This window comes from Phaseolus vulgaris, chromosome 7 (assembly GCF_000499845.2).
Source record: "Phaseolus vulgaris cultivar G19833 chromosome 7, P. vulgaris v2.0, whole genome shotgun sequence".
Taxonomy (NCBI): domain Eukaryota; kingdom Viridiplantae; phylum Streptophyta; class Magnoliopsida; order Fabales; family Fabaceae; genus Phaseolus; species Phaseolus vulgaris.
The window spans coordinates 6312973-6373920 of record NC_023753.2 but is presented as its reverse complement, the minus strand read 5'-3'; the positions used below and the strand labels follow the sequence as shown (position 1 = coordinate 6373920).

Here is a 60948-nt window from a genome sequence, read left to right as displayed (position 1 = left end):
TCATATAGAAAGAATTTTTTTGATGAAATTGTTAGTGATAAGATAACTAATCTAGTTAAAGATTCTTTTTTGTATTGATTATTCTTTCGATATAGTAGATAAATTTATTTTTTTATGAGATTTCATTTGAATAAATTTTAGAATCTGAAATAAAATTTAAATTATTTTTAAGAAACCTATTCCTTTTAAAATATTTATGTATTAAGAGTGAGTTTTATATATATATATATATATATATATATATATATATATAATATACTGAGAAGGAGATGTCGAATTTTAGTGATTACAAAATTCTAATGAGTAACTTTGTGACTCGAAAGGTAAAAAATAAGATAAAATAAATTATTAATATATATTAACATTACTCATATTTTAATTTTCGTCCAAACTCCAAACTGCTGAATACAACTTTATTAAAATATATTTGCTGATAATAAATTATATATAAATTATAATATATAATTATTAATATATAATTACTCATATATAAATTATACTTGCTGATAATATATATATAGTTAAAATTACATAATATTTTAATAATAATATAATCAATTATTTGTCCTTTCTGTACAAATTTCTAATTACATACACATAAATACTCTTGTTTCTCTGTTTTATTCCTTATCTCTTATTTTCAGCTATTTACTCATTCAAACTAAGACTCCGCTATAACACAAAATGAGAATGTTTAAAAAATAAATAATGGGGAGGTGAAAAGGCAAGATATACTAATAAAAAATAGTTAAATTTTATCAAAATATTTTAAAAAATAATTAATAAAAATAAACTATCATTAAAAAAAATATTAAATAAAAATTAATTTTAGAAAATAAAATAATTACTTACTATTTAAAAAATTATTAGTAAAAAATTATAGAGTATTCTATAAATTAAAATATATATTAATATTTAAAGTAGTTTCTATTATTAATAAAAATTTATAAAATAATTTTTAAATTAATATTTAACTATTAATTATTAAGATTTTAACTATTTATTACTTTATATTTTAAATTAATCTTTATTAATCTTTTAGAAAGTAATTTAAAATTTAAAATATTAATTACTAAAACTTAAATAACTAATTTAGATACAAATTTATAAATTATTTTATAAATATTTATTAATAAATTTACATATAAATAAATTTTAATTTCTAAATTAATATTTAATTTAATTAATATAATTATTATTTATTTTTTCTCTATAAATTGTTACTATTTAATAATTTTTTTTAGTAGATAAATTGAATCAAAGCAAAATACATGTATTAGCATTAATTGATAATTAAAGTTATTTAATAATTATTTAACAGTTATGGAATTATTAATTATAATTATTACATTTGTCTATGATATTAATATTATAATTTATAGTTTTTTGTTGTTATGATGCACTGGGTGGTTGCTGTGTAACTTTTCTTCTTTCTTTTTCTTGGTTAGAATATAACTTATTCTTCTCATACCCTTAGCCTGTTTAGATACAGATTTTACATTTTCAACATATTTAAATACATTAAATTTAATTTTTTCTTATTTTTTTCAAATGAGGTAATTTAAATCTATTGAATTTTAATTTTCTGTTTAGATAAAATAATTTAATTACTAAAATAAATATTTAAATACTAAATGGTTATTAATGATTAAAATAATATTAATATTGATAAATTTTTTAATCTATCTAAATTGATGTCATTTTTTTTGGTCAAATTTTATAAAAAAATTTCAAAACTGATATTTGTAAAAAACAATTGAGATTGCGTTTCAGTTGATGTTAATCACAATCATTTAGTTTTACACTAAGGTTGTTTTTATAATGTAGGTTGGATTTTTATTTTTTTTTTATCAAGTTCACCCAATTTTTTCCCAATTGCCATTGATAAGTTAATGTTGGTTGAAAATTTATCTAGTTAACAATTGCAAACTATTTGATAACAAATGTGTTAATGGTAAAAAAAACATTACTAGAAAATCATGAAATAAAAACTAATTTTAAAAACAAAAATAATTAGTTGCTATAGTGACTAAATTATAGACATTTTAAAAATTAAAAAAACTTGTGATTTCTAAATTAGTTTCTATTATTATTAAATGGTTTCTAAATTAGATATCAATTTATAAACTATTTAATTATAATAAAAATTAATTTATAAACTAATTTTTTTTTAATATCTAAAATGATGTCTAATTTAGTCGCTATAACAACTAATTATTGGTCTGTAAAATTGGTTTTTATTTCATAATTTTCTTATAGTGAAATCATTGCTCAGATAAAAAAAATTATTGTTAAGATAAAAAAATAAATTAATCATGATAAATGTCAATTGATTTTTTTTATATCCGTACTAATGATAACAAAAATTCATTGCAACATAGATAAACAAAATTTAATTATGATAAATATTAATTGAAAAAAAAAATGTACATCTGTTAAAAAATAGTATCTCCAACATTAATTGAAAAAACTCTTAGTAAAATCGAATAAGAAATAACATAATAATAATAAATAATTATAACAATTTAAATAACACAATAATTCATATAACATCAATAAAAGACTTTAATTCACATAAATTGAAAAGTGATAATCTCAATAATATTTTATCTTATTCACCAAAATTGAGTGAAAGAGGAAATATAAATGTTATAAATAAGAATTTTATTAAATAAAAGATGTGAGGATGAAATAGGTTAGGTGAGGTAGATAGTAGACATAGGGAAACAAATCCAATAGATAACCTTCAAATTTTATATAAATACATATATATTTTACTCAGATTTTTTTGTATTTTTTTTTTCATGTCACACACTATGTATAGAAAGTGAATAATTTTAAATATTTATAAAATATATCTTTACCAAATATATTATTTTTCTTATATTGGAAGATTGAATATATTTATATTTCAAGACATTAAACGTGTATGAGAACTTAAAAGATATATTATTACTCATAACCAAAAATGAGATTCTAGTAAATTTTAAAAAATAGTATACATTACATAAATTTCTTATTTAAGAATCTCGAGGGCGATTATATTTCTCAACAAAATTTTAAATACAACTTTCCAAGTTATTTTTGAACTAAAATTAGAGGATTTTTTTTCTATATTTTATTTTATTTTAAAAAATTAATTAAAGTGCATTAATAACATAAAAAAAATATGCGTAGACATCAATTAAATGTTATTGTGTCTGAACATATTTATCAATGTGTATTGAATTGTTTCATCTTAACAAGTAATTTTATTTTTCAAATTCTAAAACCTTGAGTGAGCAATTTTATTAAATACTTCATCACTAAAAAAATCTTTGTTGTGATGGTAATGTATTAACTTTTAAGAAAATCATTTAAAAGTTATATTTGAAATGATTGATTATTAATGTAAAAATAGTTTTTTCATCAATGATATATACAGAATAAACTTATTTTCTATAGAAAGTGACAATTGTTTTTATTTATTAACTAAATAGTCCAAATATAAAATCTCGATACCACTTTCAATATAAAAACAAAGTATTTTGTATATGCTTAAAGTATGTGACAATACTTAAGTATTTTGTATATGCTTAAAGTATGTGACAATAGTAGTATTTTATATATGGTTATGTATCGTTTTTGTTAACATGTGAGTTTTGGTTTAGTCTTTCAATATTTTTATATATATATATATATATTTTTTTTTAATAATACATTTTTCATGTGATAACATATGATTGTTATTATTTGAGGTGTTAGTCTAGCTGAGATGTCAAGTTGTATAATAATGTCTAACATGAAAATTTTTATAAAAAATAATGTATATGAAAGTATTAGTAATTACTTGATGATATTAGTAATTAATTTCTTAATAAAAAAATATGTTACAATATCATGATTATCAAAATTAAATCTGTAACATATTTTATACAGTAAATTAAGAAGAAATTATTTTAATATAACTTTCAAGAAAAATATTATAGAAATCAATTAATGTGTCATTAGTTTATAGAAAATTAATTTCAATGTATTTTCATATGGTACATAATATGTTTTTAATCCAAAATTTATTATATTAATTGCGAATGTGAAACTCTGATTTTAATTACAGAACAGTGGTAGAAAAATCTTATTATCTGTATTTGACTTTGTTTTCCCAATAGAAAAGTTGTGTTTTGTTTTTTTGGAAAGCACATTTCATGACCTAAGGCAAGGTTTTTTCCGTAATTTAAAACCGTCCCTTGGAATCCCCATCTACATCCACCTTTCTGTTCACAATTTACATGTTTCATAACATTTTTTTTATATAAAAAAGGGAAAAGAAGCAGAGCAAGAACGAACACCTCAAAATCTCTGCACTTGTTCATCTTCGACTCAGCTACTCAACAACGACACCAACACCAACATCCTCATCCACTCCGCACAAAACTTCTGTTGTCTCAAGGTCTGTCTCCTCTCTCTGTCTTCTTCGTAGTCTACACACACACAAAAATCCCAAAGCACATACCCATGTTTCTGTCTGTAAACAAGTTTAAAAATTGGGGTAGCGGAGGATTAGATCTTTCCCTTAAACGATTGACCCATAATATTTTGAGTTTCCAAGAGTTTTTTTTCCGCGCCTTTTCTTTATGGGTTTCTTGAATTTGTTTGATCAAGAATTCATGATTGCGGTGGGTATTGGTCCTGCACTTGCTTCTGTTTCGGATTTGGTGCTTTCGAGATCTGGTCTGAGAGTGTTACGAATTAAATTTTTTTGGTTGATGCTTTGTGAAACATGAGTAATTGTTTTATCATGGAAATTTGTAAGTTGGCGTCAGTGGCCGAGTGAAACCCGAGTAATTGGACTGAAGAGTTTAATTGAACAAGTGTCAATTGTTTGGTCTGATTAATTGTTCATTTCCCCACTCATTTCACATCCAATTTTCATTTTTAATGATAAAGTTTTATTTTTCGAGTGAATGTGGTTTGGACGCCTAATCAACTCCACTTCTTGTTTCTTTGTTATCTTTGGTTTGTTCGTCTTTTCTGTTCTCACATCTCTAATTCTTTATTTTCTTTTTTTTTCTGCTTATGTTACCGACTGACCCATGTGATCCTGACATGTAGATGAATTCTAACAATGATTGCAATGATATTGTCTATTAAAAAGTCTGTTTAAATTAAAGGATTTGTATCGAATGTTTATGAGAATCCTAGACTGGAGTTAATGATGTTTTAGTGAAGAGGTCATGGGAATTGTGAATTGCTTTTTGCAGATGGTATGTTGGTGATTTAGTATTCCATCTATGCCTAATTTGTGAGTTCAGGCTGAAATGATTGAGTTCAATAACCGTTGGCCGGTGTTGTATCCATGGGGTTCCTGGTGATGAGTGTGAACTTCTTTCTCTGAAATATTTTGCATGCGATGGAAGATTATTAGCCCCTGCTCCTTAATCAAAACTTATGATGACAATTAGTGCTGCTAAGCTAATGACTAACACTGTATATTAGCACTGGAGTGTTTGCTAGGGGGATTCTTTTAGGTTTCATAGAAATCTTAAGTTGGGAATGTTAAATGTGCTTGCTTTGTATGATTTATTTTAAAATGTTTTCAGGAAACTAACATTCTGAGGAATTTTTTAACTGTTTCTCAATTTTCAATAAAATATTCCTATAGAAATAAAATTCTGCATACTAGATGCCGTATGAAGAAATGGTATCACTCATTAATTTGTTGAATAACAAAGAAAGTTGTCTTCCTCAATTTGTGATGTGTGATTAAGTTGTACTTGTATATTCCCAAAAAATGGCTCCTAAGAGTATATTAACTTCTAAGCTAAAATCTTCATTTTTTGTGAATGAAGAGCCCATTACCGCAGTCTGTTTTTAATTCTTGAAGATTGAAATTTTTACCTTTCTTAATTTTTCTGGCTTATAATATTGATAATCTTTGTTTAAAATAAATCTTTGTATGTTTCTGCATCCATCATCTTTCAATATCACAGTATGGTAGAAAGGAGACTTGAAATATTGACCAAAAGAGGAAGGTTGGGACATGAAAAGATGAAAACTCAAAAATATATCAGTGTGATGAACAAAAATAAAACACTAATGAGCAAAGACTGAAAACTTAAGACCAAAAGGCAAAGAATAAAAGTTGTTAATTTACAATCTAAATTGAGTTGTTTGTGAGTTTAAGTCGAGTTGAGTTTGAACTGAAAAAATGTTCACATCAAATTTGAGTTGAACTTTGATCCGAGTCTATGTTTTTATCAAATTAAGCTAGGTTTAGCTCTATCAGTTACTTCCAACTGCAATTGTGGCTTAGCAGGCCCAGTGGCCCAAAATTTAGTCGGGATAGTGCAACTATTCTGTTTGTCTGAAAATGCCCTATAAACATTGTTAATCTTTGTTTAAAATAAATCTTTGTATGTTTCTGCATCCATCATCTTTCAATATCACAGTATGGTAGAAAGGAGACTTGAAATATTGACCAAAAGAGGAAGGTTGGGACATGAAAAGATGAAAACTCAAAAATATATCAGTGTGATGAACAAAAATAAAACACTAATGAGCAAAGACTGAAAACTTAAGACCAAAAGGCAAAGAATAAAAGTTGTTAATTTACAATCTAAATTGAGTTGTTTGTGAGTTTAAGTCGAGTTGAGTTTGAACTGAAAAAATGTTCACATCAAATTTGAGTTGAACTTTGATCCGAGTCTATGTTTTTATCAAATTAAGCTAGGTTTAGCTCTATCAGTTACTTCCAACTGCAATTGTGGCTTAGCAGGCCCAGTGGCCCAAAATTTAGTCGGGATAGTGCAACTATTCTGTTTGTCTGAAAATGCCCTATAAACATTTTTCTTGCTACCCACTTCTCCTGCTGCGTTATCCTCTTCTCCTGCTGCGTTATCCTCTTCTCCTGCTGCATTATCCTCTTCTGCAATGCTATGATGAAGAGGAAGAAATTTAAGAAATTTAGAGCTGTCACAGTAGTGAAAATGATTAGAAAGAAGACTTGGATTCAGACGACGGTATTTATGTGCATATAGTTCGCACTATGTAAACTATATAGAAAATTTTAGAACTATCCTGCTATAATGATTTTGGTGTCGGTAGTTACTAGTTACCCTTTATCGGGGATTGTAAAGCTTGCTTGGATTTCCTGTTACCCTCTTTATTTTTGAGTTTTTATTCTTCTTTTCATATGCTGTTATTATTTTTTCACTCTAATGGTTTAATCTCATAACTGGTTTTGGGTTTGGTTTCTGTAGGTGTTTCTTTACTCTGAAATTCAGTGTGGATTTTGAAAAACTGGCTTAATGGACGACAACGACTCTAACATAAGGAGATGGGAGGATCTGGACATAGATATTTTGGTGAAGATTTTTCAGTTGCTTGACATTTTTCAGTTGACATCAGGCATCTCTCGTGTTTGTAGTGCATGGCGCATGGCATGCTGTGATCCACTTCTTTGGAAAACACTAGATTTGTCAATGCTAAGATCTAATTTCATCAAGATCCCATTAGAACCATATGTTTATGTTGATGAACGATCTGATAGGACATTAACGCGATTATTGAAGATCTCCCTGGGTCTCAGCCGACAGAGTATAACGACTTCGATCTTCCATTTCAACTTGTACGTAAGTGATGAACAGTTGACATACACTGCTGAAAGGTAACTTCAACTTTCAAAATCATTATATCTATTAAACGTGTAAAGTTAGCATAAACCATATGAAATGAATACACACAGGAGGTTAATCAGTGATGTTTATAACCTTGTGGAATATGATTTGTTGATTGATCAACTTTCCCTTGGTGCCTAAAACTTAAGGTTTCTTGATATTGGGGCAATAACTTTATCAGGAGTAGCTCTTGGGAGATATTTTACCCTGAATTTCTGGAAAACATTTGAAAAATTAACAGGATAGTGTAGTTGTATTTCAATTTTTAGAAGGGGACAACCATTGTTGGTAATTAACACACCTTAAAATTGAAGATTGCACATGTAGTTTGTCCAAAGAGCTAATAATGTCCCTTTGTCAGGTGCCCACGACTCAAGCGACTTGTTCTGCCAGCTTGGAACAGAATCAAGAAAACAGGAATGTGCAAGGCCATCCGCTGCTGGAAAGAGTTAGAGTCCCTGACAATGCCTAGTATAGCGAATCCACCATATATTTTGGAGGAAATTTCAACCCACTGCAAGAACTTTAGTGAACTCAAGATTATGGGGCCATGTGATGTTTTCTTTGCTTCATCTATGGCTGCTTTTCTTCCAAACTTGAGAGTCTTGAGCCTTCGATGCTCAATGCTTTTTACGGATGTTCTCATTCTCATCCTTGATAGCTTACAAAACTTAGAAGTGCTCAACATATCACATTGCATTCTGATGGAAGCCCTTCCAGCTCCTCAACATAAAAGAATTGTCAAGGAAATTGACGTGACTATTCGTCAGAAGGCTTCTCGGTTACGTGAATTTCTCACATGCATAGATGACAGTTGCGTCATGTGCCAACGAACAAGAACTGATGAGGGACTGGTTAGGTGGTACAAGTACGAGGAAGGGCTTTGGAAAACGGATGAGGTGAGGTCTCTGACACTTTGAGCAAAAGAGTGCAATCTGGTAGTGATCTAGTCTTTCACCGTTTGTTACATTTTCTGTTGTTTCATGCTGCTACCTTAAGTGTAGATCCAAATAAACAAAGTTCGATTCTTACAAATGAATGCTGTTGCACCATTTAGGAGTTAGCCAAATCTTGTAACTGTATATAGGAATAATAAGTTTTGTTTCTGTAGTTGGTTTCATTTCGAGAAGTGTTTTCCATCATGAAAAAATGATGAGACAGTAATTTTGGTTCTTTACAGAGTAGAGGAGATTAGTTTTGGGCTATTCTTCTTTAGTTTCAACATTTACAGGTAGTGATGAACTAGTCTTTACCCGTTCCAAATTAGAACATTTACATGTGCGGGTTGAATGCTGAACGTTTGCATTGTTTTTTGTAACCCAGAGGTATTGGGATTTCTCTTCTACTGGGTCTGTCAAAGTCTTCTCTGTCGGATGCTTTTATTTTTGAACTTTGGTCACTGGTTTTGGGATGTTTAGTGCAGAGTCAAATGCTATTGATTTTTTCTTTTTTTTAATTGTGGTATTGAAATTTTGGATTCCAATGACTAAATAATCCATATACTGGAAATAGTTTTATATTTTACACCATGTCTACTTTAAAGATCAAACATCTTTCATTAAAATGAAAATTTAAAAGTAATATTATTAAATTGTGTATATTTAATTCATTCAAATTGATTTTTTTTTAAAATTGTTAGTCAAAATAAGAAAAATTTGTAAACTTATTTTTTTATGAAATATCGAAAATAAATTATTAATCTAAGATCAAATCACTGCTAGGTAGGACAAGGAATTTTTTTTAATAAAACACTTTTTAATACCTTTATCAACCTAATATGGGTGGGTGAAATTTATGTAAACCCTTTTATTTGAAGTGCAACTCATTATTTATTTGCAAAGTTTCATTCTTGATTTAGAGAGATTCACATGGGTTTTATTAATCAAAGTTTTGCTACCTATTTCATAATGGGCAAGGATTAATATATAAAAGGAATTTTAATGACATGAATTTATAATTTTAAACGTTACCTTTTTTAAATGTTCTGATCATGTTAGAATTCAAAATAACTTAAAGGAATTCTAAATTTGTATGGAATATTTTGTGAATATGAATGTATGTTATTAATTAACTAATATTGGATAGAAATTAATGTCAAATGACAATAGTTGGAGGTAAGGAAATAACATAATAACTTAATCGGTAAAAAAAGTCATTAAAAAAAACTAATTTTCTTTTAGATACTAAAATAAAATTATTATATTAATTAAATTAGAGACTATTTTATAAATTAAAAAAAAATATTGGTATCTAAAGTAATTTCTATTATTAATTTCTAAATTAATATCTAACTATTAGTTACCAAGATAGAATCTTTTCGTATAATAGACTATCATTTAGTGTGTTCTTAAAATTCTTTATAAATAGATATAGTCTATTTGTGTGTCGTTTTTGTTAACATATGAGTTTTGGTTTAGTCCTTCCATATTTTTGTATTTTTTTTAATAACACTTTTTTTTATGGGATGACAAATGATTGTTGTTATTTGAAGTGTTAGTATAGTTGAGATGTCAAGTTGCATAGTGATGTCTAACATTAAAACTTTTATTTTAAAAAAATATTAATAGTTTAAACATTGCTAGCTAATTTAGATATCAATTTAAAAATTATTTTATAAATTTTTATTAGAAATAAAAACTATTATAGATATCAATCATCTTTAGTCTTTAAAATAATATATAATTTAATCAATATAGTGATTAATTATTTTTTATCTTTAAATTTATTACTATTTAATAATTTTTTAGTAAATTACATTGTATCATCTAATCATATTATGTGGTATTATATTTTTAAAATTATTTTATATTTAACTATGATAATATGAAATGAATTATGTGTGTTGTCCGTTAAGAAAAAGTGAACCAATTTAGATATTTAAGTGGATATTCTACCATTGGTGCAAACTAATCCGTTTTATCTATAATCCATATTATTTATTTTATTTTTTATTTTTGTATAATATTATTTGTGTACTAAATATGAATAAATATTTTTATTTATTAAATGCTAAATAATCAATCTTCAAGGTTTTTTTAGGTGTTGTATTTACATTAAAAAAAATTTAAGATATATATTTTTAATTTATGTGTCAGTTAACCCATAAGTCTTTCGTAAATCAGTCTCTCCTAACCCACGCTACCCCTCCCTACAATTTCATTATATGATCATAATTCTACCTACAAATAATATTTAGACTCTCTTTAAATATAATTTTTTTTTATGTTAAACTGAATATTAATATTAATGGAATCTAGTTAAACTGTGATGCAATAAGATATGTGAAGATAAATTAAAATTATTAGAACTTTAACTTTAATAATAATCCGATATGATAGCCTATAATTTGCATAAATGAAAACTATAAGAATGATTTTTTGTGATATTTAGTCTTTAAAATATGAAATAATTTGTGATTGATAATTCTTATAAAAAAATATGGTATCCATAATATATTAGTGCATAATTGGATATAATCAATTTTATAAAACATCAATTTCATATATTTATATCTACATTTAAAAATAGAACCATAATGCATACTGTCCATGTACCCCACCTGTAACAAAGAACAGAGAAAATACTATTTATTTTATAAATCTAAATTATTTTGAACTATATCAAAATAATGTTCATTATAATACTGAAGATGAATTAGTTCATCTATAAAATCATCTGAATGACGCTATTAGTAAAGAAAAATCTAAATTTTGCTTTGTCTTCAATAAAATCATAATAAGAGATACAAGGTGAAAAAAGTTTTTTTTTAAGTGTATAGTGTAATTTTGTACTAAATTTATAAGAATAGATATATTTTAAAAAATATTACAAAAATGAATAAATCATGTTTCTAACAACACGACTTTACTTTTTGAAATTGTTACCTTGAAAACAATTTTAATAACAACTAAAAATTAACAAAGAAGTTGCTAGATCATTGATGATTTTTATTGTGAGAAATTCATTAAAAATTCATGCTTACTAAAGATTACTTTAATTTAGCTTAACCAGTATAGTTAACTTTTTTTTTAGAAGTGAAATTATTATGAATCCTTATAAGTTGGATATTATGAAAGGACCATGAAAAAAATTGATGAGTTGATAAAGTCCAATAAAAGTCAACATGATAGTGGTTGAAATTAAAGATAATAAAATTATTAGTATTTATTTTATTAATAAAATAATTTTTCAATCTAGCTGTGTAAGAGGACCGAGAAAAATAGTCTTAGAGTATAAATGATACAATTAAAATGACACCTGAATATTTTATTATTAAAGTGAAAAGGCTATATAAATAAAAATTTAGTTATTCAGGTTTCATTTTAAAAGAACCATCGTCTCTCTAAAAACTCATTTTCTTTTTCTCTACCTTCTCTCTAAGATTCTCATCTCCTCGCTTATCAGTCTGGCGATCGGAGTCTGCCGTTGGACTCCTGGCAAGACTGCCCGATCAGAATCTCTTATAGAGTAAGTTCAGTTTTGTTCATTTTTTTCCTTTTCTCTCCCTTCTCTCTAAGATTCTGATCTCCTTGCTTATCAGTTTGGCGATCGGAGTATGCCATTGAACTCCTGACAGTGAATCCTATAAGATTGCCCGATCATAATCTCTAATAGAGTAAGTTCGATTTTTACCCTTCTCTGATTCAAATTTTGAACTTGTAGGTCTATCTCCATCTAAGTGTATGCATGTGCCTCTTTTAGTTTTAGGATTAGTCTTTAGTAGATCAGAGTCTTAGAAATATAGTTAGATTTTTTATCAGGACTCTGTGGTGCAAGTTAAGCTACTTTTGAAGATTTTAGTAGGTTTGGAGCTCTTCGTGAGCATATATGCTCAAGTAAAAGTAAGGGAAGCTAGTTTAAAATCTTCAATAGAACCCTAGGTTAGAAGATTTGAATGTGAGTGTGACGGGTCACCAATTCTAGATTTTGTTGCAAGATTTTTTGTTCTGGGTAGATGGTAGTTTGTTTGAAATTGAAAGTGTTGTGATTGAGAATTGGTTGTTTGATTTAAATGGTTTTGGAATTAGAAATCATATATGTATAAATGGACATAATAACTCAATGATTCAATGAGAGTGATTGTATCATGCTGAACAGGAACTGTCAATGTAATGTGTAGATTTATAATTTATGAATTGAATGAGATATTGATTTATAATCTAATAGGTATATTAAGTTATGCAGAATTTTTCTGCATATTTCGCTCAAGCTAGCAAGTGCTAGCTCAAGCTAAAAATTTTGGGGTGCTCTCTGGAGGATTTTAGCCCAAGCTAGTGAATTTTAGCTCAAGCTAAAATTTTTGGGGTGCTTTCTGGAGGATTTTAGCCCAAGCTAGCTAGTTTTAGCTCAAGCTAAAATTATGGGTGCTCTCTGGAGGATTTTAGCTCAAGCTAGCGAATTTTAGCTCAAGCTAAAATTCTGGGTGCTCTCTGGTGGATTTTAGCTCAAGCTAAAGTAAAATAAAAAAATAAAATAAAAATATTAAACAAATTTTTATTCGCTTTTAAAAGATTTATTTATTTATTTTTATATAGTTTTTCTTATAAAGTATGTAAACTTTTATTTCATGTATAGTTAATTGAAAATCTCTTTAATTAGACATTTATAAAATTAGTCAATGAATTGTTGTGTATTTTGGAAAATTTAAACATTGGTATGATTTGATTGTTTGATGTTGGATATTATGAGGTTCAAAATATGAATTCTAATCAAGACATAGTATTTTCAGGAAGAAAATACCGTGTTGAGATTATTATTAGGGTGTATTGATTTGTGAGTGTCCTGTGAATGAGACGATCCTGACTCTACTGATATAATGGAATCACATAGATGAAGTTATTCAGTTGGTGAGAGTTGAAGGAGGTCCATTTGGCTGAGTCTGAGGTTTGAAAGAACTTATCAGAGTAGATCAAATGGATTTACCCTGTCATATGAAGATGATGAGATATTGAGATAATTATGCGCATGGCTGTGTGGGTTTCACAGCAGTAGTATGACAGGTGCAAGTCTCTGGATGCTAATCTCAATACACGAGTCTTCCGGAAGTAGAGTTAAGTGTCTATGTGTTATGAGTCAGTAGAAGTCTAACATGAGAAAGATGAATATTGAAATTGTTGACAGACACTTGTGGAATGCATGAGAAATGATGGATTTATGTGAATGTTTAAAGCTATATTTGTGTTATAAGTTTTAAAAATACCTACCTTACCCTTTGTTTTGTTTTGTGGTTGTTTTTCTTTAATCTGTGATGATCGTGTATTTTACACGGGAGCAGATGATGTTACAGGTGATAAAGTTTCTCGGTGAGAAGATGAATGATGGAAAATGTTTTTTTTTCTTTTGAAATTTTGTTTTAAATTTTGTGTAAATGTTTCAAGTCTTATGAAGAGAAAGATAATTTGAAACATTAAAATAATGAAATTTTAGATATATTTGTATTATTTTTATATATTTATTTTAATATTTCATACAAATTATGATTATCAGATATGGGAAAATATAGGGATGTTACAAGCTGAAGTTATAGGTATAAATTCTTATATACAAATATTTAATGATAAAAATATGTCGAGTGCAAAAATAAAAAAATGAATATTTTAAATAAGTATTGTTAAAGAGATATGTTAATATAAAAAAAAAGATTAAAACAACAAATAAAAAGTGGTTGATTCCCCAAGTTCTTCCACCATTGAATTATTTACAGGTTCTTTGAAGATTAATCATTTCTCAATCCTCCAACAGACTTAAACCAGATTGAACATGCCATAATCTTATTCAACTGAAACTCACTAGTAAAACATGTGTCTACTGGTTTAATCAATATCCAAACTAACTAAGAAATCAAAGTTTAAGACAAAGAAGACTCTCAATCATGCATTAAGTACCTCTTACAAAAACCAATTTATTTTTCAGGAGATTAAAATAATAAAATAACTGCTATAGAGAAACAAAAAACCAAACTTCTATTGACCAAAACCTCAAAACTCAATGAGAAATTACAAAAGAATCAATAAAAAAGGTTTAGCCTTTCATGTAGAGGCAAAACAAAAGAATTACAAAGAAGAAAAGAACTAAGAAAATCCGATGAAGTTCCCCTCCTTTCTCCTTGAAGCTTGTGTCTTTTTATAGATTATTCTATTCCAAGGATTTTGGAAAAATATTTTGGTTTAGATTTTTTTAATAGTTTCCAACTTTCCATAATTATTGTAACTTTTTGAAGATCATCTTAATTTGCACTCAATCTAAATTGCTTCCATGGTGGTCAATTTGGTTAAGGAAAATTCTTCCATCCCAATAAAAGACTTATTTTCATAAACAAAAACCTCCATAGGTATATTATAACATATAAAAAAAGCATAGCTAGGAAAACAAAAAACTCTTACCATGACATTCGACGATTGAGAACAATCATACAATCCTCTTCCTAGTTGGTTGCAAGCACTACAAGAAAGTAATATGGGACAATTGTCTAGTACACTGCTTCTCATTATCTTGTCGATTGTGTTTAAGAAACATCTTATGAGATTTTGGATCATGTTCTTTCAAGCCTTGCATCAAAGGATTCATACAAGCCTATTGTAGAAGTTGATGGGACATTTTTTTTATGAAAAAATATCATGCAACATTGTTGACTGCGATCACTCAAGGAATCAAAATATGTTTCCCTTAGCATTTGCCATTGTTGAAGGCAAGAACCATGAGACTTTGATATGGTTCTTCCATTTATTGTGATAATACATCACACATCAACTAATTTGTGCATGATCACTAACATACATAATGTCAACCTAACAAGTCTTGAAGAATGGATGAAAAGCAAGTGGTTTGCATGCATCATATCGCATCCAACTGTTACGAAGTGGACTTTAAGCCTAACTCAACCCCATAAAACCGGCTCGATAAGGTGAGGTTTGCACCCACTTATATACAATGAAAGACTCTAATCTCTAGTCGATGTGGGATCTTCAACACACCCCCCTCACGCCGAGACTGCCAACTCGTGCGTGGGACTATATGGTCTGATAGCGGCCCGATAGCGGGTGGCACGATAGGCCCAACAAATACTCGCTAGGATAGGCTCGAAATGGCTCTGATACCATATTACGAAGTGGACTTTAAGCCTAACTCAACCCCATAAAACCGGCTCGATGGGGTGAGGTCTGCACCCACTTATATACAATGAAAGACTCTAATCTCTAGTCGATGTGGGATCTCCAACACCAACTTCAACAAAATGTTCAAAAATTTCAAGTTGAAACGTCAATTGATTTAACATGGGTAATAACATTGCTTACCTTTATTCATACAAAATTACACAATCAATAAGCGTTTAAGAAATTCAATTTTTTCATTGTCACGACTTATGAAATGAAACAACTCACTCTACAAGCAAAGTTATTAGTTATGTAATCAGAATTCCAGCAAGCAGTTTCCTAGATAGATAAAATATTGTTATAAAAGTGAGCTTTAAACGATGAAGCAAGAAGTACAACCATATGACCACAAATTTAGCCGAATGCATAAATTCTGTTTTGAAGGGAATTTGTCCCTTGCCCATTTAAGCTTTGATTAAGGTAACATTTGAAAGAGAAAAATTTGTGGGACAAGGCTAAAGACAGACACGGGTGTTACACGCAGATCATTATTATGCAGAAGATATCACAGTCTTACTAAGAAAAAATGAATAACATTCGGTTATGTGTCTTGCGCAAAGGTTACGTGTCTTGAGGTACTTGTTTGATTAAATGATTGACAGTGTGATTGAGGTACTTTCAAGCTCTTTGATTTCCTTGTCATTACGTTATAATCGCTTGTTCCTCTTGTCATTTACAACCAATGACATTTGTTGATCCATATATAGTCTCCATAACATTAAAAAAGCTTATGAAATCCAATTTTTCATACTTGATCCCTACATATATCATAAAGAGTCAAGAAAATCAAACATTATTCATTTCCATAATGAAATATATTAATCAATTCAAAACATAGAAAAAATATTCTAACTATCACAATAAATAAATAAATGTCACAATAGGAGAAATTATTCATTTAGATAGTAAAATATGATGGTTTGTAATATTTAATATTATTCATTTTTTTTTATTTCATCAATCTTTAAAACTATAAATATTATCAATCTAATCAAATATATAATATATTCCTCAATTTAAATGAGATACTTCAATAACAAAACTTCACACATAATAGTTACTATTTTATTATTATTTTTTAATCAAACACATTATCTATGATTTTTATAAAACAACCAAATTCATATTATTCAATTGACTACATAATTTTATTTCATATTTATAAACTATCCACCAAATTATATTATTACATCTACTTTTTAATTATTAGCTCATATTACTTACTATTCTCTTATAAACAAATCAATTATTTAAACATATTATTAAATTATTTGTTAAATAAATTAAACACCTTAATAGCAAATTTTACACATTTTTAAAAATAACTCACTCTATTTTTTAATTCTTTTCATCTGACTCACTTTAAATTAATCAAATAATTTATTTTACTAATGATCAGTTATTCAATAAATATTAGTAGTTTTTCATTATTTTTTATACAATTTGTTTTTCAAACTACAAATTTTCTTTTTTGTAAATTAAATCAATGTAAAAAAATCTAAATTTAAATCATCACAAATATGATGACTTTAATATATAAATAATACACTAATATACAATATCTATGTATTATTTTTACACTAAAATCATTATACCAGTTATTATTTTTGAAAAGAAAAATTAATAGCATTAATTAAATTAAATTAAATCAAAATCATGTTATTTTAATGAATTTTTCATAATAAAAACAGTCATTTATGATAACTTTTTTTATTAGTTTTTAATTGTCATTATAACCATATTTAAAGATGATCACTTTTGAACAGTAAAATGATGATACTCAAACAAGATATATCTATTTCTTTTTTTTTTCAAATATATCATTCTCATAGTGATAATGTAAAATTGCACAACTTTTGAATTTTTTTTAAACTCTTTCTGAAATTCGTCTAAATGTTTCTCAATATAACTATCAGAATTATATATATTTAAATATCAACAAATTTTTATAAGTTAAAAAAACTCTTATTTTTTTTATAAAATTTTTCTTGTAATTTGGTTATCACATAAAAAAAATATAAAATTATAAAAAACTATACTAAAACTTATATATTAACAAAAATAATCTATTAAAAAAAATCTTCATTACATATATTACTTTATTTCGTTATCTTAGAAATTATTGTAATCGCAATTAAGTATTAAAAGACTTCTTTGTATTATTAGAAAATTTTGATTAAATATAAAAAAAAACCTTTTGCATTTTTTTAATTCAATACTCTCTCTAAATTATTTAAAAGAATAAAAAAACTAAACACTATTTATATGTTATTTTCATCTTTGTATTTTTATTTATGAAACAAAATTTAAATAAATATATTTTAAAATTATTTAATTAATATATTTTGCAAGAGAAAATAGTTGTTAATACATGTAAACATTGAAAAACAAATATGCACATACTGTATAATAATATGATAGTAATGGGTTAGACCCCATTGAATGAGGTCATAATAATGTCACATGCAAAATTTAACATTTGCAAGTTGTCACTGTTCCACTTCGATCTCTCCTCGAAAACTTCGCCAGCCACCTGGGATCAACATTGTTATTATATTAAATTGTAAACTCACAATATTTTTTTAGAAAGTTATTAAAGTGGGATATTTTTTAAAATTTTTATTTTCATATTTTACTGTGAAGATTTTGTTGCCCGATTTATATTTTACTTTTTTTAATACTGAAGTTTTATTTTAAATAAAAAATTGTTAAAGAAAATAAAATTATTACTTAAATGATAGTTTTGATTAAAAAATTTATGATTTTATTATAAATAAATAAAGTTTTATATGCTAAATTTTTGTAATAAAGTCACCTGTACAAAAATTATTTATCTAAATTTATATATTTTTTAGATTTTATTCATTCTATAATTTGTTAGAAATATTGTCCTCCTTTTATGCAATATGAGGAGTCTAGTTTTAAAAACTGTTTTAAATTAAATTAAAAATAGAACCTACCTTGTCTAAAATTCTACCTAGAAGTTTACTTTAAATTAAATTTTTCTGTTTCACTGCCCAAGATATTGATTTGTTCAAGATGTTGGGAAGGAAAAGGACATCAGAATAAGCAATTTATTTTTAATTTTTATTTTAGTTAATTTTTTTATAGTGATGTTTTTTCTTTTATTTCTTTATTAAATTTAAAATTTATTTAAATATGTTTGACTCCATTTTTTTCTTTTGAGAAAAATAATAATCAGTGACTAATTTAGATAATATTATATTTAAAAATAAAATTAAGGGAGATAGTTTTTAAAAACTATTATAATTTTATTTAAAGTTGTCTTTTAATTTATAGATTACGAAGTTATATTATATTGTAAATGGTTAGAATAAATAATTAATCGTGATAAGCTAAACCTAAAAAGACCATGAAAAAATTTGGTGAGTTTAGAAAAAGTTAGTAAAAGTCAAACATGAAAGTGGTTGGCATTAGAGATAATAAAATAACTAATGTTTCTTTTATTAACAAACTAATATGATTTTTTTTTCCAATCTGGCTGAATTTATTGGTTAAATTCTTTATACAAATATTTAATGATTAAAATAATATTTTGAATGCAAAAATGAAAAAATAAATATTTCAAATAGGTATGGTTAAAGAGATACATTAATATAAAGATAATTTTCATATAGATGAATTCAAGTTTTGGTACAGAAATTAGTTTGGTGTAGGTGCACTTTGTAATTTTATATACATATATTGTATATTTTCAACTAAAAATCACTAAAAGTGGAACTTTATAAATTTTATAAATAAATGTTAACATATACTTTTTAATATCATTAATAATATTCACATAATTTGGAATCCCTTCAAAAACTATATAGTATTTGAAAATAAAATTTACAAAAATATTTATATAACAAATTCACTTTAAAAAATAATCTCCAACTACACTTTTTTGACATTAATCCTATTTGGATTTTTTTTTTAATATCTGATATTAAAACAAAAAAAATCGATATTTATGTGATAAACATTTTACTTTAACATTGTCCACTAATAGTAATTTTTCTCTCTACCATCTTTTATTCTAATTTTTGTATGAGATGTTCTATTTAACAACCATTTTGGTTTTATATAAACTGATATCATATGTTGGCAACTTAACGGTACAATAATATGATTTTTTATTGAATTATGTGAACATTTCCTATGTGTGAAATTGAATTTGATAAACATGTTATTGCAAGACATGTTCAAAAATCAATCTATAAATAATAATTTAGCCCTCCTATATATTTTTATGTCAAATTAAATAGTGGTAAAATGTGAATAAATGATGATACAGTAAGAGATGTGAAGTCATCTAAGTTAGAGAAGATAATTGGATATAAGAATTTTATAAATGAAATAACACTTTGCTTATAAAGCTAGAAACTATGGGAATGAGTGTTTATCATGTTTGTCTGTATGATATGCAATTTAAAACAATTAATTAAATGTTTAAAATAAACTTATTTTCTTTTACTTATTTACAAAAGTATTTGTAGGAATAAATATTTTGTTAACTTACATAGGAAGCTAAGAACATTATTATTCTTAACTTAATCTTACTTTTACTTTTTTACAAAAATATAATATAGTACAACATCTTCAAAATATTACAAATTTCCCATTTTCATACATATATATATATATATATTAATTAATTAGATAATAACAGTGATTCGAGTGATTTCATTACCATCCAAATTACACATTTATCCATGTCACAATGTGTAAAAAATTTCGATCATCTAATATTTTAATTTATATAATTTAAACTATCCGTGAAAAAAAAAATATTTATTATATAAGTTCATTTATTAAATAAACAAAATAATTGAGTATTTACATATCGTCCCATATTTCTAACACAAATTAAAACTATGAATATATAACAATAATATTTAACACAGTTTTCACATCACATATCATGCTCTCTCTCACTTTATTATTTTGCCTCATAGTTAAAAAATAAACAGTTTTCACATCACATATCATCATGCTCTCTCTCACTTTATTATTTTGCCTCATAGTTAAAAAATAATCAATAAAACATAAATCATTTCATAACAATGATTAATGATAATAAATCACACCGAGTTACAGTCAACTAATCAAAATCAATTATAACTAATAAGAAAGCTAAAAGAATAAGCTACAACTTATACGAAGATTTCCAGTTCTGAAAAACACATTTCCTTATTTTAAAAGTTCAAAAATTGCAACAACTCTAATTAAAACTAACAAATTTACATTTACTCACTAAAACAAAAATAATTAGACTTAAAAACCTCATTTTTAATTGATAACAAATCCATAAAAAAGCTAACATCCAATACTACAACTTTTAAAAAAAAACCATTAAATCAACTTCTAAAAATCCTTGATCCACTCAACACATAGAATTTTGATAAATGAAATTAAGAAAATATTCTCTCATATCTGAATTTGCTAAACGAATTTAATGTCAAGAGTAATCTCTAGACTAAATGCACTACTTTTATGAAGAGTAGTGTACATTTTTTAACATATCTACCTTGCTAATTAAATTTGATGAAAATAATAAAAAAATTGAAGAGAATAATTAAATAAGATGAGAAATTAATTTTTTTAAAGAAATTTTAATCGATAAAGAATATATTTATAAGAGTGTATTATAAAGATATTATATTAAAGTTATTATCAACCGTAGGTATAAATTGATAAAAGAAGTGATTAAATTAGAGCAAAATAAAGTTTTTAAAAGGTAAAAAAAAAGTATACTGTGAAAAAATCAGGTTTACTCATATTTTGTGTGAAGGAAATACGTGTGCTGATAAGTTGACTAATTTAATATTTATTCATAAAAAATCCTTTCATTGATATAATATACTTCTATCTAGTCTGTTCTTGAAATTCTTTATTAATTAATAGATATAGTCTACTTATGTATCGTTTTTGTTAACATATGAGTTTCGGTCTAGTCCCCATATTTTTATATTTTTTTAATAATACTTTTTCATGTGATAACAAATGATTGTTGTTACTTAAGGTGTAGTCTAGTTAGCCTAAATCCTAAACCCTAAAAAAAATAAAAAATATGGATTGATTTTCTTAAAATGAGAAAAAGGTAAATTAAAAAATTGAATGAGAAAAAATAAAAAAAAAGGAGGATTGTAATTTCCCAACGTGGCGAAGTAAAGGTTAGGTGAGAAGATGCGACAAAAATCATGGCCAAACCCTCAAAGCTCAACATTCTGAGTTTATTATTCATCACTATATATTACTATTACCAAACCAAACCAAACCAAACCATATCTTCCTTCTCTTCAGAGCGTTTTCTCTCTCTTTCTCTCTCTCTCTAACACCCACTAGTGATGGCTGTGCAACTGTGGGAGACCTTGAAGGAGGCCATAGTGGTCTACACTGGCCTAAGTCCTTCCACCTTCTTCACGGTGCTCACGCTACTTCTGGCCGTTTACTACGTCGTTTCGGGTCTCTTTGGGGCTCCACCCGACCGCCACCGCCCCCGCCACATCGAGGAGGAGGAGATGCCGCCTCTGCGGCCGCCGGTCCAGCTCGGTGAGATCACGGCTGAGGAGCTCAAAGCCTACGACGGCAACGATCCCGATAAACCCTTGCTTATGGCCATCAAGGCCCAGATCTACGATGTCTCCCAGAGCAGGTTTACCGTCGCACAAAACCCACCCATTTCTTCTTAATTTGTTCTTCTGTATTATTTTGTTTCATTTTCATGGTCTATGCTTATTTTGGGTATTTTATTAATTTTCTGTTAATAGTGAATGCCTTCCAAGTAAGCTTTTTTAGGTTAACGTTGTTCAATTATTGTTTTGGTATCATGCATTGATTTTCTCTAAAACTTTCCTATTTGTGCATTTTCGGATGCCCTTTTGTGTTAATGATCGGTGTATTAAGAATTTGTGAATTTGGGGGTACTTTTGCTTTTGCAAAGGTCAGATTTTGCTTTTTGTACGCGGGCTCTTTTTGTTGTTACTGTGACATGTGATGAGAAGATAACATGTTCCTCGTATTATTGAGGACCTGTTTGATTTAAAGTTGAGTAGAGCTGGTTTTTAACTGTACCTGATTAGAATGCAGAGTCTAAAGTGTGTTTTTGTGTCCGTTGTTTATTGGAAAGTTTGAGAATTGATTATATAACGACATATAACAAACCTGCAAACTACATGGTTTAAGTAGAAAATTAGAAGGTTGGATTTCAAAGGTTGAACATGGATTTATAGAAACTTTTGTCTTGTGGAAGGTATTGTTCAGATTGTTTTCCGTCATCCCTATTGTCATTAATTTTACTGGTTGCTTTGTTCAGTGTTTACTTCTTAGTCCCACTACATATTTGTGTACACGTTCACCCATCTCAAGGTTGAAAAAATGTAATTCTCACTGTGATCTTTATTTTGATTGGGCTTAACATTGTTTGAGTTGGACTAAGATGCTGCATTGAGGAGCCGAGTTATCTAACATCAGCCATTTCTTTTGAGATGCTGTTTTGTGGAGCTGAATTATGGAGATTCAGTGAAAAGCATCGTCATTCGCTACCTAACTTATTTCTGCTGAAATTTGCCCTTTTTTTTACTCTGATGGGAATATTTTGTCCACATTGCATTTTCAATTAATTCTTACCACTGCAAGCCTTGTTTGTTTCTGCTATAATTTTTCTGTTTTGTCTGCTCCTAGCTACTTTTGCTCAGCCAAACTTTCTCGAGTCCTAAAACTATGAACCCTGGCCTTCTTTAAGAGAGTATATGCTTTTAATTAACAAAACCAAAAGTGATACATGATTTTGCTTGACAACATAGTTCATTTTGTGTCAGGCAAGAATGAAATATGTATGTGATGATGTTTTTTTTGTTCCTTAATATGCTTTAATTGGGTTTTAACACCACTGCTTAATATCAGGATGTTTTATGGACCTGGCGGACCTTATGCGCTGTTTGCTGGCAAGGATGCTAGCAGGGCTTTAGCAAAGATGTCTTTTGAAGATAAAGATCTGACTGGGGATATTTCTGGCCTTGGCCCATTTGAGCTTGATGCTTTACAAGACTGGGAATATAAGTTCATGAGCAAGTACGTTAAGGTTGGAACTGTTAAAAGTGAAGTTCCTGTAGCTGAATCAGAGTCCAACGCTGAACCATCAGAAACTACTTCCCGTGATATTGATTCTGCTGCTGCTGCTGTTAAAAGTGATGAAACCCCTTCAAACACTGATGCAGATAAAGAAGAGTGATGGCCGAGTTGTTCCACAATGCCCCTGACAAAATGGAGAGAAAAAAGAAACTTCATTGTTAAGACTGAGCAAATGTAAGGCAAGTTTTTCGAAGATAACTGTTGGCCATCTCTTCTGATTGTCCCTTTGTTTGAATATTCGGTCTTGTAATAATCAACTGTGAGGGGTAAATTGAAGTTAGATATTTTCAAATTCCATAGCATGTACGTGTTATATTAGACTCGTAATAATCTTTTGGTTTGATTGAATAATATTTTTCTCTATGACAAAAATGAAGCATAAGTAGTCTTCCATGTATGAATAGTATAATGCGTGACATTTTTTTTATCCTAGAAATTTCTGAGTACTGAAAATTCATTTGATTTCTGTTTCTGAACACCCGATATCTGTGTTGAACCTAAAACTTGGAAGAAGGGATATTTATAGCGAATAGAAGTAGAATGGAATTAAATTAAAATAAAGCAGTAAAAAAACTGGGCAGTGTTCTGTGGGTATAGATGTCAACAAAGAAAATGGTGATGGGCGTGCTGATGAGATGGCCATAGGAAAGGTATGCAAAACTAGGTTAAAAGAAAATAGCCTTAAATTTTGAACTTCTAGATGAGTTGTTTATCTCTTATAAATTAAAATTTGTTGATTTTTCCACTTCTATCAACTTCAAAATACAGAATGTCAGAGCTTGATTTTGAACTTTCAGTTTCAAAGTTATTCTCTCCTTTTTAATTTAACTTTGTTAATTTCCTCCTCCTATGCTAAAAGTCAATTTTTTTTTGGAATAACTTTCTATTCACGTACTTTTGAAGGAGAATAAAAAAATGAAGTGTATTTTTTTATAAGTTAAAATTAATTTATTATAAATTAAAGTTACCTCTTTAAAGTTATCTTTTTATTTTATTTTCTATAACTTCTCATTGTAAGAAATAGAATTAGGTTAAAAATCCAATTAATTAAAAATAATATAGAAGGTCAAAGCAACAAGTTCTTTCCTTGCACGTTCTTTCTAATTTATTTATTCTCATCTTTGCTCGTTGGTTATTATGTATTTCTTTTGTTTATGGTGTATCTTAGACTGAACTTTTTTATTACTTTGCATAAATACTATAGTCCTACAATTCAAAATATAGCCCATTTATAGTGTCTGTTTTTCCTAAAGTTGATATATTTATATATACACTAAAATCTATTTATATATTAGTGCTATAAAAAGAAAACTAAATTAAATAAACATATCCATGCATGATAATATAAAATGTTATAATGTATTTAATTTAATATAAAGGAGTTAACACAATATAAATACAGATTTATAAACATGACAGCACTATGTTTCAGCTAAGAGTGAACAATGAAGTAGAATAAAAATATATGGTTATTTTAAAAGTTCAAGAGTTAAATACTGGAGAAGTTAAAACTAAAGTGGTTTATACTTACAATTTTAAAAATTAATTTAGAGATTTCCTCAAGTGAAATGTTTATATGGTTATCAACAACTCCGTATGATTCACAGAAAACTTATTTATAGTCAAAATCATCAATAGTATATTTTCTATTCAATTTTAAACATATTAAGAGTATCTTTTAATCAATCTGTAGGTATACCTCTGAAATAAAATATAGTTATTCAACATTGAAAACTAAGTTAAAAACTTATTATAAAAAGGTATAATTTATTCTAAAAATCACCTTTGTGTGTTCTACACATTGTTTTTTACATGAATTCATGTATTATTTCCATTAGCTAGTACAATTCAAACTAATCATTTCAACAAGGTATCATCACATTTAAGATTAAATAAAACACAATAACATTTATTTCAAATCAAACATTTCAAGATTCCAATTTAATAATTCAAATACTAATATCTAAGTTTAAACCAATACAAATAATATTAACCATTTTAACATAAATTATACTCCATAATCAAAATTAAATTTACTTATAATTAAAAATAATTTCTTTACTTTACACTTGCTTATGATATAAGAAATAGAACAAAAATATTAAAAGACCCCAAATGATTAGGAAATAATGTCGTTTAAGTTTTTGATAAAAATATGAGATGAATCACTGGAATAACACACATAGACACATATATATTATTTGTATTATGTTGTCCTTTATGAATGTAATACTTTATGTGCAACTTTTTATGGGTATGTGATGAGATACTTGGGATGGTAGATTTCACTTATGATCACATAAATATGATATCATGTGATGAAAAACTGGAAGAGACTCTTATTGTTAGGAATCCAAGTATGATTTTTAGTTCCACATAGAGTATAAATAAGAAAATTGAGTAACATATAAAAAAAAACTCATTATCTTAAGGTTTTGGGATGAGGTGGTCGTAATCTCTTATATGGATTTGTTCATGATTTATTGATGCTAAATTTTTCTAGTGTCACCATCTTGAAAAACCTAAAAGTAGTATTAGACCCAATATCTCGATATACTTTATTGTTATAGCATTGTCTAAATCCTTCACATTATAAAATATTTGGTTTTTTTCACAGTCAGATGACTATTTGTATCATAAGAAGTTCTATGCAATCCTTAATACAATAAAAGCCAAACAACATGAAACAGTTATATTGGGAGTTGCTAGATTGACAGACACTTTGTGTGATTAGGTTGACGTTGGTTAAGAATGTTGCATTCATCATTATGAACTGATTCAACTGACATTGGCAAAAAATGTGGTGTTTGACATTATGGATTAATTTAGATGACGTTGACCAAGAATGTTACATTCAACACCATGAACAAGAAGACAATCACAAATTGATGTAGGCATTGTTAAATATACAAGAAGTCATCTGCAACCAACAAAATATATTTCATACACCAGCTAGTCAACCTTAGAATGGATGAAGGTAATTTGGTTAATAAAATTTAACACAATTATTGTCTAGTTGGCATCGATGTAGATTAATATTAATGATGATAGAGAAAATAAATGATACAAGAATTTAATGTGATTTAGTAAATAATATGTTTGCTTACAATCTCAACTACACTACAAAGTATTTGATTTTGTTGTACTTAAAAAACTATATCAATTTGATTCCGTGATCTTGAGATCCCCAACAAAAAATTTATGTTGAATTTGTCAAATTCAAACATGTTTAGTATGAGTCATCCAAAAGATATCAAGTATGATAAATTCTACCATTTCATTGATTTATAATTGAAGATTATGGCATCTTGGTTGAAAGTGATTTTGTTGTATGGTTTTATATGTTGATGATATGATGTGATTGAACTATACCGTTTTATATGATATTTGTTTTAAAATTAGTCAGTGTTTATTAGTAAATTATCATGATTATAATAAATTTTAACTAAAAATATAGATTATTTTAAACGATTTATAATATAATACAAAGTTATGATTAGTAAATTATCTCTTAGACACATAAAATTTAGTTAGAAATAAAAGTAGGAAGATAAAATGAGAGGGATAATTAGTTTAAAAAGAGATAAAAGATCAAATGAGAATAATTTGATAACATTAAGAAATAAAAATTGAGTTATTTGTAAAGTTAATTACTCATTGTATTAGGTTAAGATAATATTTGATAAATGCTAAATGTTATGAACTTAATCATTGATTTAATGATGATAATTGTGTATATTGAACTTCAAAGGATTTAGATATTTATTTGTTTTTGCCATAGCTATTTCAAAAATTGTATAAACAATGTTATTTTTTATTAAATGAGCAGGTATAGTTATTTTATATTATAAGTACATATCCATCAGAATCTATTTGTAATATAGGAATTATTTTCAAAGTTGATTGCGTGAAACTTTGAACCTCTACTTTCTATTTAGGTTTGCGCATAAATTTATTGAATAATACAAAATTAGATGTCCTAGTCAGTTTTCTTTAATTTAAGATTTCACTGAAAACTTATTAAATAAAAATTAATTTTATAAAAAGTAATTAATTATTATATTAATTAAATTAAATATTATTTTATAGACTAAATTTATTAATAATATTTAAAATAATTTTTATTCTTAATAAAATTTATAAATTAATATTTATTTAATTATCAAAATTTTATTTAATACTAATTTAAAAAATATATATTAATAATAAAATTACTTTGAATATTAATAATTCTTTTAGTCAATAATAATATCTAATTTAATAATATAATAATGAATTTTTTATTTATTTTAAAATTGTTTTTTATTTAATAAAGTTTTTGATATTTTTTTTTTAAGTCCAATCAAATTTTATAACCATCTTACACAATTAGGCTACTGATTGTGAATACTGCACAGCTTATTACAGACAAACATGGAAAAAAACAATATAAATGTGAGTAATGCATAGTCAGTAGGAGAGTTTCTTTAAAGTTGTGACATTATGAGATAAAAAGTTAATGTAAAAATGGCACAAATTAATTTAAGAAACTGCATAGTTATCACACCTTTTACCAAAGAAACAAAGAATTGTTTTCTAGGCACATTAACTATTTACCATTGTTCCCAATAAGTTTCAGTATTCCTTGCACATTTATGAACCTCTTTAATACATAATTATGAAAGCCTGAATTTATATAGCATTTTTCTGTTGGCCAGTCTAATCTATTAATTGAATTCAGGAAGTCAAGACCTTCACCTTTGGAAATAGTGAACTGTGACAGAGAAATAAAACTTGGCCTGAAGAAACCACCCAATGAAGGTGTTTGAATTCTGAAATAATTAATTAATTAATTTTATGATAAAAGTAAAATAAGAATTTGTTTTCATGTTATAATCAGAAATTTAATGGACATAAATGATTCTTATATGTTATTCAAACTCATTATTGTGGAGCTTTAGCAGCCCTCTTGGAATTCTCCCTGTATCTAAAGTCAAGGGGACAGGGTTCTACTGCATTCCTTATCTCACACCAAACATATCACCTAGGATAATACAAACAAATTCATTTTTTATAAATTGAAAAAATTCTCACTAGAAGTGATTTATCAACTTTTATCATTCATAAATCTAATTGATATTTTATTCCAATATCATGGAATAGAAAAAATTACCTCAACAGACCGTTTGTTTCAGACACAGTGTCAAGTTTTTCTTCGTTTTCTTCCTTCTATTTTTCTTTTCTGTTTTTTCAGTGTTGTATATTTCAAGGTTTCTTGAACTTCAATCAATCTATCCTTACCTAAACAAGAGAACCATTTCAGCAACACATTTTATATGCTTCTCGTTTACTTCAAAGTACATACCCTTCTCAAGTAAATTACCTTTAAAGTGTTATATTTTATCAAGCCATCAAACCTAATATTAGTTTTGGTGAATGTAAAATTGGAAATAGAATATTATGCAATAATTAACAAATGTTGTCAAAAAATTTAGCTATTTTTTCTTAATTAACGACAATAATGTCAATATCCTGTATATTTAAGAAATCAGCCTGCGGTGCCAGGTGACCCCCTTTAGTCGTATTAGGTTTATTAAAATACAAAATAGAAATATTATTAAAAGTACAATTGCATGATTCATCATTGTTCTCCTTTCTTATCGTATAGGAATTTGTATACCAGCCCTTACAAAAAAAAACACCTACACACGGCAATCAAATTTTAAACTTTAGCTAATGTGTGAAAACATGTTTATGAAATCTATGACGTCCATTTTCAAACAAATTTTCACACTCTAGAATTGAAACCTTGGCACTATGTATCATCAATAATTTGGCAGCCTGAAAAGTCAAGTTTTGACATTTGGCAATAGGGAGTCACAGATTGTGCTCCTCACATATTGTCTAAGAATATTTATATATTAATTTTCCTTCATTTTTCTCACCAAAGCTTCTAATTTTCATATTGTCCAATGTGTATAGACACAGCATTTCATCATATTCCACTCTGCCAACGTATCCATAGAAACTACATTTCTTCTTTCAATTTCTTGCTCCAAATCTTTATCATGAGAGTTTCAAAAATCTCAACCCTTTTTCTGATTCTCATTATCCTGCTGCTGTCTTCATTGCAAGATTCATATGCAATCTCTCGTTTAGACAACAACCATGTAAAATTGGAAAGCATATCAACAGAAAAGAAGATTTCGTCCATGTTTATTCAGAGTTATTCTGCTATTCTTTCTTCAATAAACTCAAGGAAGAGTAAGTTCAAGCAAATTCATGCAGTTTATCGTAGGCTAGTTCCTAGTGGACCAAACCCTCTTCATAATTAATCACATACATATACAAGGTTCTTGATGGCATGCATATAAATAAACTAAGAGTTAGTAGTCATGAAATTAAAACTACTTGTCAATTTTAGATAGTGCAAGTTCCTGAGTAAGTGTTCTTAAGTGATCATAGTGTTGTAGAAAACTAGCTATCAAATTTGTGATTTTGGTCTCTCTGGCTGAATACGTATGTATTTGCTGTATCTTGTAATCATATTGAAGTTATGGATTCTTTCCCAGTCTTATTATACCAAGATTTCAGTGACTTCTGTGATTTTTATATATATTCTTTGATGGATTCTTCATTCCACGTATCATCTTAACTTTAATTCCAAATATTATCGATTTTCTCATGTTTCTACACTACTTGGGAAGTCCAGAAACTAACAGTGGCTAAAGACTTTTTCACATAGCAAATGTTAACGTTGTTTGTGGGTTTGTTTTCATGCCATCAAAGTTATTTTGATTTGACCTATGTAGCAGTTTCTTCTAACCCTTTGGATTTATTATCTGCCGTGTACATTGTAGCCTCAGAATGTTTTTCTCTCCGTTGACCAAATTTCTTTCCTTGCAAACATTTCATCTGTTTAATAACTGGGTTCTATATTTTTAAGTGCAATATATCTGGTTCTTAGTTCAAGTACCACCAATATTGACTTTTTATAAGTCATTATTAGCAGCCACTCCAATAATGACATTCCAAATTAGAGTTTCATTTTTATTCATGCTCAATGTAAAGTTTTGTATTATCTTCCTCAAGTGATTATAAAATTAAATAAATTTATCATATATAATAAATGCAATCGAATAATAGTGTTGATTACTTAATATAATATCAGTGTATTTATATTAAATTCTTTGTAAAGAATAATACAATGTATATGTAGATAAAGAAAATAGATGTAAATAATTCCTTTTCATTTTTTCAAATGATAAAACAGGTAATTTGTATTGGAATGGTTCTAAGAACTTTTTTTTTTAAAAATTTCATAAAATTATCAAAAAGTTATTGAATAAAGTGAACAAGATATTAACAAAATATGTGTAAAAAGTGGGAGAGATATTTTATTCTTTCAGTTAAAGACAAGGAAAACTATTGGGTGATGCCGATGGTACAAATGAAGAAGCCCAATTCAAAAGACCAACGCATCAAATTGGGCTGTTTTTTTCCTACACTTCCATGACTTCTCCTACACCCCCATAAATGAAACGAAAAAATTATTTTATCTCTAAAAAGATACATCTAAATTAGAAATGTTATTTTTTCTATATATAACTCCAGAATTTTTCAATTCAAAATACTTCCTTTAAAATTTAGTATTCAATAACTTTGTGAGAATATATATATATATATAAAATAAAAACAAGTTTTACAAACTATTTTTTTAAATATGTGGTTATAAATAACAAGATAATATTTTAATTTTTTTAAAATATTTTTTTTCAAATACATATTATTATGTACAACTAAATTATTTTAAAATTATTATATTGATAAAAAAAAACGATCTAACCAGTGCATCGACCTAAAGATCATGAACTCCATAAATTTATGTAATATATTGTTATCGACATACTTCAGTGATATATAATTTCCTATTATTATTGTAATTGACTTTTTATATGATAATAAACTATTGTTACTGAATTGAGTATTTTTACATTAGATTAAAAATTTAATGTACTCATTTTCTTAATTTTTTCATTTTTTTAAAATTATAGGAGCATGTATTCGATGACACTAATTTTAACAAAATTAAGAAAATATAAAATGGGCCAAGCCCAATAATAAAAGAAAAGGCCATTAACATAATATGCTCTATTATTATAAGAAAAATACATATTTTTCATGAGTAGTATAATTCTTACTTCATTAAAATGCACATCATCATGGAGGACTTGGAACAATATTATGACGAGGATTTGGGCCAGTAGGAACTTTGGTGTGAATATGATAACTTTTCTTGAATTTTGCTGACTTGAAAGAGGGGAGAATAGCATAATAACTCTCAACTATTGTTTCTGGTGATTTTCTTTCCAGATTTGTATAACTATCTAAGCGAGATGTTGAATATGAATGTGATACGAAGATGATAAGAAAGAGAAGAATAAAGAAAGAGAGTTTTGGAACACTCATGATTGTAATAGATGATGATGAATAAGTGTTAAAACTTGAAAATAACAAAATATTATCAGTGAGAATATGTTGAAATAAAATTCAGTGACAAGTTATTTATAATGAAAAACTTGAGATAGGTACATAGTTCTGACTCATGCATGTCATGTGATACGTCAAAATTTATCTCTGAAACACCTATAAAAATTTATATACTTTAATGTCACAATTATTTCTTTAACATTTCTCTTCATTTTTAATAAGTAAAACTATAGCAGTTAAATTATTTTTTAATTAATTATTGTAAATTAAATAACTGCCACACATTATTTAATTATTAATAATAAATTAAAATACATATTTTTCATAATAATAATATAACTATAATCACAGACAAATAGTTAAAAATGTATCAAGGAAAATAACTGTGGTATTATTATGATTTATAATTAATTATTTAATTAAAGATAGCTCTAAAACAGACGTTTAATTATTTATTTGAATAATTATATATATGTATTATAAGTTAAATAAAAGAAAAATATGAATGAATTTAATTAACTCATTATTTATGTATATTTTTTTCCTTTTAAAATAGTTTTCATTCAGTTTAGACTAAGTAAAATTTTGACTAAGTATAATTGTTACAACTATAATATAAATATTTAACTAATTTAGAGTATTTAATTAAAACAACTTTTCTTCATATAACCGTTACAGTTATAAGTTTTCAAAAAATAATAATAATAAAAAAATAATTTTAATGAAAAAGGAAATATTTATTCTAATTTAATATATAATTTTAAATAAAATAAAATAAATATTTTAATTAATTAATTAACTTATGAATTATATATATTCTAAAGTCACTTATTTTCTGTTCTGTTTAAATTATTTCTTACTTTTGTAATATTTTTTATTATTGTAATACTTATAATACCACGAAAGATTTGTGTTAATTAATTTATTAGAACTATCTAGTTAATCAACTGAAACAAATATTCATTTGTGATTTTTATAATTAAAATTATTTTAAATGACAATCCACCTTGTATGTAACACACAAAAAAGTACCGAAGAGTCTAAGACCCAATAAAGGATGTGAACAAACTAAAACTAAAAGCCCCACTTACTAGTTACATATATACATATTCCAAAGCTTGCACATGAGTCTATTTACGCACAAAACTTTTCTCTCTCTTCATATTCTGTTCTCTCCCTCTCTTTTAATTTTCTCTTCCAAACTTCATCTATTTTAGAATCTGATCGGTTGTAGCTGGCGAGTTAAAGAACATTTCTACCTGATCAGATTTTCAAACAGAGTAAGTTCATTTTTACTCTAAATATCCTTTGTTCTTGGTTTTTCCTTAGGATTTAGTCATCAATCTTGGCGGGGTCAGTTGAGAAGTTTAATCCTCTCAACTTATTCTATTATATACTAAATTTTTGTTCTGTTTGGATAACTTGTATTAGACCCGTAAATCTTGAAACTTATCCAGATTGTGGGGAATAAAATTTTAGAAGTTGTTTGGAAAGCAAACAATTGAGGTAAGGGAAGCTAAATTTAATTTTTAATAGCATCCTAGGATAAAAGATCTGAATGCGGAAGGGACGTGGTCCCAATATTCAATTTTTCTTGCAGGGATGTTGTGTGTTTAAATATTGGGTTCTGTGTTTAAATATTGGGTTCTGTGTTTAAATATTGGGTTGTGTGTTTATATATTGGGTTGTGTGTTTATATATTGGGTTGTTTGTTTATATATTATTTAAATTTGTAAAAATATTATATTTTGATGGTTTAATATTTAAGTGTTGTTTTTTTTATGTTAATTACGCTTTTGAATATTGTGGATCACTTTTTGAATGATATTGTATGACGAAATGGTATGGAATTGAATTCATACATTTGGGATAATGTATGGAGTGATGTTTGATGTGTATTAAGTATTGATGCCTATGTGGTAACAGAGATCTCCGAGCTTCACTAATGATCTAAGTCACATAGACTAAGATATCAGGTGGTGAGAAGCTGATGGGGGAGTTCATGCACACCGTGACATATGAAATGCACGGCTTGAGTTGTATTGAACTTACCCTGATCATTCGCTGGTAATCTTTGGATCAGGTGTTAGTCTCTGGTAAGAATTACTTAATACACGTCTTCCAGAAGACGTTGCTTGTTGAATATTCTGAATGTGTAGATCCATGTGAGATCTATGAGATCATTTTATTGTTGAGATTTGAAGAAGATTGAATAATTTGAGAAATTGATCATGTAACTTGGTTTTTTCTTTTGATTTAATTGTGTATATTATAAAATTTTTCTTTCACTAGCTTCCCCTTCTTTTCTTGTTGTGTTTGAACTGCGATCACTCTACTACGTACACGAGTAGATGATCTTATAGGTGTTTGAGGATCTGAAGAGCTTTAGGGTGTTTGATCACTCTACTACGTACACGAGTACACGACTAAGATATCTTATATTGTAAATATTTGTATTTCTATATGTCCTAATCATGTATTAGGAATGTTTTGAAAAACTCTATGCTTGTATAGAAATATGTAGAAACTGTATTGTAATAGTTAGATGTTATTTTCCGGAGTGTTACATACAAAGTACATTTATATTAGGTTATTAAATGAGAAATAAATATGAAGATAAGTTATTAAAAGAAATTATCAAGATAAATTTTAAATTTATTCAATTTAATAAATAAATTCATAATGTCACACCATTCATCATCTATATTTGCTAGACACATGAACACATACATATAAATCATATATAAATATTAAATAAATCATAAAGAAATAAATATGTTGAAATATTTCAGAAGACACGTATTATACAAGTTTTATTAAAAATCATTGTAATATCTCTACTTTTAAGTAATTATATTAATTATTTTATTTTTACTAAATAGAAACAAATTTAGAGACAAAAAATAATTAATTGTTATAGTGACTAAATTAGAGATAATTTTAGAGATTAAAAAAAAATTGGTTTCTAAATTAGTTTGTATTATTGTTAAATAGTTTCTAAATTGATATCTATCAAGTCTTCTTCCTCTATGCAAAACTTGGATTGATGCGCTTTGAATAATTTTTTAATATCCCAAACAATATATCATTTTTGTACAACAATGTCATCTGATGGTAGAAGTGGTGGTGTTCCCATCAGATGACTCCGGAGGTTTTTGGTGAGTGTGAGCAAAAACAAACCTAGTGAAGGAGGACAACACAACAAATATCTTAATAATAGAGAAGAAGATTAGTTTAAAAAAAGAAAAGTAACGTACAAATCTCTACACTCTCCGGTTAATGCTGTTAATGCGGTCCATAGCAACAAATATTAACAAATATCTTTAATTTTTATTTAATAGAGAAGAATAACAGTTTAAAACAGAAAAATGTATTATCTCTCCACTCTCCAACCAGTTAAGTAACAACAAATAAAATAAAATATTATTTAAAAATTAAAAAACTGTTTTATTAACTTCTAAAATTATAAAATATCCAAATAACCAAAATAAATTAATAAAACAAAATATTAAAAAAAAGAATAAAATACGAAAACAATTTATAGCAATTAAATGGGACTCATTTATATATAATTAAAATAACAATAAAAAACAATTTTTAAAATAATTTTAAATTATTTTTAAAAAATTTGTGATTATAAATAACAAGATAATATATTTTTTTAAATAGATATTTATCTTCAAATATATATTATTATGTACAAATAAAATTATTTTTAAATTATTAATTATTTTTTTACAATATCTAACAAGTGCATCGACCTAAATAACTCCATAAAATTATGTAATATCTTGTTATCAACATAATATAATCTCCTATTAATATTTTAATTGAGTTTTTATAAGATAATAAACTGCTGTTACTGAATTGAGTATTTTTACATTAGATTATAAATTTAGTGTACTATTTTTCTCATTTTAAAAAAAATTATAGGAGTATGTATTGGATGACACTAAATTTAACAAAATTAAGAGGATAAACTTGGAGTGAAATATATGCGGTAACATATAAAATAGTATGAAAATTTATTTATTCACATATAAATATATAATATGCTTTATTATTATAAAATTAAAAAATGACATATTTTTCATGAGAATAATAACTCTTATTTTATTAAAATGTTCATTATCATGAATACAAAATGATATCAAATATTTGGGGGATTATGAATAGGATCTGGACCATTAGGAACTTTTTTGTTACTGCCATAATATTTGTTCGATCTTGCTGACTTCAGAGATGAGAGATAACTCTCAACAGACATAGAAGAAACTTTTGCTTCTGATAATTTTCTTCCCAACTTTGTAGAACTATCTAAACGAGAAGTTGCATATGAATTTGATACCAAAGAGAGAGAAATGATGAGAAATAGAACGAAGGCTGAGAGTTTTGGAGCACTCATGATGGTGTAAGATGATGAACAAGAGTTAAAACTGGAAAATAAGAAAATGTTTTAGTGTGGATATGGTGAAATAAAATAATGCTATGGCAAGTTATTTATAATGAAAAAAAAGTAAGATAGCTACGAAGCTGACTCAGATGTATTAAATGTCGCACTGTGAAATTTTATATACTTTAATGTCACAATTATTTCTTTAACATTTGTTTACGCTTTTAATAATTGAAAGTATAGCAGTCTAAGTCTTTTTATGTAATTAATGTAAATTAAATAACTGGAACACATTATTTAATTATTATTGATAATAAGTTAAAACACATATTTTCCATAATAATATAACTATATTCACAGACAAATAAATGTATCAAACAAAATAACTGTTGTGTTATTATGATATATAATTAATTATTTAATTAAAGATAACTCTGAAACAGCTGTATAATTATTTATTTAAATAATAATATTTTAATTAATTAATTAACTTCTGAACTGTTTTGTTTAAATTATTTTGTATATAATATGATAAGTTGATTTCTCGACTCATCTTATTAAGATTGATGATTAAATTTTAAAAAAATAAAAAATAAAAAATATTTAAAACAAATATAAATTTATTTTGTTTAAGAATTTGTTCGAGTAAAATTGTTACTTAATTTCTCGTTAAGGGTGGTGATGATGTGTAGAATGAGAAATGAAAAAAAGAAAATTAAGAACAAAGAAAGAAAAAAAAGCTACACGACTACTATGTTCTTTGCTATTTTCATTTACCATGTTAAGTATATATTAAAAGCTAGTTTTACTTTATTTATAGTACCATTGAATAATTTAATAACTTTATGAGTTGAATAACTTGTTTAATAAAATATATAAATTAATTTCTTTAACTCAATTAACTTTGGTGTTTATTTTTCTTAAAGAAAAACTTTAATAGTATAATAACATGATAAACAAAATATTATACTTTTTTCGGATTCTCAAATATAAAAATGTGAACTGAAATATAAACAAAATTCATTTTTTTTAAATTATATTAAGTGTTATTATTTCAAAAGTATCTTTACCTTTATGGATAGAACAAATTAAAACAAATAACATAAATATACAAGTGAGATAGAAAATATACAATTAAAATGATATAAGTGAGATGAAAAAGATTTGGATAGTCAATCTTTATCAAAATCACGAGTCAAACATTATCATCTGCAATTCAATTATCAATTTGGATGGATTAATATATACTTATTTTAGGTCTAGTTTCACTTTTACAATTATTATTTATACACATTCATACACTTTAATATTAAGTTAATATTAATATTAATTAAAAAATATTTTTTTTTTCTGTTTTTAAAAATTATAGGAGTATGTATTCGATGACACCAATTTTAACAAAATTAAGAAAATATATTTGGAGTGAAAATTTATGTGGTAACATATAACATAGTATGAAAATTTATTTGTTCACATATATATAATATGCTTTATTATAATAAAATAAAAAATGACATATTTTTCATGAGAATAGTAATTCTTATTTCATTAAAATACTCATCATCATCAATAATCAAGAGGCATGAGTAAAATGGTATCAATTATGAATATGATTTGGACCATTAGGAACTTGGCCATCAATGTCATAACTTTTCTTGAACTTTTTTTTGCCTTCAAAGAGAAGATTGTAGCATAATAACTTTCAACAAACATAGAAGAAACTTTTGTTTTTGATGATTTTCTTCAAAATTTTGTATAACTATCTAGAAGAGATTTGAATATGAATATGATACCAAAGAGAGAGAAATGATGAGAAAAAGAACAAAGGAAGATAGTTTTGGAACACTCACGATTCTAATAGATGATGAATAGGAGTTAAAACTTGAAAATAGTAAAATATTATTAATGAGAATATGTTAAAACAAAATTTTGTGACAAGTTATTTATAATGAAAAAATTTAGATAGGTACGTAATTCTGACTCATGCATGACATGTGTGAAATATCAAAATTATATTTCTTTTCATATGTAAAATTTTATATATACTGTAATGTCAAAATTATTTCTTTAACATTTGTTTTCATTTTTAATAATTAAAATTATAACAGTCAAATTTGGATTAGTACAATTCTCCGTTCAACTATGCTTTTTATCAGAATAAGTGGTAGTTTGGTGGGTTTTTTTCCCTGCAGTTGAGGTGTAAGAAAAGGTGATTCATTGTCTCTTTTACTTTTCTATCTTGCAGAGGAAGTTCTTAGTAGAGGTATCTTTAAGCTTGTGAATGATAAGAATATTTTAAATATGTCCAGTCCGCAAAGTTATCTCACTCCTTCTCATATTTTGTATGCTGATGACATTTTTATTTTTTGTAGGGGATATTAAGTCTCTTCGAAATTTGAGTACTTTTCTTAAAACATATGGTGTTTTTTCTGGTCAATATATTAATAACTCTAAAAGTAGTTTATTCACCATGGATAATTCTCCAAGATTTGTCACAAAAATTCAAAATATTATATCTTGTAGTCATGGTTGTTTGCCTTTCAATTATTTAGGAGTGTCTATCTTTGTTGGTGCTCCAAAGTGTCGATTTCTTCAACCTTTGGCTGATAAAGTCAAATTGAAGCTAGCATCTTGGAAAGGTAAATCTCTTAGCATGATGGGTCAGAGTTAGCCGATCAATACAGTGATTACTGGATTTCTAACTTATAGTTTTAATATGTATAAATGACCTATTTCACTTATTAAACAAGTTGAGCAGTGGTGTCAAAATTTTATTTGTACTGGTCGGAATATTATTTGGACTGGTGATATTCTGAAAAAAGGTATTGTTACTGTTAATTGGGCGAAAATTGGTTCACCTCTTGAGGATGGAGGCTTGAATATTATTATTCTTCATCATGAAAATAATGCATATCTTCTTAAGCTTGCTTGGAACTTTGCTTATAGCAACAAACCTTGGTCTTTACTCTTGAAAGCCAGAGTTCTTAAGTCAAAGTATGAGTTTAGAATGGTTTATAGATCCTCCTCTCTTTGGCTTGGAATTAAGCAATTTTATTCTACCATACTTGATTATGCTTCTTGGACTGTTGGTACAGGTTCTTTTATTAATTTCTGGAATGATAAATGGTGTTCTACTACTTCTTTAACAAATATTGTAGGGTTATCTAATGGGGCTAGCATTCCGGATACAGTCTCTCAATTTTGGTCTGGTTGTGATTGGAATATTCCCTTATCTTTACAGCAGATGCCTCATTTTTTTAATCATATCATGGTTAGAGAGGAACAAAATATTCCTAATTGGATTCTAGATGAGTCTGGTCGTTTCACTCTAAATCGGCTAGGACTTTTTTCTTGGAACCAGGAGTTCCATGTTGTAGGGGTATATTCATTTGGTCTTCATCTATTCCGCCTTCCAAAACTCTAGTACTCTGAAAAATTTTCATGGGCGACTTCCTACATATCAGCATATTTGGAATAAGGGTTTGCATATATGTTCTATGTGTACGCTTTGTGAAAAGCATGAATAATTTATTCAACATCTATTTTTTGAATGTTATAATGCATTACATATTTGGAGTTGGGTTCGACAAATTTTTCTTACTTCTCATTTCTCTAACAAGGATGATATTCTTTCTTTTATTAAGAGTGATGGTAGTCCTTTGGTTAAATTGATTAAGCTTGCTGTGATAACCTTTTCTATGTGAATGATATGGTGTAATGAGGAATTATTCTAGATTTCAGGATAAAATTGAGGTTTCTAAGGCTATTTCGGTAATTAAAGATTTAACTTGTCTAGTGGGAAATTCGTCTAAAGCTTCAATGAAGAATGATATGTTGGATTTTAACGTGATTAAGTTTTTTAGTATTAAGACTCGTAGTGGTAAAGTTTTTCGTCCTCTTTCTGTTAGATGAAAATTTCCTTCACTAGGTTGGGTTAAAATTAACACTAATGGGGCTGTTAGGGGTATCCTGGTCTTGCTACTTGTGGAAGTATTTTTCGTGGGAGTATGAGAGAATTTATTGGTGTTTTTTCAGTGTTTCTTGAAGGAGGAAGCTCAACAGATGGGACTTACGTGATTCTGCCTTGATTTGTGTTGCGTTTACTGCTAGGACTAATGTTCGGTGGATGTTTCGTAATCGATGAGTTTTATAACAGAATATTTTAATTAGAATTGTTTCATGTGGGTTTGACATTCGTACTTTAAAGAGTACTATATTACAGTTGATTCGGTACACTTGTCGAGATAAATCAACATCCCTTCCATATTTTTTTGTATTTTTTTTTCTTTTTTTTAATAATATTTTTTTCATGTGATGACAAATTGATAGTTGTTACTTGACGTATCAGTCTAGTTGAAATGTCAAGTTGAATAGTGATGTCTAATATGCAAACTTTTATAATAATAATGATTAATCTATATGTAAAAAATTTAAATATATAGATTATTATATACTTGTTTCAAGTCTAGTTTTTTAGTTTTATAATTATTACTTATTCAGATTCATTAATATTGTATTGATATTAATATTAATTAAAAATTGTATGTAATTTCTATTGTTTTGTTATGTAAATCTAAAAGTTCTATGGGATAATAAAAAAATGAAAAATTATCACCTATTTATAGCTATTTTTAAATTACAATTAAAAATACATTAAATTAAATAATATTATGAGATATAAATAAATTTTTATATTACTAACTTATAAATAATATTATAAGATATAAATAAATTTTATAATGACTAGTAATCTATAGTTCTTATTTATGTGTATTATATAAAATATGCTAAGTTTACTCATATTTAAAAAAGTTAATTTTGTTAGTAAATAGATAAAAACAAATTAAAATAAGTAATTTGTATAAATACAAAATATACAATTAAAATGAAAAACAAGTGAGATGCAAAAATTTGGATCATCAGTTTTTATCAAACATCATCATTTGGAGTTCAATTTTGTACGGATTAATATATACTTGTTGGATGTCTAGTTTGTTTTTTACAATTAGTATTTATACACAATCATACACTTTAATATTGTATTAATATTGATATTAATTAAAAATATATAATTATATTGTTTTATTATGTATATCTAGAAGTTTTATTGGATAACAAAAAGGAAAGAGTTATCACCTACTTATTTTTATTCATAAATTCAGACAATTAGAAATGCATTAAAAAACATTCTTAAATATAAATGAATTTTATACGTAACTTATTAAAATAAATAGTAACTTATAACTAGGAATACATTAGATATAAATGAACCTTATATTAGTAACTTAAAATAAATAAATAGTAACCTATAACTAATTCAATTATATAAGTTATGTATCTTAAATATTATAAATAAGTTGTTATAGATTTCTACTCCAACATATTCTCAAGCAACAATAGTTTATTATCTTCAATATTGAATTCACAATCATCCTCCATTACAATCATGAGTGCTCCAAAATTCTCAGCACTTCTTCTGTTTGTCATCATTTTCTTGTCTTCTGTACTAGATTCATATTCAACTTCTCGTTTGGATAGTCATGTAAACTTGGGAACTAAATCATCAGACAGAAAGGTTTCTTTTGAGATTGTTGAGAACCATCATGTTATTCTCTCCTCTTTGAAGACAGAAAAGCCCAACAAGAAGAATCCCAACATTTCAATTAAAAGAAAAGTTCCTGCTGGTCCAAACCCTCTTCATAATAGTTGAAATTATTTATGTACACCACTATAGATGATATGCATTTGAGTGAAATAAGAGTTACTACTCATGAAAATATATGTCTTTTGTTTTAATAATAATGCATATATATATATTTTATATAAATATGATGAAATAAATTCTCATGTTATCTTATATTATCTTATATGTCTATCAATTTACTTACTCCACTACAAAAATAATTTAATTTTAATCGAAGTTTGTTTATAGAGGGTGTAATAATCCCAGATAATACATGCTGTATCGAGGGTTTCTAAACTCTGGTAAATCTCCATAATTATTTAAGAAATCACAATAAAAAAAAATTGGTCAAATCTCACACATTTATGTATTAGAGTAACATAGATTTAAGGAAAATTGTGCGGCTATAGATATTATGAATAATATTTTTTGAGAAAAAAAAAATACTAAGAACAGCGAGAAAGAGATGTGTTATTAGAAATCATGCATGCAAGATTTTTCCTCTCCCTTTCGTCCCTTTCGTCTTAGGATTGTTAATTCATTAATCTAATCAGACTTTGAAATTCTGAAAATGGTAGCCATGATGCATCACATGAAACTAGCAGATTGTGACCAACAAATTGCATTATACCAGAAATTTATTAATGAAACTTTTATCAAACATATGCACCCAACATGTGTTAGATTGAAATTGTAATGTCTAACAAAATGGATTATCTGATCCAATGACTAAAAAACTACTTTTAACACAATTATTAATGATGTGTGACTCCTGTTCTAGTTTGGGACTATAACCTCTCAACCTCTACAACAGAAGAGAATCATGAACTATTACCAGACTTACCAATATAACTAGGCCAAACTCATGATCCATTATTTGGGCCCAACAACCGAGCTGACCTACCTACATGTCTAGACCAAGGTTCCGAGATCCCGAACACTCTTGTCTGGTATAATTACAATCAATTATAAGTATCAAAATTTTAAAATATTTATATTTTATCATTTTAGATTTTCCATTAAAAGAACAAGAAATGAAATTAACGGTATAATGAGATTGTTGAAAATAATTTATAAATCGTTGAAAGTAGCAAGAGTTTAGAAATTGTTGAAAGTAACAGGGGTTTTAAAACCGCCGGTAAATAACAGGAGTTTGAAAACCGTCAATAAATAACGGAGGTTCAAAGAATCACCAATAAGTAATTATCATTTCAAGGATTAGTAAAAATTGCTGATAATTTATTAGCGACGCTAAATATACTAGGAAAAACCAAACCGCAAATAATACACTTAATGGAGGTTAAAACCGTGAAAAATTTCAAATATATAACCCTAGTTAAATATATTTTTTCTTATAGTGCTCCAATATATTCTTCTAAGTTGAGTTTAATTAGTATCAAATAATATATACACATATGATTTTAAAAAAATGATAAATTAAGAAAAAATAATATGCATGATTTCATGAAATTCATATTTATGGGTTATACTATACAACAAAAATTTAACATATGAAAATAAAATATTGTTAGAGTTCCATTCAATCTTAAATTAAATTTCGAAGAATCAATTGAATATTAATAATTCATCAATCACATATTCTACATCAAACAATTAAAATATACAAAAAAAAAAATAGAAAAACATAATTAAGAACAAAACTAATTAGAATCAAAGCAAAGTTAAATGAAGCAGTAGGAACAGGAGATTAAATAGAGACAAATAAATAAATAATTTATTGTACTTAAACAATAGATTATTATTAATTAAATTCATTCTAAATTAATTAATATAACACTACTTAATCTAGGCACGGGAGATTAAAAAGAGAAAAGGAATTATTTATTCTACTTAAACAATAAATTATTATTAATTAAATTCATTCTAATAAATTGATTGATATAACACTATTTAATCTAGACAAAATTCATTAAGAATTGATCTGTAACGATCATTGAATCTGAATTTCATTAATTGAAAAATTAATTCAAGCCACTTAACCTCAAATCAATGCAAAGAATTATTCAAATTTCCATATAAAACTGCATGAACAATGATAAACTCCATATATGATACATTCTTCTTCCTTTTTGTTCCTATGTGCTTCGCCTCTCTCATCTAAGTCTTCCCTGTTCTTCAAGACTCGAAGTTCTTTTTCTCTTTGCCTTTATAAATGTTACAATTGTACAAAGAATATTCATATGATTTTTTTTTATGGTATCATAACTCTTATGCGCACTCTGAATTTATCCTTTGTACTCCAAAAAAAGAAAAAAGAAAATGTGATTAAAAAATAACAAGATAATATTTTAAAAATTATTTTTAAAAAAATATATATTATTATGTACAAATAAAATTAATTTTAAATTATTAATAATTTTTCACACAGAAAAAAAGATATCTAACAAGTGTATCGACCTAAAGATCATGAACTCCATAAAATTATGTAATATCATGTTATCAACATAATATAATTTCCTATTATTTTTTTAATTGAGTTTTTATAAGATAATAAGCTGCTGTTACTGAATTGAGTATTTTTACATTAGATTCTAAATTTAATGCACTATTTTTCTCATTTTTTTCATTTCTTTAAAAAATATAGAAGTATGTATTGGATGACACTAATTTAACAAAATTAAGAGGATATACTTGGAGTGAAATATATGCGGTAACATATAAGATAGTATGAAAATTTATTTATTCACATATAAATATATAACATGCTTTACTACTATAAAATAAATAAATAAAAGGACATATTTTTCATAAGAACAGTAATTCTCATTTCATTAAGAAGCTCATTATTACCTAGAGGCATGAATACAAAATGATATCAATTATGAATAGGATTTGGACCAGTAGGAACTAGACGGTTAATGCCATAATTTTTCTTCAATTTTATTGACTTCAGAGATGAGAGAATAGCAGAATAACTCTGAACAAACATAGAAGAAACTTTTGTTTCTGATAATTTTCTTCCCAACTTTGTAGAACTATCTAAACGAGATGTTGAATATGAATGTGATACCAAAGAGAAAGAAATGATGAGAAATAGAATGAAGGCAGAGAGTTTTGAAGCACTCATGATTGTGTAATAGACGATGAATAAGTGTTAAAACATGAAAATAATAAAATGTTTTAGTGAGGATATGTTGAAATCAAATTCTATGGCCAAGTTATTTATAATGAAAAAAGTAAGATAGCTATTTAATTCTGACTCGGGCAGATGTGTTAAAAGTCAAAATTATTTTTTTTTCCCTTGTAAAATTTTATATACTGTAATGTCACAATTATTTCTTTAACATTTGTTCTCATTTTTAATAATTAAAATTATAGCAGTTGTAACACCCCATAATTTACATATAACTATTACAATACCGGTTATACATATTTTTGTACAAGCTTACAGTTTTTCAAAACATTCCTAATACGTGATTAGGACATGGAAATACAAATATTTACAATATAAGTTTCAAAATCAACGCCTTAAAACTTTTCTGATCCTCAGACACCTGTAAGATCATCTGCTCGTGTACGTAGTACAGTCATCGCAGTTCAAACACAGCAAGAAAAGCAAGGGTAAGCTAGTGAAAATAAAATTTTATAATATGCGCAATTAAATCAAAAGAGAAAATCAAGTTACATGATCAATTTCTCAAATTATACAATCTCTTCAAATCCCAACATTAAAACAATCACATAGATCTCACATGGATCTACACATCCAAGATATTCAACAAACAACGTCTTCCGGAAGACCCGTATTAAGTAAGTCCTACCAGAGACTAACACCTGATCCAAAGATTACCAGCGAATCCAACAGAAAGGATCAAGGTAAGTTCAATACAACCCAAGCCGTGCATCTCATATGTCACGGTGTGCATGAACTCCCCCATCAGCTTCTCACCACCTGATATCTTAGTCTATGTGACTTAGATCATCAGTGAAGCTTGGAGATCTCTGTTACCACATAGGCATCAATACTTAATACACAACAAACATCAGTCCATACATTATCCCAAATGTATGAATTCAATTCCATACCATTCCGTCATACAATATCATTCAAAAATTGATCCACAATATTCAAAAGTCTATTTGACATGAAAAAAATAACACTTTAATACTAAATCATCAAAATATAATATTTTTACAAATTTAAATAATATACAAACAAACAACCCAATATATAAACAAATAACATCCCTGTAAGAGAAATTCAATATTGGGACCACGTCCCTTCCGCATTCAGATCTTCTATCCTAGGGTGCTATAAAAAAATTAAATTAGCTTCCCTTACCTCAATTGCTTGCTTTCCAAGCAACTTTTAGAATTTTATTTCCCACCGTTTGGATAAGCTTCAAGATTTACGGGCCTAATGTAAATTATCCAAACAGAACAAAAATTCAGTATATAATAGAATAAGTTGAGAGGATTAAACTTCTCAACTGACCCCACCAAGATTGATGACTAAATCCTAAGGAAAAATAGAGAACAAAGGATATTTAGAGTAAAAATGAACTTACTCTGTTTGAAAATCTGATCGGGTAGAAATGTTCCTTAACTTCTCGGCTACAGCGTGGTATGATCAGATTCTAAAATATATAAAATATATGAAGATTGGGAGAGAAATTAAGAGAGAGAGAGAGAGAAGAGAATATGGAGAGAGAGAGAGAGAGAAAAGAAGAAAAAAAAACATGGTGGGGGAAAAGGGGCTTCTATGCTCCTTTATTCTTTTTTTTTCTTTTTTTTAGCGTTCTTACATTATCTCCAACTACAAAAATTTTCGTCCTCGAAAATGAACTTACCAAGAAAGTGGTTAGGGTATGATACTCGTATCTCCTCTTCAATTTCCCAAGTGGAATCTCCAGAGATGAGATCCCACAATACTTTCACCATGGGAATACTCCTTCCACGAAGTTGTTTCACTTGTGAATCTAAAATTCTGACTGGCTTCACTTCAAATGACAGATTTTCTTTCACTTGGACGGAATCAGACTCTAGAATGTGGTTGGAATCAGGTACATACTTTCGTAGCTGGGATACATGGAAAATATTGTGAATGTTAGCTAAAGGAGGAGGCAAAGCAATTTCATAAGCCACAGGGCCTATTCTCCTAAGAATTTGATAAGGTCCTATGAACTTAGGAGTCAATTTCTTGGATTTGAGTGCTCTTCCTACACCAGTGAACGGTGTAACTCTCAAAAAAACATGCTCGCCCGCAGAGAATTCTAAAGGTCTTCTTCTTTGATCTGCATAAGATTTTTGCCTGCTGAGAGATGTTTTCAATCTTTCCTGAATCATTTTGATTTTCTCATTGGTTTGTTGTATTAATTCTGGTCCAATTAACACACTCTCACCATCCTGAAACCAACACAGAGGTGTCCTGCACTTTCTTCCATATAATGCCTCGAAAGGAGCCATTCCTATGCTAGCTTGGTAACTGTTATTGTAAGTGAACTCCACCAAAGGTAGAATTTCATCCCAACTGCCCAAATGATCTAACACACAAGTCCTAAGCAAATCCTCTAAGGACTGGATAGTTCTCTCTGATTGTCCATCATTTTGAGGATGGTACGCTGAACTAAGTCTGAGTTTAGTCCCCAAAGCTTCTTGAAGTGTTTGCCAGAATCTGGAGGTGAATCTAGGATCTCTATCTGAAACTATGTTGGAGGGTACACCATGCAATCTGACTATTTCATCTATGTAAATTTGGGCCAACTTTCGCATAGAGATTCTCAAGTCTATAGGTAGGAAGTGTGCCGTCTTTGTCAGCCTGTCCACTATGACCCAAACAGAGTCATGCTTCCGCAAAGTACGTGGTAAGTGGGTAACAAAATCCATTGAGATACTATCCCACTTCCACATTGGATTGTCTAACTGAGTTAACATGCCTCCAGGCCGTTGATGTTCAATCTTTGATTTTTGACAAGTCAGGCAAGCAGCTACAAACTTAGCTACATCATTCTTCATGCCATGCCACCAATAAGACTTCTTAAGATCTTGATACATCTTGGTCATTCCTGGATGTAAACTGAGTTTGCTTTTATGACCTTCTGATAACACTGTTTGCTTTAGTTCATTAACCTCTGGTATGCATATTCTAGTTTTGAATCTCAAAATACCATCCACTCCTAAAGAGAAGTCTTTAGCTTTGTCAGTATTTAATAAGCCCATGATGTTTTTCAATTTTGAATCTTCCAACTGCTTCTCCTTCAACTTCTCCAGAAATTCATTAGTTATAACAAGTGTATTACAACTAATGCAATTTGAAGACATGGAAACCTCCAAATTCATACTCTTGAAATCTTCAATCAATGCTAGCTCTCTAATCATAAGCGAAGACATTTGTATCTTTTTACGACTCAACGCATCTGCAACAACATTTGCCTTCCCAAGATGATATATTAACTGGAAATCATAGTCTTTTAAAAATTCAATTCATCTCCTCTGCCTCATATTTAACTCCTTCTGATCAAACAAATACTTCAAGCTTTTATGATCACTGAACACATTAAAACTAACTCCGTAAAGAAAATGTCTCCATATTTTTAAAGCAAAGACAACTGCTGCCAATTCTAGATCATGAGTTGGATAATTTCTTTCATGCACCTTTAACTGACGAGAAGCGTAGGCAACAATTTTCTTATTCTGCATCAGAACACAACTCAATCCCTGATAGGAAGCATCACAGAAAACTTCAAAAGACTGATTGGTATCAGGGATTGTCAATACAGGAGCATTAGTCAACCTTCTTTTCAACTCTTCAAAACTTCTCTCACATTGTTCAGTCCATGCAAAAGGATGATCCTTTCTAGTCAATTGGGTCAAAGGAGCCACTATTTTAGAAAAACCTTCTATAAATCTCCTGTAATATCCTGCTAACCCGAAAAAGCTTCTAATTTCAGTAACTGTTTTAGGACGTTCCCACTGAAGTACAACCTCCACTTTAGAAGGATCTACTAATATTCCCTGTGCAGAGATGACATGTCCTAAAAATTGTATTTCTGACATCCAAAAGTCACATTTTGAAAGTTTAGCATATAACTGTTTTTCTCTCAAAATGTTCAGGACGCTTCTAAGATGTTTTGCATGTTCTTCCCTTGTACGAGAATAGATCAAGATATCATCTATGAACACTATCACAAACTTATCAAGAAAAGGTCTGAATATCCGATTCATATAATCCATGAAAATAGCTGGAGCATTAGTCACCCCAAAAGGCATAACCAGAAATTCATAGTGACCATACCTTGATCTAAAAGCAGTCTTCTGAACATCTTCCGCTTTCACTGAAATTTGGTGATAACCTGAGCTCAGATCTATCTTAGAAAAGACAACTGCCCCATGCAACTGATCCATCAAGTCATCAATTCTAGGAAGAGGATGTTTATTCTTTATTGTTAACTTGTTTAATTGTCTATAATTTATGCATAGACGTGACGAACCATCCTTCTTCTTCACTAATAGCACTGGAGCTCCCCATGGAGAAACACTAGGTCGAATGAATTGCTTCTCCAATAAGTCTTCTAGTTGTTTCTTCAATTCAGCTAACTCTGTTGGTGCCATTCGGTATGGAGAAATTGACACTAGGCCTGCTCCAGGAATCAAGTCTATTGCAAACTCTATCTCTCTTTTAGGTGGAAGTCTAGGAATCTCATCAGGAAATACATCCATAAACTCCTGAACTACAAATATATCTTTTTGTACTTTATCAGTAACTATAGAACAAGCCAAGAGCACAAAACATTCTGCACCTTCTTGTATCTCTCTCTCAAACTGATGAGCTGAGATAACCTGCATTCCTTCTAATTTAGGGAAAATTAACTTCTTCCGACCACAATCTATAAGGATATGATTAGCAGACAACCAATCCATTCCCAAGATAACCTCCAAATCTTTTAGAGGTATACAAATCATGTTGATCTTGTATCTCTGCCCATCTATAATTACTGGACACTCAACACACATGGAAGAAGTTACTATAATACCTTCTGTTGGTGTAGATACCACCAACTCAAATTCTAATTCTCGGACTGGCAACTTAAGTTTCTTAGCACAATCAAAAGATATAAAAGAATGGGTGGCCCCAGAATCAAACAATACAGATAATTGTGTTCCAAGGATAGAACAAATACCTCTAACAAGGTTATCAGACTGTGAAGCTTCAACTTCACTAATAGCAAAAACTCTGCCAGCAGCTTTGGGTTTTTTATTACTATTTTGTTGTACTTGCTGCACTCTGCCAGAATATGGAGCTCCCAATTGGACACGACAGTCTTTTGTTGCATGACCATACCTGTGACATCTATCACATGTCACATTTGACACTGGATGAGGGCAAAATCTAACAACATGTGGCCCACTGCATCTAAAACATCTGAAACTAGGTGGTGATTGAGAACTGGGTCTTCCACTGCTATAAGATTGAGGTTTGAAATAAGGTTTCTTTCTATCTTCATATTTAGGCATGCTTTTAGAAGGTCCTCCCACTTGAGGCTTAGCAAGTCTGCTACTATTTTTCAAACTCTCCACTACTTTTGCTTTCTCCACTAGAGCAGGGAAATCTCTAATGGACATAGGAATCACCACTTCTTTAAGTTCTTGCTTCAACCCAAATTCAAATTTTATACATCTCCAAGCTTCAGTCATGGTCTGGGTGTAGAATCTAGCTAGGTGTTTGAACCTAGTAGCATATTCAGTGACTGAAAGATTTCCTTGTTCCAGCTGCATGAATTCAATTTCTTTTGCATACCTGACACTATCAGGAAAATACTCCTCTAGGAATCTTACTTTGAAGTTCTCCCAAGTAGCATCTTCACCTTTGTCTTCCATCATTTGCTTCATGCCTATCCACCAGAATTCAGCTTCTTCAGTTAGTACATAAATGGCATAGGATAACTTTCTCTCTTCAGGGCATTGAGTAGCTTCAAAGATTCTTTCTATGTCTCTCACCCACTGGTCTGCTCCATCTGGATTTACCTTGCCATTAAATTTGGGTGGATTGTGTCTCAGAAAATCCTCCAGACTAAAGGTATGGGGTTGTTGATGAAGCTGAGATGCTTCTGCTGCTAATCTAGTTGTTTCTAATTGATGAAGGGCGGCCTGATGCTGTTGTGCCATAGTAGCACTCTGTTGTTGCAAGGTTGTTGCCATCATCTCTATTGCCCGAGCTAAGTTGGGCATATCTACTGGTGGAGGAGGAGTAGGTGGTCTATGTGCCATCTACTAAGCACATAAAGAATTGGGTTAGAAATTACTAAAATTTCCAACTACATCTTTAGGACAAATTAACTTCAAAGAAATAATCATACGAAACAGGTAAAAACCAATCAAAACTTATCTCTAAAATGTACTCTAGCTACTTAGAATTAAGATAGAAAATAATCTTGATCTAGTCATGAGTGTGCACCCTCACCACTCTATCAAGATTCTTTTCATTCTTAATAACTTCATCTTTATTCATAACAATTAACTTGACTCAAACACAAACAAGGTTTCAAGAAAAATAACTTTGTCAAACATCTTAATAGAAACTTTTAACTAAGTCTTAAGGCTAGACTTAAACAAAAATCTACACGCCAGAGAAACAAAATAAACCCACTACCCTCAGGTTATCCTAAGGATGAACCACTCTGATACCATTAAATGTAACACCCCATAATTTACATATAACTATTACAATACCGGTTCTACATATTTCCGTACAAGCTTACAGTTTTTCAAAACATTCCTAATACGTGATTAGGACATATGGAAATACAAATATTTACAATATAAGTTTCAAAATCAACGCCTTAAAACTTTTCTGATCCTCAGACACCTGTAAGATCATCTGCTCGTGTACGTAGTACAGTCATCGCAGTTCAAACACAGCAAGAAAAGCAAGGGTAAGCTAGTGAAAATAAAATTTTATAATATGCGCAATTAAATCAAAAGAGAAAACCAAGTTACATGATCAATTTCTCAAATTATACAATCTCTTCAAATCCCAACATTAAAACAATCACATAGATCTCACATGGATCTACACATCCAAGATATTCAACAAACAACGTCTTCCGGAAGATCCGTATTAAGTAAGTCCTACCAGAGACTAACACCTGATCCAAAGATTACCAGCGAATCCAACAGAAAGGATCAGGGTAAGTTCAATACAACCCAAGTCGTGCATCTCATATGTCACGGTGTGCATGAACTCCCCCATCAGCTTCTCACCACCTGATATCTTAGTCTATGTGACTTAGATCATCGGTGAAGCTTGGAGATCTCTGTTACCACATAGGCATCAATACTTAATACACAACAAACATCAGTCCATACATTATCCCAAATGTATGAATTCAATTCCATACCATTCCGTCATACAATATCATTCAAAAATTGATCCACAATATTCAAAAGTCTATTTGACATGAAAAAAATAACACTTTAATACTAAATCATCAAAATATAATATTTTTACAAATTTAAATAATATACAAACAAACAACCCAATATATAAACAAATAACATCCATGCAAGAGAAATTCAATATTGGGACCACGTCCCTTCCGCATTCAGATCTTCTATCCTAGGGTACTATAAAAAAATTAAATTAGCTTCCCTTACCTCAATTGCTTGCTTTCCAAGCAACTTTTAGAATTTTATTTCCCACCGTTTGGATAAGCTTCAAGATTTACGGGCCTAATGTAAATTATCCAAACAAAACAAAAATTCAGTATATAATAGAATAAGTTGAGAGGATTAAACTTCTCAACTGACCCCACCAAGATTGATGACTAAATCCTAAGGAAAAATAGAGAACAAAGGATATTTAGAGTAAAAATGAAATGTATCAAACAAAAAAATTGTGGTATTATTATGGTATATAATTAATTATTTAATTAAAGATAACTCTAAAACAGGCATTTAACTATTTATTTTGGATAATTATATTTTAATTAATTAATTAACTTCTTAATTATATGTTCTGAAGTCACATGTTTACTAATCCTTAACTTCTCGAAGAATCTTTCATCAATAGTTGTGAATGATCTATTTTTCTCAATCTCTAGATGACATATTGATGTTCTGTACTTTCAACCGGATCAATTAAAACAAGTCACACACTCATATTCCGCAAATACAGAAACAAAGAAATTATACCATCAAACTACCAAATCAAAATGGAATAGACTAACAAACAATTCTATTTAAATTATTTTGTAATATGTTTTATTATTACTAGTGGGTGCTCTCGTGCCTGTGTACCCGCATTTTTTATTTTTATCATTTATATATATATATATGTTTAATATTAAAATTTGAAATAATCAATGAGACAGAGTTAGCCAACAATTTTATTTTTTTTGTGTAGTACTTTATATTTAAGTAAGAGAGTCTAAGAAAAAATATAAGAAATATAGTAGTAATAGAAACTTAATTATCCACCAGTATAATATGCAGGTGTGCAAACTTTAGAATAACATGAAATGAGAATTAAGTCTTTTTCCAATATTAACAAAAAAGTATGAGATTCAAAATCATGTGAATTAAAAGAAAAGAATACCATTATTGTGGAATACTTTTATACTATATTTAAACCTCTCAACTCATCACCCTAAAAAATCAGACCAAACATTTCACGAATATGAAAATACATTAGTCAACAATGATTTTCTTTGAATATATCAACCATCATACATTATTTTCTTTGAATATATCTTTGAATACAAAAGATACTAATTAGGAACCAAGGTCCAATTGTCTTCTCTTCCATGTAATTTGCTAACTATCATAATTGAGAAGCAGTAATATACTAAATGTAAAATAAGATAATAATAATGATTTAATATGACGACAAAAGTGATTACAAATCTAACGGAGACATTCTCTCTAAACTCATAAAAAAAAAGCTAAATATCGAAATAATTGTTTTACCTTGCATACATTGAAGAAAAAAAAATAACTTTCTGCCAAAACTCAAACAAAACACATGAATAAGTGAAAGGGGTCGCGAAAGGTTGGGGAGAACAGTTGATTCTCCTTCACCTAGAGGAGCTTCTCCATTTTCTACTTCTTCCGCCTCCACTTGCTCTTCCAACAATTAAATAATCGAAATTATATATGCTTCTTTTGTGTTTCTTTTGTGCTTCTTTTATACTCTCGTGAGAGAGCATTGAGAAAGAGTGGAGGCTGATGAAAAGGCGGAATGGATGTAGTGGACGTGGGAAGGTTACTTTAGATTTTTTATAATAGTTGGTTATTGTAAAGGGTTGTGTTTGGCCACTACTTACTCACGTTTCCTAATATTTTTTTTCTCTCTCATAATTTGAACAAACACTCTCTCTTTAAGCAATTAATTTTCAAAATAAACCATCTCTTTTCATTCAAAACCGCTCCTCCATTTATTCTAAATATTTTTAAAAAGAAGGAAATGACGCAATACCCAAAATAATGAAATAAAACTAAATATTAATCTAAGGAAAAAATAGGAAAAAAATTTGAGAGCAGTTAAAGAGGGAATCCCTTTTATATATAAGTATAAATAATAGTCGTAATACCACAAAAAAAATTGTATTAATTTATTTGTTAGAACAATCTAGTTAATTTATTAAAACAAATATTCATTGTTGTATTGTGATTTTTATAATTAATTTTTTTTAAATGAAAATTCACATTGTAACACAAAAATACTAGAATCTAGAGTCTAGGACCGGTTGGACAAACTAAAACTCAACATAACTCAAAAAAACACCGCTTGACATATACACATATAATCCCTTTAAGATATAGTTCCAAAGATTGTAAGTGAGTTTATTTGTAATCCTTTTATGATATAGTTCCAAAAGATTGTAAGTGAGTTTATTTGTGTATAAAGTATATATTTATAATAGGTTATCACATGAGCAAACAATAAATACGAAGATAAGCTTCTAAAAGAAAATATCATTCAAAATACAATCCACAACATTTAAAAGTCTAATTAACATAAAAATAAAAACAATACTCAAACTATCAAAATTTAATATTTCTACAAGTTCGCACAACATATAAACAAACAACATCCCAACAATAGAAATTGAAGATTGGGACTAGGTTTTCCGCACATCCAGATCTTATAATCTAGGATACTATTTAATGATAAAGTTAGTTTTTCTTATCTTAATTGCTTACTTTCCAAGTAACATCTAGAATTTTATCCTCTTAGTCCTTATAAACTTATAATAGTCTAATGCAAATTATCCAAACATAACAAAATTTCAATATATAATAGAATAAGTTAAGATAATTACTTTTCCCAAATGATCCCATCAAGATTGATAACTAAATCCTAAGGAAAAACAAAGAATAAATGATATTTAGAACAACTATGAACTTACTCTGTTTGAGAACTTGTTCGGATAAGAATATTCCTTAACTTCTGAGCTAAGCGTGGTGCGATTAGATACTAAAATAGATGATGTGTAAAGTGAGAAATGAAGAGAAAGAAAATTGGGAGAAAGAGAGAAAGCTAAACGAGGACTGTTTTTTTCTCTGCTATTTTTGTTTACCCTGTTACGTGTTTAAAATTTAATACCATTGAATAATTTAATAACTTTAAAAATTGAATAACTTGTTTACTAAAATATATAGATTAATTTCTTTAACTCGATTAACTTTGGTGTTTATTTTTTTTAAAAAAAAACTTTAATAGTTTAATAACATGATAAACAAAATATTATATTTCTGGACGAGAGATGTTGAATATCAATCTGATACAAAAGAGAGAGAAATGATGAGAAAAAGAACAAATGCACATAGTTTTGGAACACTCATAATTCTAATAGATGATGAATAAGAGTTAAAACTTGAAATTCTAATATATTTTGTAAGTCTTTTATTTTATTAGTCCATAATTATATATGAGTATTTTATTTTATTAGTCTATGATACGAAGAAAGAAAACACTATTATTTAAGTATAAGTATAATTATATGAGTTATTTTATATTTAATATTTAAATATATATATATATATATAATTATATACGTCATTTTATATTTAATATTTAACTATTTAAAACTAATTCAGATATAATAAAATTATTTTTAACTAAATATTTATTTTAAATAAAATTCATGCAAACAATCTACTATATCAATGTATAATGTATACTAGATATAAAGTATAATGTTTTATCCTATCTTATACTAAGAAGACAAGAAGACAGTGAAGCATAAAATATATAACCTCATCAAAAGAATAAAAAATGTTGAAATTATAAAACTAAATGTTAAATATACACAAAATCTTTTCATAAAGAACTACTTAACCTATTTTTTTACTGTGAGTGAAAATAAAGTATTTTCCTTTTTCTAATAAGTAAGTAACAAAAAATAATTTTCTGATAAAATCTTGCTTGATTTGAAGAAAAATATATATTTTAAAATTACATTAATTTTTTATATTTAATTAAAGGTAATAATTTTAAAGTTAACATACTTGCTAGGATGTTTATACCTTTTCTACGTATAATTGACTTCTTCACTTAAATTTGGTTTTCAAGTTCATTTATTTATTTTTATAAATTTTATAGTTAGAATATAAACTATGAACATGACTTATATATTTTTTCATAAAGTTTTATCATCTTATTATGAACCCGATTGAGACAAAAAAAAATTAAAAGAAAAAAGTAAAAGAATTTGAGAAAAATAGAGTGTAAGACAGATAAAAATATATGTTGATGGAAGAAAGAAATATAAAAAATGAGAAAAAAAAAGAATGGGCCAAAAAGCCCATGAGTCTTACACAGTCCATCACATAGATTTTTTGTTCAAATATATACGTTATGTTAGAATTTTTGTCTTCAATATATGTTAGGCAATTGCTTCCTGCACCTGATGAATTATGACTAGCACCCGACAAATTTTTAAAACTTCAATTGTGTCCTTCTCTTCTTCACTTTGAAAAATAGTGTATGGTGAGGTAGAGGAAGTTCATTGTTGTGGTGAAGCTTTGCTTTAAGGTGCAAAAGAGGAGGTTACATTCATTGTTGTGTACGGATGTTCAGTGTAAGCTTCGTTTGCCAAGGTAATGAGTTAACAACAACATTTCGGAAAAAAAATATCTGCAAGTCAAATGCCTATTACAGATAAAAATATCCAGAACCACTAATACTGCGGATAAAAATATCTGGAAGCCATTCCTCAACTGCGGATAAAAATATTCGGAAGTCATTCCTAAATTGTGGATAAAAATATCTGGAATGCAATAGTGAACCACGGATAAAAATATGCAGAAATCAATAATGAACTACGGATAAAAATGTGCGGAAGTCAATACTGAATTACGGATAAAAATATCCAGTAGGCATGACAGAGTACCTTGACTTCTTCGACGATGGTTCCTTCTCCGACTTCAGAAGTTGACCGTGGCGGCTGCTGCTCTGCCTGCGATGATGAAGGTCACTGACGGTGAAGCAAACGAACGAAGACGACGGTGGCTGACGGTAGTTGCGGCTGCTGCTTCACGCACAAACGAAGAAGAAAAAGAAAAATAGGGTTGGGTGCATGACATTGGGTGCAGATCACACTTTAAGGTATCTTCAAATTCATTAAGGATAGTTTCGTCTTTTCCTATATGTGATCGGGTGCCAGTTCAAAAATGATCAGGTGCCGGGAGAATCAGCCTATATGTTAATATGATGTAATATTTTGTCAAGCTCATTTTGTAGTCAATTTATACATAGCTGGTTGGAGTTTAAAGATATTACTAAATTATAATTTATAGGTTGAGTGAACCTCAACTTTCCTAAACCAGTCTTGTAAGATTTCATTTCATTTAAATTTAAATTTTTTAAGATTATATCAAAACTTATTAATGACCTATAATGGAAAAATTAGTTGGTTCTATTATGTTATCCACTATCAGGATCCCTTTATTCCTAAACTTTATGTTCTTGGTGTGAACCTCAATGTGAGAGGTACACTACAAGAAAATCATGAAATAGAAACCAATTTTTAGAGACCAAAATAATTAGTTACAATAGGAACTAAAATAGAGACCATTTTAGAAACTAAAAAAAAAATTGGTTTCTAAATTAGTTTCTATTATTTTCTATTATTGTTAAATAGTTTCTAAATTAGTATCTAATTAGCAACTAAGGTTTTAACTACCAATTATTTAGTTTCTAAATTTGGTAGCAAAAACTTTGGTTGCTAATTAGATACCAATTTAGAAACTATTTAACAATAATAGAAAATAGTAGAAACTAATTTAGAAACCAAATTTCTTTTTAGTTTCTAAAATGGTCTCTAATTTAGTTACTATTGCAACTAATTATTTTGGTTTCTACAAATTGGTTTCTATTTCATGATTTTCTTGTAGTGGTATGTGTTAAATATCTCACAAGGTTTAAAAATACAACTAAATTATAATATATAAGTAAATATGAATCTCATCTTATTAAATTGATTTTGTAGGATTGACACATACTTAAATTTTTCAAATTTCTTTAATTCCACTTATCGAATGAAAAGATTCTTATGGTTTATCCTCTTATTTCCATTTGTAGTTTGCTTGAGTGAAGATGTATTCTATATTGTGTTTAATGAAAAATATGGGATTATTCACATGTAGTTACATGTTGTATGAGTAATGAAATAATATGTATATATGGAATGTTTATAGTAAAAGTTCCAATTTTAAGATGATATATGATCATTACTTAAATATTTGTATTAAGCATTGAAATATATATTATATAATTAATTTAAAAATTTTATAAGTCATCTCTTAATAAATAAAAAAGTTGAGTTTGAAGAAAGTGTTACATTTAGCTTGTTAAATTTAACTTCTTAAATCTAATTTCTCTCTATTCCATTCTAATGATATAATTATTATGATAGGAAAAATTAAATCATAATAAAATTTATATAAAGAGATACAACATTTAGTATTTTTTTTATATTATTTTTTATTTGGACAATTTTACTTTTTAATAACTAAAAATAATCTATTTATTTATTTATAAAATAAATAAATAAATAATTTCTTTTAATTTTAAAATAACTAAATAATTTATCTTTTGAAATAACGGTAACATAATTTTTTTAACACCATATTTGCAGAATTATATATATATACTAGGTTGTAATATTTTTTCTAGTTTTAATTAATTACTTATAAAAATAATAAAATTATAACAAATTGGGCATTTTTTTTCTAATCTATATCATCATTATATAAAAAGGATATATCATTTGATAACTCTTTTGTATCATCTTTTAATTGGATAAGTTTATTTTTAATACATAAAAATTCATTTATTTATTTAATAAAATAAGTAATTGAATAATTTGTTTATTTTAAAAATAATTAAATATTTTCTCTTTCTAAAAATAATTGGTACATAATTTTTAAATACTGTTTTTGAAAAATTATATATATATATTAAATTTTATTATTTTGTAATTAATTATTTTAAAATAATAAAATTATATATATATTTTAATCTAATGAAAATATGAATACAAATTATGTGTATATCTCAATAAGCTCATTAATAATTTATAATATAAATCTAGGTTATGGATATGTGGTTCACAATTTCTAATAGATGAAATTGGTATCTCTTCAAGAGTCATTAGATTATGATAGATATAGTAAGATAAATTTGCACGTAGTAAACGCTGTACACTCATGTTTTGTTTCTGTAAATAAAATTATTAATAATTTAAACTGTATATATTAATATATTTTAAAAAATAATACTTTTTTAAATTTTTTACTATTACTAAATAATAGTATATTATAAAAAAAAATTAATGAATAATTTAAGAAATTTTTCCAATTTCATTTGAATTTGGACAATAGTACTCAATTATTTTGTCTAAGTTTAAGCAATTTCTCCAATATTCATTTGAATTCAGACAATAATACTTCTTTGTTCCATACTCTTTAGTCCAAGTTTAATAATTTTTTTGGATATTCATTTGAACTCACAATATTACTTGATGAGTTCAAGTTTAAGATATTTTATCTAATGTTCGTTTAAGCTTGGACGATAATATTTGATCATTTGGTTCAAGTTTAAAAAATATTTTCAATATTCGTTTTGAACTTGGACGGTTTGGTTCAAATTTAAGAGTTCCATGATGAGAATTGAACAACTTCTCTATAACACAAATTCTTTTTTTATTTTAGTCGCATAAAGATAGAAAGAGATTCACCTAAAAAAAAGACTATATGACATTAAGTAAGAATATAAGATATGTGTAAATATAATAGAGCATCAAGAGTTAAAGTCATTTCTTACTTAGAATTATTACTTATTTATAGGTCTCTTTGAATTCAGAACGTTAGAACTACATTAAAAATAATATTATTAGATATAAATGAACTTTATATTAGTAACTTATAACCGAGTTATGATATGATTTAAGTATCTTAAATATTATTTTAAATTTATGAAAATTGTTATCTTTTTCA

The 60948-nt window shown here is 27.5% G+C and overlaps 2 protein-coding genes across 2 annotated transcripts; both read left to right on the top strand.

Moving 5' to 3' along the window:
* The first annotated feature begins 4210 nt into the window (after window positions 1-4210).
* On the top strand, window positions 4211-9000 carry LOC137828432 (F-box/LRR-repeat protein At3g48880). Its single transcript, XM_068635011.1, has 3 exons — window positions 4211-4429; window positions 7239-7645; window positions 8017-9000. The coding sequence occupies exons 2-3, from the start codon at window positions 7287-7289 to the stop codon at window positions 8573-8575; spliced, it is 918 nt and encodes a 305-aa protein (XP_068491112.1). The 5' UTR covers window positions 4211-4429; window positions 7239-7286; the 3' UTR covers window positions 8576-9000.
* Window positions 9001-22013: 13013 nt separating this feature from the next.
* On the top strand, window positions 22014-24316 carry LOC137827774 (membrane steroid-binding protein 1). The gene is made up of 2 exons (XM_068634091.1): window positions 22014-22466; window positions 23717-24316. The coding sequence occupies exons 1-2, from the start codon at window positions 22159-22161 to the stop codon at window positions 24042-24044; spliced, it is 636 nt and encodes a 211-aa protein (XP_068490192.1). The 5' UTR covers window positions 22014-22158; the 3' UTR covers window positions 24045-24316.
* Window positions 24317-60948: the final 36632 nt, after the last annotated feature.

Excerpts from the sequence above, each read along its gene's own strand:
- LOC137828432 (XM_068635011.1), top strand. The coding sequence starts at position 7,287 with ATGGACGACAACGACTCTAACATAAGGAGATGGGAGGATCTGGACATA. Across the intron at positions 7,646-8,016 it reads TTGACATACACTGCTGAAAG|GTGCCCACGACTCAAGCGAC; the intron begins GTAACTTCAACT and ends TCCCTTTGTCAG.
- LOC137827774 (XM_068634091.1), top strand. The coding sequence starts at position 22,159 with ATGGCTGTGCAACTGTGGGAGACCTTGAAGGAGGCCATAGTGGTCTAC. Across the intron at positions 22,467-23,716 it reads TACGATGTCTCCCAGAGCAG|GATGTTTTATGGACCTGGCG; the intron begins GTTTACCGTCGC and ends GCTTAATATCAG.